General features: G+C 36.7%; 10 protein-coding genes across 14 annotated transcripts; 4 read left to right on the forward strand and 6 right to left on the reverse strand.

The window, feature by feature from the left end:
• Positions 1 to 14441: 14441 nt before the first annotated feature.
• LOC110687446 (major latex allergen Hev b 5-like) lies at positions 14442 to 16393 on the forward strand. Its single transcript, XM_021864097.1, has 2 exons — positions 14442 to 14595; positions 15524 to 16393. Exons 1-2 carry the CDS (start codon positions 14584 to 14586, stop codon positions 16013 to 16015), a joined length of 504 nt encoding a protein of 167 aa, XP_021719789.1. The 5' UTR covers positions 14442 to 14583; the 3' UTR covers positions 16016 to 16393.
• Positions 16394 to 17068: 675 nt separating this feature from the next.
• LOC110687445 (E3 ubiquitin-protein ligase UPL5-like) lies at positions 17069 to 22859 on the reverse strand. The gene is made up of 3 exons (XM_021864095.1): positions 20692 to 22859; positions 18395 to 18984; positions 17069 to 17654 (listed from the first exon to the last, which is right to left on the reverse strand). The coding sequence occupies exons 1-3, from the start codon at positions 22580 to 22582 to the stop codon at positions 17391 to 17393; spliced, it is 2745 nt and encodes a 914-aa protein (XP_021719787.1). The 5' UTR covers positions 22583 to 22859; the 3' UTR covers positions 17069 to 17390.
• Positions 22860 to 23484: 625 nt separating this feature from the next.
• Positions 23485 to 30135, forward strand: LOC110687447 (F-box protein CPR30-like). Of its 2 annotated transcripts, XR_002504438.1 has the most exons (5): positions 23485 to 24877; positions 26453 to 26586; positions 27809 to 28128; positions 28561 to 28890; positions 28984 to 30135. XR_002504438.1 is itself a non-coding variant. In XM_021864098.1 (2 exons), exons 1-2 carry the CDS (start codon positions 23584 to 23586, stop codon positions 26470 to 26472), a joined length of 1314 nt encoding a protein of 437 aa, XP_021719790.1. In that variant the 5' UTR covers positions 23485 to 23583; the 3' UTR covers positions 26473 to 26834. The 2 variants fall into 2 exon arrangements, 1 of the variants encoding a protein (XP_021719790.1); XM_021864098.1 differs by lacking the exons at positions 27809 to 28128; positions 28561 to 28890; positions 28984 to 30135 and having other exon boundaries at positions 26453 to 26834.
• LOC110687543 (F-box protein At4g22390-like) lies at positions 29228 to 30826 on the reverse strand. Its single transcript, XM_021864201.1, has 3 exons — positions 30544 to 30826; positions 30269 to 30489; positions 29228 to 29341 (listed from the first exon to the last, which is right to left on the reverse strand). Exons 1-3 carry the CDS (start codon positions 30824 to 30826, stop codon positions 29228 to 29230), a joined length of 618 nt encoding a protein of 205 aa, XP_021719893.1.
• Positions 30827 to 31923: 1097 nt separating this feature from the next.
• LOC110687449 (F-box protein CPR30-like) lies at positions 31924 to 34499 on the reverse strand. Of its 2 annotated transcripts, none has more exons than XM_021864103.1 (2): positions 34242 to 34499; positions 31924 to 33384 (listed from the first exon to the last, which is right to left on the reverse strand). In XM_021864103.1, exon 2 carries the CDS (start codon positions 33338 to 33340, stop codon positions 32156 to 32158), a length of 1185 nt encoding a protein of 394 aa, XP_021719795.1. In that variant the 5' UTR covers positions 33341 to 33384; positions 34242 to 34499; the 3' UTR covers positions 31924 to 32155. The 2 variants fall into 2 exon arrangements, with proteins under 2 accessions (XP_021719795.1, XP_021719794.1); XM_021864102.1 differs by having other exon boundaries at positions 31924 to 33350; positions 34242 to 34498.
• A 772-nt stretch (positions 34500 to 35271) lies between these two features.
• On the reverse strand, positions 35272 to 44597 carry LOC110687448 (F-box protein CPR30-like). 3 transcript variants are annotated; one of them, XM_021864099.1, is made up of 3 exons: positions 44451 to 44597; positions 37852 to 37942; positions 35272 to 36865 (listed from the first exon to the last, which is right to left on the reverse strand). In XM_021864099.1, the coding sequence occupies exons 2-3, from the start codon at positions 37935 to 37937 to the stop codon at positions 35719 to 35721; spliced, it is 1233 nt and encodes a 410-aa protein (XP_021719791.1). In that variant the 5' UTR covers positions 37938 to 37942; positions 44451 to 44597; the 3' UTR covers positions 35272 to 35718. The 3 variants fall into 3 exon arrangements, with proteins under 3 accessions (XP_021719791.1, XP_021719793.1, XP_021719792.1); XM_021864101.1 differs by lacking the exon at positions 37852 to 37942; XM_021864100.1 differs by lacking the exon at positions 44451 to 44597 and having other exon boundaries at positions 37852 to 44444.
• On the forward strand, positions 42742 to 43646 carry LOC110687544. Its single transcript, XM_021864202.1, has 2 exons — positions 42742 to 43111; positions 43168 to 43646. Exons 1-2 carry the CDS (start codon positions 42742 to 42744, stop codon positions 43644 to 43646), a joined length of 849 nt encoding a protein of 282 aa, XP_021719894.1.
• A 1172-nt stretch (positions 44598 to 45769) lies between the features above and the next one.
• On the reverse strand, positions 45770 to 47014 carry LOC110687545 (F-box protein CPR30-like). The gene is made up of 3 exons (XM_021864203.1): positions 46959 to 47014; positions 46755 to 46879; positions 45770 to 46569 (listed from the first exon to the last, which is right to left on the reverse strand). Exons 1-3 carry the CDS (start codon positions 47012 to 47014, stop codon positions 45770 to 45772), a joined length of 981 nt encoding a protein of 326 aa, XP_021719895.1.
• Positions 47015 to 48750: 1736 nt separating this feature from the next.
• LOC110687450 (F-box protein CPR30-like) lies at positions 48751 to 51459 on the reverse strand. Its single transcript, XM_021864104.1, has 4 exons — positions 51298 to 51459; positions 49555 to 50741; positions 49365 to 49430; positions 48751 to 49143 (listed from the first exon to the last, which is right to left on the reverse strand). Exons 2-3 carry the CDS (start codon positions 50697 to 50699, stop codon positions 49406 to 49408), a joined length of 1170 nt encoding a protein of 389 aa, XP_021719796.1. The 5' UTR covers positions 50700 to 50741; positions 51298 to 51459; the 3' UTR covers positions 48751 to 49143; positions 49365 to 49405.
• Positions 51460 to 52343: 884 nt separating this feature from the next.
• Positions 52344 to 53651, forward strand: LOC110687103 (cytosolic sulfotransferase 5-like). The gene has a single exon (XM_021863724.1). It carries the CDS (start codon positions 52482 to 52484, stop codon positions 53520 to 53522), a length of 1041 nt encoding a protein of 346 aa, XP_021719416.1. The 5' UTR covers positions 52344 to 52481; the 3' UTR covers positions 53523 to 53651.
• The last annotated feature ends 7460 nt before the right edge of the window (positions 53652 to 61111 follow it).

Here is a 61111-nt window from a genome sequence, read left to right on the forward strand (position 1 = left end):
AAATAACTCGTCACCTTTGACAAGTTCTTAATAAGATGTTCTTAATGAGATGTGTGCATCCAAATTATCTCTTACTACCTTATAAAAGTCACTACTTATAAAGTACTCGTATTATATTGTACAAATACTCATTTTGATGAAGGTCATTTCTTAAAGTAACCATAATTTAGTCATATAATATAATGACCTAAATTATTGGATATTCTATTATCCTACAAACATAGATTACTCTGTATAAAGTTGTGCACAAATGGAAGAAGATCAAGAAATGTAGCATCAATCTTTTCCAACATAATTGATCGACATGCCTTTGCTTTCTCGTCGTTTCTTTAAGAAAGAGATTGAAGGAAACTAGAGAGATGGTCAATAAAAGTGGGGTTTTGCTTTTCACAATAATTGAGCTAATATATGCTTATATTTCATGATTATGGTAAATTAGGGGGCACCACATTGCATATCTATAAAAGTGATGGGGTTGTTTAACGAAATAATCCCAACCAAAATTAAATTATGACAAAAACATCATACAACAATTTCACACGGAACAAGTATATTTGTTGTACATTTAAGTCACTTGTTACATTTTTAGGGTGGACAACAATGCCATGACATTAACATATTTCCAAAGACAAAAGAGTTGCATTTTTTGAAGCAACAAAGACTTGTAAATCGTAATTGCCTAGCTTAAAAGAGAATCTAAATTGTACTCATCCAAGAGAGAAACCAGACAATTTCATGGAGCGAGTAGATTCCAATAAATTTTGAAGATCGATTGATTAGAATTCTGCTGTCTATATTTCTACAGAATTATATGGAGTAATTAAGTTTAATACGTAATAGCATTTACTATCTCGAAACATTCTAATATGAGTTTCCATGGATATAGGACATCAAAGTATTTCTAAAGATGCATTAAGGTTACATGCAAAAGGATATTATCTTAAGATAGAGAAGATGATAGAATATTATGGATGTACCAAATCGATCAATCGTGAATGACTCTGAAATACGCTAAGCAGCTTGACAATCTTACAAATTAATTTATTATTTTTTTTTCATTATTCAATGTGAAAAATTATTATTAATTACACTCCTAATTTCCTAAATATTTCCCTACTTACAATTATAATTATCATAAAATTGTGAATGAATGAGCTTATCCAAGACATAATAATTGAAATAGGTTTTGAATATAAGTTTGAGACAAGCATGCCCATCGGTTAGCTTTTGAGGTATAAAGTAAGAGTGTCTTTAATTAATTTGATGATTTAGTTGGGATGTTTTCGGAGTAACTTAGAATGATACAGGATATAATTTGACTAACTAAACTCAAGTAATGCCACGTATTCCCACTTTAATTATATAAATGTAATTATCAAATTCCTACTTTCTTGGACAATTATAACTATTCCTCGGACCAATGGTGGATTAAGGTATATATGAAGCTGTAAAAGAGAAAAGTTGTACTAAATATGCCACAAAACTATTAAGAAGTTTCTATACCATTTAACCTAAAATTGGATGTTATAACTAATTAAAGAGACCTCTTGCTTGAAAGTTGGAGTGTTTAAATACTTCCACCTAGTGTATGTTTATATACTGTCAGTGATTTTCGGATTATATTTTATTTTTTATTTGTATTATTTATTTGAGAGTTTTTCTCACTTTTACATTATTCATGTTATAACAATTTGTTATTCATATCCATCTGATCTTATTAGTATCTTCTAGAACTTCTACCTTTCCTTATTCATATTGGTTTTTGTTGCTACAATATCCATTAAAGACATTTTAACATAGATAGGGTTAGTATTATGGATAGCTCTTAGTATTGATGACCCAAAGTCGAGGGACCAAATCTTTTATTCAATTGTCAAATTTTCATGTCGTGCCATTAATTAATTAAATCATAATTGAGTTCAATAAAACCCTCATCAAATTGATCATTATAATTAATATTATATGCCGCATGAAATAACGTAACCAGTAATCTACTATAACTGTATTGTTTATTATCGAAGTCCATAATCATGCATCCGCTAGATATTAATGGATGGTTATAAAGATACATTTGAAATCTCAAATATACCTCTTGGAACTTCTTAAAACGTCAATAATAGATACGATACTATTAAGGTCATCATACCTCATGGACCATGTCTACCTATAATTATGCACCCATAATTAAAATTTTCATTCATGTTTATGAGACTATTTCCAATTCAATGTCGGACGATTTTTTTAAAAAATAATTTATGTTAATCATTTTTTAGTTGCCTAATATTTACTAAGCTGAAAAACTTAAGATTATGTCACAAACAAATAAAAGGACTAGGAGTTCAAGAAGAAAAATTTAGAATCACTATACATATTACAGTATTGGATACTCTAACAATAACACTAATATGCATGCATTTATTTTAATAATATTATTATACCCGGCCCTAAATTAATTATATATCATACTCGCGTTGAATCATCAAGAATTAACGAATCAAGAACGATGAATGAATAACTTTTGTTTAGGGTGAAACAATGTGTTCAAGACTTTGACCTTTATTCGTGGATTGAAAACTGATTCGGACTGTATGAAGGTGGGCTGAATATAATATCACCTACACAAGAAAGTACATCAATCAACTGGCCTTGGGGATGTGTTCGAAGAAACCCCTCCGATATCTAAGTCAGTACGTGTGATTGAAAGCTTAAAAAGTGAATTCAATGGCATGCAAGTGTAAAAAATGTGAAGTGTTTGTGAATACCTTGTTTGATGGAATTTAGGGGAATTAATACCTCGGAAACGTGGACCCCAGCATGAGTGGGTTGATTTCGTCTATGTGGCAAGTGGGATTGCACAATGGAATCGGACTGATTTAGGCTTGGAGAGGGTCTTGCAGACTTTAGGCCTTTGGCCATTAAATTTACCGACTTAAATAAATAGAGTTATTTGTACCCTAAACAACTTTTATAGAAATATTGAAGAATTATCACCACAAAAATAAATCCCTTTAAGCCCACCATTAGTTGTGAAGTTCTCTCGTACATCAATTCAAGTGGATGAGTGGCCCTCAACATTACTAATTATAGAATAAAATCCCACAAAAAAAAAAAAAAAAAACTATTTTAAACAAAAGATTATATTTATTCAAAAAAAAAAAATAATCTAAGATTATATATATAGTTCGAATAGTCCTTATTAGTCTTCCATATAATTTATTATTTTTAGAAAGTTTACACATCTTATATTACATGGCAACTGTATATAATAAACCTAGCTGTCCTTGATCGACTTGGGTAGGGTCCCATTAACAAACATCATGGGTTCCATATCTCATCAAATTATTAAATTTTGTGGGGGCAAATTTAATAAAACATTTGAATCGGAACATGAGAGTATATACATGGCACAACAATAACATAAAGTTCCATCAATGATCAACCAAACATAAACGCCACACGAAATATGGCGTCTCAGGTTGGTTTGTAACGCTACACATGTCATGTCGTTCTATATATGCATGTTCTTTGACCCGAACTAGCTCGATCTTATTATCTCATTACTTGACTAATTTTTTTTTGCGGTTTAAATAATTAATAGTTATTTAATGTATCAAGTATTATTATTATTGATTTTAATTTGATTCACGATCAATTTTGTGAATAACAAATTTTTATTTTTGTTTATTTATTTATTTATCCATTTATTTTTTTTTTTATTTTTTTTTGTTGTTTGGCAAAGTAATGAGAATGAATCCCAAGATCTCTTGGAATCGAGAGAGAAGCTCTAACCACTTGAGCTATCCCTCATTCACATGAATAACAAATTGATGTATAGGAATGGATATATAAGTTTCTTATATATTCCAAAATTACTTGTAACAATTTGACTTTTAACATTATCAACGCAAAAAATTTAACCATTAATGTCTTTAATTATCTATTTACAAAAAGTTATATTATTGTGAACCTACACAATAAAACATAAAATAAAATTTATCCAACAACAACAACGTTCTTGATAATATTTGTTTTATATATTAGTAAAATTAACTATACTATTATATATCATTGTACAAGAGAGAAACTATTTCAATTATTTTGGTTCAGATATAGTATAAATATAGAAATGGAAAGAAAACAAAGTTTGCAATATGGATGTATATTGTTTTGAGCTCTTGTCAAAATCATTTATTAAATTCCTTACGTTAATAAAAGAGAAATGTCCATGTTACGTGCTCCCACAATTTTCAGATAAGTATTAGATAAATTTATGCATATTAAACAATTAATAATAAACACACACCTTGTCGACTTCCCACTACCAGAGATCTTAATATTATAAATTCTTACATACATTCGGGTGCATTTAAAAGTATTTTTTTACTTATTTGATTATTATTACTTGCATAAAATGAGCAATAATCAAAATAAGAAAAAATCATCAACTAAAAAAAATACCCTCAAGTGCATGTAAGAATCTCTCATCTATCCTTATGTATAACTTATATCGTTAGATCCATTGGCGGATCTATGTGTGTGCACACTGGTGCACGTGCATCACAAGCCAAAAAAAAATAAAATTGAAGTTCAGGTTTTTTTTAAAAAAAAAAAAATCAAAGAGACCGGTTATCTTTGCTACTGCTACTGAGTGTAAAACTAGCTCTTGAAGTGTAGTAGCAATATCAAAGAGACCTATCATCTATATAACAGGTCTCTTTGGTTGTTTATAATTAAAGAGAATTGTTTTCTTTATAACAGGTCACTTAAGTTATCTCTCTTTTTTTTTTCTTTTTTTTTTCTTGCTTCTATTTATATCTTTTTATGTGTGCAACTAATTAATTTTTAATTTTTTCCCTAAAGCTTCTCAATTAAGTTAAAAAAAATTCATAAAGTTAAGTAATATGAGTAGTTTTATAGTACCATTTAATATGTTATTTGTACTACTTTCGGCTTGTAAGATGAAATTTTTACTTATTACTATTCGGTTGTAGTATGGATTTTTGTATCCTATTTTTGGATTGAAATGAATTTGGTTGTAATACAATTTTTGGATTGAAATTAATTATGAACTAGATCCGGGGAAAAAAATTGTACTTTCACAAATGATCAATAATTGATGGTGACTTACCATCTCGGAATCCTGGATCTGCCTTGGTTAGATTGATGATAATTTTTTTACAAAAAGAGTTATAAATTTTATTTTTGTATAATCTTCACCAAACAAAAGCATATATGTTAGTATTTATTATATTTGAGATAATAAAATCATTAACACAAACTATTGGATGTGGACGTTCGCACCCAATGTTTCGTGCGGGAGGAGATGACGATGACGATGAAGACGATGACGATCGGCAATTGAAACCCTAGATTTGAAGCAGCGGCTGGTACGGTGGAGTTCCCTACTGGTTTGCGTGGTTAGGCACTCCGCCTGCGAGTCTGGCCGTGGCTGGGTTCCGGCAAGAGCTGCGGTGTGGCTTTGCAAGGTTCTCGTAGCAGGGCAACAATAGGGGAGGGGTGGTGGCTCGTAGCAGGGCATCAACAGGTTAGAGTTGTGGCTGGTTGGGTGGTGGCGTGAGGTTAGGATGGTGGCTGGTTGGGTGTGGCGTGAGGTTAGGGTGGTGGGTTAGGGTCGTGGTTTGTTGGGTCTTGGGTGGTGGCGTGAGAAACAAAAAGAAAAGAAGAAAGAGGAGAGAGGAAGAGGGACGGAGAAAGATGAGAGAGAAAGAAATAAATATAGTAGTAATGTATGTATTATCATATTAGCCAACAAATAACTCACATCAGCCAATTGATGTTTGATATTAGTCAACATTAGGTACATATCAGGCATTAATAAAAACGTATCAGCCAACAAAAGGAATATATCAGCCAACAAAAGATACATATCAGACAACAAGAGCAACATATCATCCAACAAAAGATACATATCAACCAACAGAAGAAACATATCAGCCAACAAAAGGATGAAATCAGCAAACAAAAGCAACATGTAAGCCAACAAAATAAACATATAAGCCAACAAAATGAAACATATAAGCCAACAATTAAAATATAAATATCAGCCAACAAAATAAATATATTATCCAACTAAAGAAACATATAAGCCAAATGATGTCTGATATCAGCCAACAAAAGGAAAAAAAAACATACATATCAGCCAACAAAAGGAATATATTAGCCAACAAAAAAACCATATCAGCCAACAAATAAAACATATCAGTTAACACATGAAACATATCAGCCAACAAGTAAAACATATCAGCCAAGCCAGCCGCACGGAAATTTGCGTGCGAACATCCATACGCAATAGCTTCTCAATCATTAAATGGTGTGTTTAATTTACTTAGCTTGATTCTCACTTATTTGAACTTAAATTAGTATTAATAAATTGAATATGGTGACCCTTTATATCATCAAAACTTACTGTAACTTATTTTCTCTAAACTTTTCTTATTTTAACTTATATTTTATAAATTATACAAATGGAATAAGGTGAACAAAGTTGAAAGTAATTGGATGGTGGATGCAAATGCACAACATTCAATGTGCATACACGTTAAACATTAAGCCTAATTTCAAAGAACATGAAGACTAACTCCAATGAACATAGAATATGAAAACCAACTCCAATGAATATATAAAACGTATGTTCATCAGAGTTAGTCTTCATGTGTTTTAGAGTTAGAGTGCTTAATGTTCAACGTATGCACATTAAACACTGTACGTACATATGCCTCCACCATTATATTTGCGAGCCTAAGACAATTAGTTTATCTCCATATACATAATGCATGTCCTATCAATGTAACCCATATTTATTCTTTTTTTTTTTAATTTTGTATATTATTATTATTATTATTATTATTATTATTATTATTATTATTATTATTATTATTATTATTATTATCTCAAAAATAAACAAAGTTATACAACCTACAATAAATTAGTGGGAAGCCGAGATACAATCTGGGCCCCCACTCCTCTAGCTATAACAAAACCTACCCTAGTGAAAATATAAGCTGCAGCACGAGCCCCAATGTCTTGCGTCGTCGAGAACCTCTGAACCCGCTTCAGCAACGCAACAACCTCTTTCTCTAATTCCCCAAGCGAAGAAAAGGAGAAGGGAATGAAACCATAACCAATCAGCCGACAACTAGCTTCATACTTCACTCGCTTCCGATGAGCCGCATCAGCCACAAACCGCCCAGGGACAAAGTCAGATAGCCCTATTTGTGTCAAAGGAGAAGACCCTGTTAAGTCCACACAAACATCGCGACCATGATCCCAGGAATAAAGTAACACATCAGCAGGTCTAAGGGCCCCGTCATTCCCTCCAGACAACCCTATGTCAACCTCCTTTCTTGCCGAAATCCCAGACCTGTAGCAGATATCAACAAGGGTATCCCGGACAACATTATGCCGATGTTTAATACCCACAATACCAGCACACGACACTGCGTGATCACCGAAAATATCCCCAGTAAAAACCCGAGAACAAGCAAAGCACGGCGTCGAGATAGAGAACAATGGAACACCCATCCTGTAGCACAACACACATCGGTAGGACTTTGGGTTCATCGTCTGACCCAACCCAGAATTAGGGACTGCCCAAAGCCAAGCAGAGGTGTGATCTCCCTGCTGCGATTTCCACAATGCTGATTGCCGAGGAGACAAAGAATAGGCGGATTCTGCAGAAGCGGTAACCTTCGTGAAATATATATATCTGCCAATTTCTTCATGAGTTTAGGGGCAGCGACTTCACTAGGATTACTCATAATGTCATACTCCACTATTCCATTAAACAGACACAACGCATCTCCAAAGGCTCGTCCAAGACCAACAATGCCAGCATGTCGTAAAAGCTGTGTCTGCAACCCAGCAGACTGTAACCGAGAAGCAAGAAAAGCATAATGACGAACATCACCTGCGGAATATACCCCAAGCCCTCCAAACTCAAATGGTAAGGTGGCAAGTCGCCATTGCCAATCGCCAAACCCAGGCCCCGAAGCAGTAACAATACGCTCCAAGGAAGATCGAAGAGCCCCGTCGAATGTGCGCTGAGCCGTCTCAAAAGTACTAGGAGGACAAGTACGCAATGCAAAGTAGAGTTTAGAAACTCCGGTACATGCCCTAAGTAACAATAGCTCACACGGAGGATCATCAAGCAGAGCAACCTTATCCATAAGCGCAATGGTCTTGGTCACCCTCTGCATCACAAGCTCTCCACCAAAACTGGAATCAGAACTAGCAGGACCACCAAGCAACTTAACACCTCGCAAAGGTCGAGCAATATTGGGCGGAAAAACACCCACAAGCTTACTTCGAGGGTCTTCTGTAGGCCAGAAAATTTCAGTTTTTTCCACATTAAGAAGTAACCCAAAACGAGGCCCTTCCTCCATAATCAACTGCAGAACCTTCCCCACCACCAAAGTGTCACCAATAACAGTGCCGTCATCCAAATACCACGCATGAAGACATAAGTCAAAAGCATATTTGATTTTACAAACCAGGGGCTGTAAAACCAAAGCAAAAAGTAGAGGACCAAGGGGATCACCCTGCTGCACTCCTTGACACGACCATAAGGATTGGTCCCCATAATACAACCTGGCTGGATTAGAATAGCAGAATTCAACCCATCGCGAAATGCCGGGACAACGACGACGAACTTCACGCAACATGACCGTACGATCAACAAGATTGAAGGCATTTTGGAAATCCACCAACAACATAGAAAGACCAACATCAGAACCACGATCCTCAATCAATCGATGCACAACATGAAGAATTGCCTCACCACTTGAAGAAACCCCAACGCCAAATTGAAGACCAGCAAAGTAACTTCCTAAAGATTGGCCAACCATAACAGCACCCACCTTCGAAACCAGATGCCGCCAAATAGTACCCACAGCTATAGGACGAATACCACCACCGTGCTTGACAAGCGGGGTAAGAGGAGCACTAGCAATATACTCTCCTAGTTCCATAGGACACTTTCCAGCTAGAAAGAGATTAACCACCGCGGAAATAGAGTCAACTAACTCATCTGATACAGCCACAACAGCACCACTCAAGCAATCCAGAAGGTGCTGAGCACGTAAACCGTCCCTACCACATGATGTGCCACGTGGAAAACTCTTAATCCGGTCCAAAACAAAAGTAGAAGTAGTAACGAGATGAAGGCCATCAACAGGTATATTAGGCAAGGATGGAGCTGTAGAAGTAGGGTGTTTAGACTGTTAATCCGCAAGAGTGGCGTCATTATAAGGAGCAACGCCTGAAGAAGAAAGAACCCAGACTGCAGCAGTGTAATGGCCGTCACAAATCTTCCTACGACATTGCTTGATATTACAGTCCTCCAAATCAAGGTTCTCATCACCCACCACTGAAAAAGTAGGAGATACATTATTATTATTATTATTATTATTATTATTATTATTATTATTATTATTATTATTATTATTATTATTATTATTATTATTATTATTATTATTATTATTATTATTATTATTATTATTATTATTATTATTATTATTATTATTATTATTATTATTATTATTATTATTATTATTATTATTATTATTATTATTATTCTTAATAATCAATCTTTGGCTCCATCGAAAGATACATTGCAACTCACATATTGTACTAATTCTTCATATACATAATTCTATACTACGTATTATTTTATAACCACAAAACAAAATAGATTTGTACGTGTCTGAATCCTTAATTACAAGAAGCTAATTAAGCAGGATTCTACCTAACAAAGTCTCCTAATTAACCTGTACTTAATTATATTTTAATTGAAACATATAATGACATTTAATAGTGCAACTCTCATGTGTTTTGATTGTAATTAATTCGTGTTGATTAAGGTTAATATGAAATTATGTTAATAATCCTGTTCTTGATACCTTAGTGGCTTCAATCATAATGGCTTTTTAATAGGGTTTGTAACTTTGTATGGGGTTGTACCTTTTTTTGTGGGACCATCTTTCACCGCCCCTAAACTTTTGGGATAGATGACTTTACAGATCAATATACCTAAGCTTAGACAGTTAGGCATGCGTGGTAAATTAGAAAGAGAAAATTAAGTAAGAGCAAACACAATGGTTAACCACGATTTTTTGGTTATTAGTTATTTTATTAATTTCTTCAACTTTCACTTCACCTATAACCACTCTTATACTCATTTAATAATCAATTAGTGATTAGTTCGGGCGTTGTCCCGGGATATTAATTTTATAGTTGTGCAATTGCTAATTTTAAAGAGCATCTAATAGTTTGTATGTAGTATGTGTCTTCAATATTTTGTAGTATAATTATTTTTTTTTACAAGGTTAAATCATAATTAACAATTAGCCTAGATGGTTAAACAATAACCATTTTTTAAAGAGGTCAAGTATTCGAACCTTCTCATCCACATATTTTTTTCAATATAGTTGAGATTACATGGAGTATTGTTGGTTGTGTGGATGACGTGGCACATTGAGGTGTTGATTGGATGACGTGGCATAATAAGAAATTGAGTAAGTGACGTGGCAAAATGAGGGGTCTACGTGGCGTATATATATTTTTTGAAACGCCTTTTAATATATTAGTATAGATGTGTCCTAATAGTTAACCACAACTTTTAACTTATACATGTTTTTTGAAACGCCTTTTAATATATTATTTATGAAATTTGGGAGAGTACGTACCTTATAGTATAAAGTGGGTGACATAAATAATTCTATGATGCATCATTTGGTTACCATCAAAATAATTAGTTCACTATATACTTCGTATATGTTGATACTTGATATGTATGCTAGTTTTGAGATCTACGAATATGATCACACCCCAATATACGTACCTTCGATGAAATTATACTATGTACTATTACCAAAGAGTCTTTGCCTAATAGTAAAAATCGAGGGTTTGTGTACGATAATACATAGGTTTAATTTCCCTTTCTTACATTTCCTCTGTATAGTAATTTATAATACCCTGTGGCTATACGGATAGAAAAAAATCAACTAATTAACATAAGATAATTTCCGATGGATTTTACGATGTTCATTCTCTTCTAACCATAAGTCAATAATAATTTCCAATAATATACTTGAGAACTCCAACTACTTATAGATGAAATTCACCGGCTGATATAACAATATCGATTCAATCAGCTGATTGTTACTTCACTGCTAGGAACAACTCAAATAATACATCCAAAATTAAACGAGCGAAGAAAATGAATACCTTTGTACTAGTGAAATAATAGTAACGAGGTAATTTTATTCTACCTTGCATTATTGTTTACAAGACTTTTCCTCTATAGGTAGATATAGATGGGAAGACAACCATGAATAATACGTACAAAATAGGTTAGAGTTTCTATTTCCTATTAAAATTAACCTAATCACATGTTAACAAAACCTTAAAAAAATCATCTCCATTAAATATGAAAATTTTGTGGCCGTTCATTTAGTTCAAAGATTAAATTGATGGTGGGTAAGGCTATACTTTAGTTAGGGAGAAAGGAAGAAAAATCTGAATAGGATCTGACGTGGCAAATCAGATCATAAGTGTGCTGATTAGGAAACAGATTGGATCATGGGTCCCACATTTAGATTCAACTTTGGAAAGGGCGGTTCCTAAAGTCTAAAATGATAAAATCTACTGATTGATGATAGCTCTTGAGGAATATACATTTTGAGTGTTTTGTCCAAAATGTACACTTGTTTTCTTTGTTGATTTATTGTTTTCTTTTAAGTGATAGACTAATTAAGTAATTAGGCTTGAATATGACCTGTAATAAATCAAAATTGATGCTTCCTCCGTTTCATAATGTTAATATCATATACTGTTTTGGGCGTTTCAAAAAGATCTACCCATATTAAATATATATTCTATTTTTAACTTTATTTTTTTGAAATTAATTGAATGTGGATTGATGACATGGCTCTAAGTAAGAAAATCTTTACCTTGAATTATACATTATGACTTATGCTAAAAAAAAAAAAAAAAAAACTTAAATAAAGTAAACTAATTATGAATTATTTTGTATTTTAATGTTAGATTCCAAATATTTTTCTTTTTTTATTTTATGTGATTGATTCCATATGGAACTAACATCATAAAACGGAGGGAGTAGAATATAAAACCTATCATGAAATTCAACGATTAGTTTAATTTTAAAATTATCGAGTTTCCACCATGATAAGTAAATTACATATTCAAAATTCATCTAACTTTTATTTCATTTAACGCTGGGTATTAGAGGGTCCATGCCTCATCTTTTAATTTGCCACCTTCATAATTGATAATATGTCTAATTGACGGCCTAGTGCTGATATAAGCTCATGTATTAATGTTTGATTCATGCTTAAATTTTCTACTTTTACATCATAATATGTACAAGTATAGTTTTTCATATATTATTTTTCTTTCTTTTTCCAGTCTGTATTTTTTAGCAAAAATTCCCAAGCTTTATTGATCGAAGAATTAAGTGTAATTTTTTGGGGTCCGCCATCTTGATTATGTACCATTTGTTGATTCTCTTGGTCCCACCTTGAGCACCGGCCGACAGAGTTAAGCTGTTTAATTTGCTTCTTTCTCCATTGCAATTGGTCTTTTGGAAAGTGATCTTCAAGACAGCTTGTAAATGACTTGGATCTTTAATACTCTTGGTAAACAAAATTTTAGCCGTTAATGATGTTGATCAGTATTCTACTCAATTGGATAACAGTCATATACAAAAGTACGGTGTAATATTTTAAGATGTCTGAAATAGTTGTCACATTTTTAAGGTAATAGATAGCAAACTTTCAAGCTGGTAATTGTTTGTGATTGATATCACGGTTCCACCATTATACCCTTATCAAAATCTGAATATTGTGTTATGAAAACACTCCAACTATTGTATAGTTTCTAGGTTAATTGTATGGAGTATTATCCGCTTAATTAAATTGAATTGAATTGATCAATGTTTATGTAACTATTATTTTCTTGTCAAAAAAATAAATATTATTTTCACCTGAACAAAGAGAATGTCATATGTAAATGTGTAATGTCATATGAGGGCGTTAGTTTCATTTTTCTTAAACAATTTTCTTTACTTAAATCATTTCTTGATGAGAATTAATGAAGAATATTTGGTCACCTAATAATGTTAAGGATCTGTGATTTCGTACATGTACCAACATTGTTTGTTACCCCTAAAACATTGATTGTGTCATGCAAGTGTGAAAGATTCTGTCTAACATGTGCATGCAACAGGCACCCTTACAAGCAACTCTAGCTTTTCCAATATTTGTTGTAAATCGTACGTAATTAATTAAATTCTCCAATGAATACACTTGTATATAGTTTATAATAAAGAGAGCAATAAACAGTTCAAATAAAACATAGTATATTTTGCTTGATTATTCATAAAAAATGTTCATACAATTATACCACAAGCTAACAACGACCAAAATTCCCCTATATGTTCATACATAATTAATTAGACAAAAAATCTAATATTTTGAATATAATAATGCAAATAAAAAGACGAATTATTAAGCAATTTTCATCTTATGCTAATATATGACGCATGCGATGTCAAAGTATAATTAGTGCTAGAAAATAAATTTAATAACTGATTTGAAAGGACAAAAAATTCACTAATGCTTAGTAGTTGATTGTAACTCGTCTACATCACTACAGTTTGCGGCTTTCAATTATGTAACAAAATTAAAATGAGTAGAACATAGAGATATGTATTCTTTTTTTAGTGTTCCACCCGATTCACCTTTTGGGCCAATTCGGATTCAGGGATCAATTCTGAGTGATTAGGTTCCAGTCCCTCTCAGTTGTTGTTGCGGGGGATCGAACACGCAATCCTCCCTATCAAGTGCAGTCCCAATCACCACTGCACCAACAATCAATTGATACATACATAGAGATGTATGTCGATCATCATAACATTTGACCTTTATATCAAATCTTCTATTCTTTTTTTCCCATTGGGCAAAGGTAAAAAAAGGTTAAATAAAAACAAAGTAGAAAATCAAGGACATGAAAACCTAATTGCCTACCATTTATATACCTAATTGGTTACACTTAGGCCAAGCAACCCCACTCTTTAATGGAAAAGATGAATGAAAATGATCTGAGCTCCTCACTCCCACCTCCATGTAAAAAAAAAAAAAAAAAAAAACTATAATTTCAAAATTATTTAATTTCTTTTAGAGAAAAAAGAGAATAAAACCTTAATAGAGGGGAAAAAAAATTACAATTACAACTAGACAAGCTAAATGGCCAATTCAATTGCAATATCAGTGATTAGAGGTGTCAATTTGCTAAGAATCTTTTTTTTTTTTTTTTTTTTTTTTTTTTTTTTTTTTTTTCCGGCAGTGACCCCACATCTCTTAGCTCACCTCCCTCTAATTTTAATTAATCTATTCATTTACATGCTGTTAATACTCCTATATATATCCTCTCTTACATCTCATCATCTCATCAATTCATATTCATTTTCTTCTAAGCTTATTATTCTTTGCTCTCATTTTATTTCCCTATTTTTGTTCATTCCATATCCATTTTCATTTCCTACAAATGGCCACTGAGGTATATCTCCTACATCTTTTTTTTGAATCACGACTTTCAATTTGTACAAACATTGTTTTCGGGTGTTTTCGGACACTCTTGAACGTTATTAGAGTGTTAAATACTGGTTTTATAAATGTTAGGCGCTTATATTTGCTCGATTTCTTTATGCATGGTTTTTTTTTTAGCAATTCTGATATTGTTTGATCACTAGAAATTCATTAGTGCTACACAACTCTTATTTATTTATTTTAATGATTTTATCTAGGAAAAGTTCAAAGTTTTTCAATATTTTTCTTCTTCTTGTGTACTTGGTTTTTACATTACAAACTAACACGATATTATATGTTTCAATGATGATCAGTACAATATAAATCAGACAGATCTGATGTAAGGAATTTCATGATGATAGTCATCGTTCTGCTTGATCATTATATTGTTGGATCATCTCATTCAGATTGATAAGAATTCATCATATTAACTATGTTTGGTATAATCACCCTTCTTAAGCACATGTATACAAGTGCTAACAATATCATTAAGATAAACATAAAAAAGGTTATTATAAAAATGCTATGAAAAGAGTTATACACACAAGTTTTAAAGATCTGTTTTTGTGATTGATCATTGCTTTTATATCAACCCATATGCTTGATCATTCAATAAGATGAATTTTTGGTCAAAGGTTTTAAAAGTTCAATTTTTGAAAACTTTCAATAGTAAGTGCTAACCATTTCTATGATAAGCAATTAAATAAATACATGCACTATAAAAGAGAATTTTGTGTGTAAAGATTAATATATATATATATATGAATATTGAGATTTTTAAGATCAATCTAATTTCGGTATGCTTGGCCATTCTATAAGATGAATTATTGCTAGTTATGGCATGAGGACAATTTCCAGCTTAAAGATTGAATTTCAGTGATGTTTTCTCCTGCACGCAGGTTGCACAAAGCACTACATTGCCTGAGGTTCAGGCACCTGCACCAGTTGAGGTGATCAAGACTGAGGCACCAACCACAGAAACCGCAGAAGTTGTAGAAGCACCAGTAGCTGCAACTGAGGCTCCACCTTCTGAGGAAGCACCAGCAGAAGTTGCTGCTGAAACCGTTGAGGCAGCTGCTGAAGTCCCAGCAGAAACCGAAGCTCCAGCAGTAACAGCCGAGCCAGAAAAGGAAGCCGAGGCAGAGGTAAAGGCAGAGCCAGAGGCAGAGCCAGAAGTAGAGAAGAAGGAAGAAGAAGCTGCCCCACCAGCTGAAGAAGAGAAGGCTGCAGTTGAAGAGACCAGCGAAGTGACCCCCACCGAGGCCACTGAAGCACCAGCAGCTGAAGAAGCTAGTAATGTCGAGGAAGAGAAACCCGTCGAAGCACCAGCAGCAGCTGCAGCAGAGGAGACCACCAGCACTGAGGTTCCAGTTGAAAAGTCTGAAGAGTAAACTTGATTAAAAGGGTGTGAGATGGTCTCTTTTTCTCTAAATATTTCTTAGGGTTGCATTTGGGGTTGATCAGTTTTTTATTCTTACAAGAATTTTATTTACTTACTAGTATTACCATTGCTATTAATATTTATTATTTTAATTAATTTTGAGGCAAAAGCTTTGGTTGGGTTTTATTGAAGATCATTATATATATATATGTGTGTGTATATATATATATATACACACATCAAAGCTATTGGGTTATGATGTGCCCTTGCTTATGAATGCTGGGTACAAAGTTTACAACCCAAAGAGCAGGAATTTGAGAGTTTGATATTGTACTGGCTTTGGTAATGGAATAATAATGATATTATTATAATTATAATTTTGAGGTTATATGTGATATATTCTCATTCTTAAATTCATGTTATGTTTTTTGTTTATCACTGGGTAACTCTGTTACGAAGGTTTGATAAATTTATAGAAAAATTAAAGTCTCGAGCATATTTAATTTACGAATGTAATTTACAAATAAGACCTTCACCGAATACTGAAAATAAAGCTTCATGATGAAGAAGATGGGAATAGAGCCCAATGAAGGTTGAAAACCAAAATTTAAGGTTTCGTTGAAACTTCACCTGAGTCAGGCAGCCTGAGTCCTGAATTCTGCAACTATTCAGATTTTTTTTCAATGTTCTGATGATGAGTGAACCGAATGTCAAAACAAGGTTTCAATGGAAAAGAGACTATCGGAAAAGAAAGCTAGAAACCAGGGAAACAACAAATCGAGTGCCCCTGCACCATCATAAGTATGACGATGCAGGCAAGACAAACATAACAACCAACCTCCTATCTGCATCCCGCCACAAGCAGGATCAAGAAAGACCAAGTTTATACATGCCCTTGACCACGTAGTGGTATTTTAACAATACTTCTAAGTTTCAGTTGAGAACTTGAGATTGTCTCACAATACTTAATACTACAAGACAACCACCCAAAAAAAAAAAAAAAAAAAACAAAAAAAATCCTTTGAATTCTAACTCATACTAGACTAGCTAGGAAAATCCAACATTCAAAACTGTAATTTCAGGTTGAAAATTCCAACTTTTAATTCATTCATGAAAATGCTGTACACCAGGGCGTTACAATAAAGCAGCCAGAGAAGTTTCAGAGCGACAAATCTTCATCTGAGTGAACTTTTTACATAAATAGTTTGCAGGTAAGTGTTCATACTGAGTATTACGAAACTTTGTCAAAGCAAGAGCACCAATTCTGTGGCACAAGCTCGCACCCTAAACTTACTCTAAGAAATATGTACAAATTCTACGCCAAAGTCTTCATTTATGTGCAGATCCCACCCCCAAAATCTAGCTTATGTCATCAAAATCACCAGTCACCAAGTGCCAAAGCTGCAACCTATATGTTCTTGGGTGATCAAAAGGAGGCGTTGTCGCATGATAGTCTTTGTTGGATACGGTGGGATACAAATTCGAAAAAAGCATGTATGAGATGAGGGCAAACAATTTTGGGAATCCAAGGATTTGTAGATGCACAGTCGAGATGAAAGACCACGGAAACCCTCAATAGGAAGGTACTTAATTGATGTCCAGAAGAAGAGAAGAGTCTTTTTCTGCTCAGCGTTAAATTGTCCAACCACCTGACAAGATTTACAGAGTTCATAAGTACTTCAATAGACAGCATACAAATTGTGTAACTTGATCAAATTGCATCTAGAAAGGGTGAAGAAACTTCATAATACTTAAATGTTGGCAAATCAAGAAGCAAATAAAACACACACACACACACACACACACACATATATATAGACTAGAACTAGATATTTTTTTTTCAACCTTAATCTCCCGCGATTTATCCAAAATCTTTACCCTCAGAATATTCCATTTTCTTTATTTCATGATAACTTTATTTCCTCAAATGTACAGATTGCCAAAAGATTAAAAATGCTTAGAACCTTATTTCCTTACATCTGCAAATCGCCAAAAGATAATCAAAAACTCCAGACATGTCTTATCCATTTACCAGGGCATATGCCAGAAAACAAAGAATGAGGAGAGAAAAGGGGGTTTGCGATGGCTGAAAGCTACTCTGGTTCCCAAACTGTTCGGAGAAGATTTTCGCAGCATTATTAAAATAAAGTGCTTTAACTAGGAACTTGTCTAAGCCTATCATATTGAACACATGCATAATATAACCCCAATCAATCTCTCATTGACACCCTCCCGCCCTCCACCCCAAGAAGGATAGCAAGAGAGAGGGGGGGGGGGAGGGGGACAATGAGAAGTCTCACACGTACAATAACCAAATCATTTCTATATGAGAAGAAGAAAAATAACACAGTAAGCAGTAATAATAATCAGTATACGTTCTGCTACATACCTCCCAAAACCATTTTATCTGAGGATCAGATTTTTTATAGGCATAATAATCAGTATGTGACTTCCAATCTTCAACACATATCTCACTTTCACTTCCATGCAACATCCAATCAAGATCTTCCAGCTCCAAGCTTTTAAAAAAGGTTTCACGTAGATTTGCTTCAGAAAGAATGTCAGCAAAACCTTGAGCAAAATAAGATACTTGTTCAGAAATAGATGATACAAAGTGATGCTGAACAATAAGGTCAACATATTCCTTCCTGTTCTTGCTGTTCACAGAAATGTCTTTTCCTCCAGGACAGAGTTCTACAACATTCCTTTTCCCCAGCTCTTCAATATCAATACTAAATGTCAGCCCTAAACCATCAGAATCCACAAAATCAGCATCCATCTCCAATATTTGTTTGCAGCTACTATAGATGCAAGGATCTGCGGCCTGTATATCTTCGATGGAAACTTGTCTTCCTGCCAGTTGCAAGAAAAAGATACGATCCAGAACAACACCAACTTGAATTTTATGCTTCAGAGCCAAAGCAATTACCCTCCCTGAAAATAGGAAGTATCGAAGATGTAGAGGATGTACCTTCGATGCTGCACAATAGATAAAAAGAAATGTTAAGAGTAAATATCAGATTTATATTATGGCTTGCCCCAAAAAAGAGGTACTAGAAAAGATTTGAAAAACAGGGAAAACAATTTTTTCCCCACCTTAAGCAAGGAAAGTATAGTTTGCATAAACAGTAAGGAGTAAGACAATAAACAGGCTTAACACATCAAAGCAAAGAAACCAAGCTCAAAGCACTAATTTATCAAACATTGAGCACGCACTTTTTCTATATGTGCTGGAAAATGATACCTTTCAGTAGGGATACATAACAGAGTAGTACTGACTTAATATTTTGATATTAGGGATATGCATGCTATGATGAAAAACCTTTAAGTTTACATGTATTGTGTTAAGATTATCTCTAAGATACTAACAATGTGGAGGTGAGCTACTTGAGTAAAAAAAATGATTCACACTAATGACTCGTGCAAAAGGAAGTTCCCTTCCCCAGTCTCCTGCCTCATTATCTATATTGAGTACTTTCATTCCTCTAGTTTAGTCCTCAACACCCACCATTTTTTCAATGCTTTCCTCAATAGTTACTTTTGAGGAGGCTGCAAAGACCAACTCTGTTTTCCAGACAAAACTTCTACAATACTTTCCAGTATAATACCCAATTTTAGATAAGTTTTCCATTGTTTGGTTGCATGGAAAAATATATTGAAAAGGTTATTCTTTCATTGGAAAAAAATAAGAGAAAAAAAAAAAAAAAGAAAACTAAAACCAAAAGTCACCCCCCTCCATATGACATCAATGTCAACATCCAACTCCTTCACCCCATTAATTGATCAACATCAGAATTCTGCAAGAACCCACCATCTCCATCATATCCACCAACACATATGCTCTAAACTAAATCAAAAGAGTTGCACAAACAGCACAAATCGGATGTTGTTTTGCTAAAAAAATCCTCCGGAGGCAGCTGATGTAATCCTCAAATTTAACTCAGTTATTAGGAGAATATAAGAGAGGGTGAGCAAGCATTGGTCAAGGAATGAAATTTTGGATCTTCCAAAATAAGGGACAATGGTTTTAACAGGATGGAAATACTTTTAAATTCTAAATTTCCTATTTATGCAAACTATCCAGGGTAACATTTTATATCCAACAAAACAGAGCCTTACTTAGCTACCCAGCACACAAGGATACCTATTGATGAAAGGACATGGTGAAACAAAACTATGTCATTCGAACACGTATTTGAACCCCTATTACACCACATCTTCACAATTCAGACCAAATGAAAGAAATTTCAATGTGTCAAATAGTAGAAAATACATATAAAGTTGGGTGTTTTCAAGCATAGACAATCAATCATCTGTGAGCCGTATGAAAAAGGATATATTAACACAAGAAACAGGGACTCTCTCAGTCAGACTTCACTCAGACAGATGCAACACTCCACCACAAAGATATACAATGACCGACAACATTTATACATTGATGTAGCATGAACTTAGTGTGCAATCAATCAATGTGACATAAATTTGCTAGAGTTTTATGACAAGTTTCCTTGTGCTACTTAACTAATGAAATCACAGACAGTCTCTTTATGGAGACAATGTCAGGCACCAATGCTATCAAATTCAATTCATGGTGGTCATTGTTTACAAGTGAAAACGGGAGTGAAAGCATATGAGCTAAGCAGAATTTTTTTATTCCAAATTGCACAAGAGACTACAAACACTTGCCTTGACTAGGGAAGAACCTTCGACGGTCCAAAGGGCAAGATGCAAAAAGAGCTCTTTCTGGATCAAAAATTGCTTGGCATACTAAGCAAAACCACTCCCTTAAAACCCCAGGACCTGTAGCTTCTTCATTTTTGAATTCCATAAAGAGACCAGCCTGCAGTATAGACGGGATTGCAGTAGATATATACTCAAATGATTCAGCCAGCAAATTGGACCTGTCAATCAACATCTCGAGCAATTCATCATAATCTTCTCTCACCTCCGGGAACAGTAACGATACTAAATGCCTCCTTGATTGAAAATCTAGGTCATCTTTATGCTTAAGAAGCCAGCTATGGTCATCAACACGCCTGGCATACCTAACAATAAGGCCACACAGTGCTGTCTTACTTTGTCTCAGTGTGGTCCATAAATGGCCTTCTGATTCTGGGTTTAGTAGAGAAATACTATGCAATTCCTTTAAAATAGCAAGATACTGAGACCACCCGAGTAGATTAGCTTCCACAAACTTTTTTCCCTTCACACCTAAGCAAAGTTCCACTTTTTTAAGACATTTGTCAATCCAACCGTGTAGATCATTGTAAAGATTATTGAGAAGATCATCGAAAAGGTTGATTTCTCCCTTAGCCCGATATGCTTGTTCTCTTCCAATGAAAGTTAACACAGGTTGCAGAAAATTAGAGAAATCGAGCACATCTCGATGCAAAGGCCCAAGGCTGGAATCTGATACAACATTCAGCTTCAAGTCCTGCACCAACCTTTCCCCTACTTCCTTCAAGAGAGGAAACACAGCTCCAATAGGGATCCCATACAACTCTTCAGACCCATCATGACCATACACTTCCTTGAATACATTCGTCACTACAACGTTCACCAGCATTGACCCAAGAGTGCTCCTGCAATGTATATACAGTAAGTCATCTTCCGTCGCCAGCTTCCTAAGCAATTCACAGAACACCAACACCGTCTTAGCACAATAAGCTCTCTCACTCTCAGTCCCTTTCAAACTCTTCATGAAATTCACAAATGACCGAATACATTCCTCCGCACACTCCTGATTCGCCCTCTCATTCGACGCATAAAGCATCACTAAACTCTGAGGAGCACATGAAGTCAAGAAAATCTCACAATAATCACACTTATCAATGCTCCTATTATTATAATCATCGTCGTAATTCTCCTCCTCCTCCTCCTCATCATCATCACCATTATTTGTTCCTTTTATTTTACGAACATCTCTTTTCTTACCATTATTAGCAGGATGATATCTATTATCAAGTGAAAGTGTCATAAAACCCTTCATCTGACTCTTAATCTTATTAGTATAATAAGTAACATAATTCTTATTAATATTTCTACAACTACTACCAATGTCATGAATCATACCGCCAATTACCACCCAAGCTTGAGGATGCCTAGCGCTCCGCATTCTTCCCACCATTTGCAGCCCAGCATCGTTCTGAATGTTGCACTGTTTCAATGTCTGCTCCCGCTGCAACTGCTTACCTTGAAAAATCAATCTTTGCACCGAACTCGGTATCCCCGTAACATTCTGGATTTTCTCGTGCACCAATTCAACTGTATCATCCAAATTCGCGCGCAAAATAAGGGAATTTCCTCCAGAAATCAATTTCACAAAGAATTGTAGCTGATGTGACCCCATCAAATCGCAGTTAATTCCATTCGATTCGCCTCGGAAGAAAAAATTATTACCCTTGGGTAATCCATATTCAAGATGATCATCATGAGTTACGGCTTTTTCCTTGCAATTGGTATTCGAATTCTTGCAAAATTGAGAGACGGGAGAATCGTAATCTTCCAGTTTGCGCTTCAAAGGAGGACGATCAGATTGAAATGGTTGGTTTGTCGGAGTTGTACCGACGGATGACATTGAAATGCAGAATTCAGCAAATTGAATGAGGACGACGACGACGATGATTGATGATTATCATTCGAGAAATTGGGATTGAGAATCAAGAATGATGGGAAAAAAAAAAATCAAGATTACAAACCCTAGAATTGAGAATCGAGAAGAATATAAGTTAGGGTTTAAGAAAATTGGGAATTGGGAGTGATGGAAATGAGTAAAATTGGAAAGAGAGTAAAAATGATCAATTGTTTGGCTGCTGATGCGTCGAGCTTACATGGCAGAGACCAATTCACCAATGACTCAGCTCCCTGGTCACCCTCGTATTAATCCGTGTCATTACGTTACAAAATTTGAAGCCCGTGTCATTAAAAAAACATTTTATTCTATTACGGATATTTTAATTGCCTTGTGAACGTCTAAATGATACGGAGTGCTACTGCTCCCCTGCCCCGTCATAAAAAATGATCCATATAAACAATGATCTATATATTTGTTTATTTTTTTTACGAGAATTTTAATTTTAATTAATGATCCGTTATTATAAATTACATACTAATAGTTTATTTTTCTAAATTTACATCTCACAAATTTACACTCATTTAAAATGAGTTGTAAATCAGAGCTTTTCTCCCAATTCCTGCCTCCGGGAGATTATGTGATCGATTCTCACTCCCGCCCTTTTTTCTAAACGCTTGTTAACAAAGCGCGCGGAGAGGTGTCAAAATCACACCCGACCCGACCCGAAACCGAGCCAAAAAATATCCGATTCAGATTTGGACTCGCGTAGACATAATAATTTATCATGACTCAATTTTAAAAATTGATCCGATCCAATCCAACCTCGTCAGACCTTATCCGATCATCCAAATTGACACCTCTTCATTAAGGTCCATAATTCCGCAAAACATTATCAATCACATGGGAACACTTATCTTTCCCATACTCCAGTCACATCTCACCTTTCTTGTCCTAAAACCCTTAAACCCTAATCAAATCCCCAAAATTAACTCCCAATTTCAGCCATGGAAACACCAAATCAAGCTCATCTTGAAGAACAACAATCATCCTTACTTCCCATTGACATAATCACTCAAATTCTGCTGTATCTCCCTCCAAAACCTCTTGCTCGCTTCAAATCTGTCTCAAATTGCTTCCTTTCTTTAATCAACGATCCAAAATTCATCCTCAGTAACATCAACCTTTCTCTCTCCTCTTCCTCCAATCTCTCTCTTGCTTCTCTTTCTCAACCAAAACCCCATAAACATCTCCATATCCTACACCTTAATACACCAGATTCCTCCACCCCACCTTCCATTTCCAACCTTTCTCTTCCATTTCACCCTAAACACCATGATTCTGACCTTATTGGGTCCTGCAATGGCATTCTCTGCATTTCTAATTTCCCTGATTTCCTGGGTCTTTTCAATCCTACCACTAGAACTTTCCAGAAGATTCCACTGGGTTCTTTTGGGGTCCAAGAGTTCAGGGAGTCTCATTGGGTTGATTTTGGGTTCGGGTTCGATGAAATTGGCAATGATTACAAGATAGTAAGGGTGGATCAGTTGCATAGTGTCAAGCAAGATGAGGGTTTTGCTCCTAGGGAAGTTCAGGTTTATAGTTTGAAGGCAAAATTGTGGAAGAAAGTTGAGAACTTTCCTCATTTTCTCTCTCATCCTAAGTCCCATGGTAATTTCCTCTGTAATTCTTTGCATTGGATTGCTACTACTTCTGATCCTGTTGTGTTTGATTTAACTGGTGTGTTATGGCGTGGGCAATTGGATGATTTTGTTTATGATTATGTAATTGTTGCATTTGATCTTAATTTAGAGAATTTTAGGGTCTTACCTTTGCCTGATTATGAGGAAGGGAAGAAGTTGAAGGTCCCTCGTTTGTCTGCTGGGGTTTTAGGGGAATGTTTGTTTGTACAGGTTGAACATGGGGCCCGTTTTAAGCGTTGTGTTGATGTTTGGGTGCAGAAGGAATATGGGGTGAAAGATTCTTGGACTAAGCTGTTGAGTTTTCGACATGAGGAGATTCGGGGCGAGTTGTTGCCAGTTAAGACCTTGACGTTGTCGAAAGGGGGTGATGAAGTTTTGATGCAGCAAGGGAAGGATTGTTTTTGGATTGAATTGAAAACTGGGAAAACTAGGGATGTTCCAATGGATGGTGGTTTGCCTTTTAAGTTTGGGTTAGTTTGTGGGCATAAGTATACTTTTGGGGCAGTGACTTACGTGGAGAGCCTTGTCTGTCCTGGCTGCCGTGATGGATGCGTAGAGAGTGAGCAGGCTAGCAATGGTGGTAAGCAAGATGATGGAGGTAATAATCTAAGAGCTTTCTGATTTGACTGCTGTTAAAAAACTGCTGATTTTGTCAAAATATGTCCTGAATTGTTAATGCTACTCTTTGTTTTAGTTGCATATTTTCTAAGTGATTGTGAACTTGAGTTGTAAATTTGTGATTGGGTGTTGTATTCTTTATCAAGTACAAAAATAAAAAGATTGGACTTGCCACTTGTTTTAAGCTGGGGCTAAAGATGCTGGGAAGCTTTGAGCAATCTTGAGGGCCACTAGTTTGGTAGATCATGAAGCATAAGATGTGCAACAAATATATGTTACTTGTATTTCATTTTGATAATCATAGTTTTGGCTTCTTTGTTTGTTTTGCGGTTGGTGTTTGATGAGGAGTTTTGATATTGTCGTGGACTTTCCTTCTTGCTAATATAAGCTTGTTTATAAATATGGCTAGTTGACCACCCACTAGTAGCGAAAAAGAGACCTAGGAAACAGGACGATTTTTAGAGTTATATAGCCAACGCCCCGGGCCAATAATTATCTACTATGACCCTTACTATTATCACGTGATTACATGATGAGCACAAATCTGAAAATTTATATAGTAATATGTCATAGTAGCAGCCTATAAGTATTTTTTTTCCTGTGATTGCATCTTGGGGTAGCACATTGCTGTGAAGGACCTTCTTCAACAAAAGATTGAGGTCTTGGAGTGCCTTACAAGTTTCGTATAATGAACACATATTGTAATGGACCTGTATGCTTGTTTATTTAACTTTTGGTGTAGCTAGAATACCCTCTAGGTACCGATAGTATGCACAAGTTTATAAAAATAGAATCTAAATCTTCTATTCCACGTTTATATGTCCCACATTTGCACCAAATATCTTATAGGTTTGTATTGCTAAACATGCCCCATTACATGTTACGTAGTATATAGACTATATTACCAAATATCTTTTGGAGTATTTTTTAATATAATAATAAAATGTATAAAAATGAGTAAAACAATCAAAATGAATGGCATACAACTGATGCATAAAGAATGGGATAGAAGTTTTGTTTATGAAGCAACTCCTGTGATATTGTATACCTTAAGGTGTTCCTCAGTCATTGAGTGGAGTTTATTGTGTTTTTTATTTCTAAACCACTTCTTTTGTTGTTGTTGAAGATTGTTCTTCATAATTGGATTGGGGTAGGTCTTAAGAGTAACGAAAAATTGCACTAATTCAGTAACTATAAACTATTGAATGATGTTAATGCTCAACTTTTATGGGAATATGCTTCATTCTTGTAATCTTATTGCATTATTCATTCATAAAATTCACTTAAATCACCGAGACTACTCAATTCAAATACTCGAATTGCTTTTTGATGTTTATGTTTAAAGTTTTGGACTCTGGTTAATTTAGTAGTCAATACTCAGGTCGTTGGGGTGATTGCTGGGAATTGCTGCTGTGAGTTTTTGAAATTTAATAATGTTTGAGTCAAGTTGTATGATAATTGAGAAGTACTATTTTAACAGTATTAAAAATAAATCTATTGCATGGAGACTGTATAAATCATCTGTCTCATGTTTAATATCCTTTTGACATTTCAGGTGCTGAAGCCAAAAACTGAGGAGTGGATTGCAGCAGCCTTGAATTAGTCTATTCTAACCTTTGTGAAAGAAGCAACAGGCCAACAGCAACGAAAAGCCGGTGTGGTGTTCAACACGGTGCTGTTTGTTATGTTGTAAGCACTAATTCATATCAAACCTGCACTATAGCAATCTGTGACATATCTAGTGGAATATCAGACTTGCATTATGTTAAGCTATTAATATGCTGAGTTTATGTTTTGGACAGGGAGCATATAATGTTGATAGATTAGTTTCATGTTGTAGTCATGTAATGCGATCATATCTACCACTTATTAAGCTATTGAATCCTATTGAGGATTCAATTAGCTGCTAAATGAAAAGAAATTCTAATTGTTCTCAAGTGTTTTCTTGTTTTAAAACTTTACTCCTTTTCAGTCAAGAAAATCTCAATGTACTCATATACTATGCATCCTGTTATTATATATATTGTCCTTTGTTGGAATAAAAGCTCAATCCCTAGGAGTATTTAATCATTACTTTGTTGAAGGACCAAATGAACTCAACTTGGCTAGTCTTTTTTAGGGTTCAATGTCATGCCATAAAAATGCCTAGGATTGCATACATCTGCAAAACCAAAACAGTAACTTGTCTAATTTTACATACAAATATACTTTGATTTATTATCTGAGAGTGCTTATTCAAGGGTCTATCTAACATCTTTGCCTGAAGAACTCAGTTTTGGGTTACAACAGTAATCCATATGATGTATAACTAAAGAAGGAAAAGGTTAGGGTAGGAAGAATAACAAGAGCTTTTTCTTCGAATTTGTCAGGTGCTGAAGGTCTGAAACCAAGAGGTGATGAACAAAATACCAGTTCTATTATTTGTTAGTCGGTTAATTTGGTTCATATACCCAATATACTGGACTGCAACTTATTACATCGAACTGATAGTGTCAGACTTGCTCTATGTTTTTCTATTAGCATGTTGTAGCTAAATATGTTAAGTGAAACCTACATGACTATAAAGATTTGAGGAAATCATTCCTGCAAGTTGTAAAGTAATCGAGGATTTATTTTAATTGCCTATAGGTATTTGTTGACAGAGCCAATGAACTCAAGTTTGTTGATTCTTTTCAGGGTGAACTGCCTTAAAATTATGTTTGAAACAATTTAGTGCAATGATGTCTATATTAATTATTCACTGCTGTGGTTTGACATGTCAACCTTAGAATAATTTCATGCTCTCTTGATAGCAGAATAATCATCCAGGAAAAAAGTTGTATTTATATATCTGTAATGAGTGCTACTGAAGACCTCTGTTCTTAATAAACTTCTGACTATCGCATTCCACACACGTGCAATTTTGTTGAAGTTTGCTGTGCAATATAAGTTTGTTCCTCAATGGCAATTGGAGGTCCTTGCGGTGCTATCGATGGTTTGTCATTAGTTTGGACTTTGGATGATTATCAGTTTTTATGTATGTGCGTTTTTGTTGCTTGATATTGGCCAACGAGAATAGCACAGTTGAAAGACTGATAAATCAGAGGAAACTGATGAGCCTGAAAAAGTGATTGTAGAAGGTTAATAAATGTTTGAAGAAGTTTTGGTTGATAAAGATAACACGGAGAAACATCCAGAGAATACAAGGAAGATATGCAGGGTGCAAGCCCTCAGAAAGACTCATCCAAGGAGGTGAATATTTTTTTATACACCTATTTATAGGTTTTTATTTTTGAAATAGTTTCAATACTTATAGTTCCTGTATCTCTGTATGCATGCTTACTTTCTGCTATTCAGTCTTTTGAATTTTCTTTAGTTAAGAATCTGAATTGGCTTCTGTTGTCCAAAATTTGAGCTGTGTTGAACTCAGCACTCTGCAGAGCTTGTGTCACATACTAACGTTGTGACAATTTTCGTTCTTATCATGATTTGGAGGGATGGGTGATAGAATATAGAACAAAATTCCAGTCTTTTGTTAATTGATCTGGTGTTGCCTTCCCTAAAATATACGTAGTCATTGGTCCTAGGCTTTTTCCGGTGCATTATGCAAAAATCCTGCCTGTATTCTGCATTGCCTTATCACGTGCTATATTTGTTTCTAATCTAGGATATTGAACCATGCAGGAAAGATTGATGATACTGAACAGAATCAGAAACGGGGTGGTGAGCAAGGCACAGCCATGCACAGGAAATCAAACTGCAGAAGATAGCTCCAATTATGTTGAGAAGACTAGTGGTGAAGCAGAGGCAAGCAAACCAGAGAAAGTAAGAGTTAAAGGTCTGAGGAAAAAAAAACACTTCCGCCAAAAAAAGCAGCAGTGGGCCAAGAATCACTTTAGGTGCCGTACCGGAACTTTCCTATAGACGAGTCTCCTCGTATTAGTTCCTCATACAAAGTATCTTGTTTGCTGATGATTCTTGCTCTTCCATCAAAATCGAGTTGGCTACCTCAGGGTAAGCTTGTAATTTGCCTCAGTCTGACATGAGTTTTTCTGGTACTGTTGACTTATTGTTAATTTGTTATCGTGGAAATGTGTTCGTGTTCAGGAGTAAGGACTGAGATTTTCTTGTTCACTGCCTTGACTAATTTCTCCCCCACCGGAATTTCAAGGTTAGAAGATGCCTATGCTGGTGCATATAATTAAGGATCTTGTTGAGTTTATGATGAAATGGTAAAAGGAACTTGTGCTGGTTGCTCTATTGGAAAGCAATACAAGACGAGATGAATGCATATGGTATTAGAGAAGCTAGTGAGAATGTCTCCTTACATTCGTATGGAAACTGATCGCTGCTATGAAGTAGGCTTCTCTGCAGCTGTACGGATTATACCACCCCAGCATATGCATGTTCTTGCCCACATCTGATTGTAATCCGCATCAAGGCTTCGGAACACAAGTTTCCCTTGCTGCATGACTCCGTTTACGATTAAGGCACAATTTACATGATGGCCGCCGGTCCCTCAACTAGCACCTGAGACCCCATCAATGTCCACTCTTCCAATATTGACACAAAGGTGCCAAGAAAGAATGATGTTGGCTTCACAGGTTCGGAGTTGGGTCTGTTTCATCTCAAATCAGGTTTTCGTACCCGCCCTTAAAGCTATGAAGCCATTGTAATTTCCCTCAAGTAATTCCATATTATATTTGTGTGCTTTGTTTTGGATAGATTTGTATGCACGGGATGTGTTTGTTATATTTCTAAATTTTTATACATCAACCATTTTAATAGAGTACATAAAAATTAGCGGCATTTTAGGTAGATACCATAGTCTTACTTGGAGGGATGACAATTTTAATGTGGTGCTCTCTCTGTTAATAATTTTTTATGATTATGTGAATCATCATAGAAACTGGAAGTTGATTTTCTAAGGAAAATATTTAAGAAAAAACCAAGAAATTAAATGAGTAGCTGAAGACTTGAAGTTGAGTTACATGCAACTATAGGTAGTTTTTTTTGAGGGGGGTGGGGGACACTTGTTCCTCGTACTCCTCTGTCTTAAAATAATATAATACGGAGTACTTCTTATGTTTTCATTTCCACATCTCAATTAATTAACAAGATTTACATATACTTAGCTACTTACCACTATCAATAATCTCATAAAATTTCGCACTCAACAGAAATGAGAAGTTTATTTTGAGATGAAAGGAGTAATCTAGTTATTACAAGCTCGTTTTGCACCATGATTTACTTCCTCCACATCAGTACACTACAATATTTTCCTCACTTCGCTTAAGCAGCAATGCCTTCAATCAGTCTACTAGAGGCACAAGAGATTCCACCCATGACTCTGCATAAAATCCTAGGGGGACGGCAAACCCTCGAATTTAACCTCACGAATCGCTTGAGACTCTAGGTCATAGCAAATGATCTTATCTACTTCTTTCTTAGTACTAATAGCTTGGATTTCCTTCATCCCACATATAGGCATAGGGCAAAGCATGACATCAAAGGATGAGGGTGTATTCTCAGGGCATACGAGTGAGCAACGAAACAGCATAGACCAAGACTTCTCCATACCATCCTTGTTCAATGTCCATACATCCAAAGAATCTGTTACTACATGTAAATGTCCTCTAAAAACAGCCAACCTCGAGGCTTCTTAACCAATTTCTTCAGGAAGTTTCATCTCTTCATACTTTCGAGTATAAAGATCAAAACTCCCCATCATTTTTTCATCCGTCCAGTGCAAAGAGTTGTCCGCAATGACACCCTTTGAATAATGGAAATCGAATTCCCAAGGAGGTTTTTGAATGATCTCCCATGAATTCGCTTTCATGCTGTAAAGTTGAGTTCCCACTTTTCTCTTGTCAATGTTGTTCGGAGTATACTCATATTCGATAAAACTAATAACCTTATAATCATCACCAATGCAATCATACCCAAACATATTATGTCGTCGTACTTGTTGATAGCCACATAATTTGTATCTCTTCTTCTGTTTAGGTAATTGCTTAAAGGCTCGAGTTGCAGGATTATAAAGAACATAATAATACAAACCTTCAAAGCACACCAAGCCATTGCAGGAACCTACTAGATTATATCCATCCTCGAAATCACCCTCCTCTTTTATTAGTGTTCATTGGGAAACAAAGTTTAGTGGCAGGGCGTTCGGGATGATGGAAGTCGAAAGAATGTAGCCAACCATGACTTAAGAGAATGACCGTACCATTAGAGTTTGGTTTGGAAATTTGGTTTAATTGGATATTAACGAAATCTTTGCTGTCGATTTGGTTCCGCCATGATTTGAAACACACCTAAAATATAGAAGAGACTTGACGGGTAGAATTGACAAAATTTGTATAATTATATCCGTTGGAAGTTGAACATACTTCCTAATAGAACGATCCATATATACATATACCTACAAATTTACAATAAACATTCAATCAGCACGTAAAATATGAGGTCTAAAATATATGCATTCAATTCTTGATCAAATTTCATGTTATAATGCAAAACCTCCGTAATCACCTTTTATAATCTTTGGTTAGTATTAAAAACAAGATGGATTGAACAAGATAAATAGAGGAATAAGGATTACGAGAAATACCTTGCTTGATTTGTTATGCTTTTTATGCGGCATTGCGGCAACAATGAGTGTATATATATAATGTAAAAATCGGAATTAAAATGGGCTTGAAATTCAAGTCCGATCCTAAATGAATTTCTACGAAATCCTATTTGATTAAGTATCGGATTAGGTAGTTTGACCCAATGTAGATACAACTTACATTTTTTTTTACAATTTATAAGATTAATCATATTATTAAAACTTAACCCCATGACTTAATTACATTTATAATCCTAGTATACAGAAGACTTATCTCAGTGGTTATTTGGTATACATAAGACTTATCCTTTGTCTGTATTAACCATTACGAATCCTAACATTGACTCATAATTTAAAGAATCAATAGAAAAGTGCAACAATATGAACATCAACATAATTAAAGAGGATTAGCAATTCATATAAAATCTGTTCAATAATATATTTATATAATTTTTTTTTTATTTTATAAAAATCCAAACAACCTCGATCCAAATTCATATTTTAATTAATCTAGCTAAGCATTCTAGAATAATTACAGACAATAATTTTGCAAGAACAATTCGAAACTTGGGTACAACACCCGATCCTCCCTAAGGTGCACGATCAGCCCTTGTCAACTGATACACAAGGATGAAGTAAACTACATATCAAGCAGCAATAACAGTTCTAAGTTTCAAGAGATACCGCCCATATACATGTATCAGCAATTAATTTCCCTTCAATATCACACAGCTTTTCCAATCTTCCCTCGCTATAGTTCATCACATCATCTGACAGGGGTACAAGAGATTCAACCCACTGGAGTATAGCAGGAGATCGAGGTGGTAAACCTGGGATTTGGATCTTCGTAGCTTCTTTTGATTTTAAATCGCAGCAAATGAAGTTTTGTCTATCTCCCATCACTGCTAGTAGAATTTTGCTCCCATCCTTTGAGCAAGCAACACTGAGGCCCAAATGCATTCTACAGAAGGAATTATATAAACTGTTCCACTGCACAGAAGGACAACGAAATACTCGAGTCCAAGAATCTTGCACACCATATTCCTTTAGTACCCATATATCTAAATAAAATGTTACAACACACAACTGTCCTCTTAAAACACACAATGTAGGTGAATAGCCAGGAATAATTTTCTCATGAAGAGGTACTTCATAATACCTTTGGGTGAAAAGATCGAAACATTTGATTACTTTATGATCACGATCCATCCAATGCAAGGAGTTGTTAACCACACTACCAGGGGATAATATAACAGTCTCCCAAGTCCAAGGGGGGTTCTGAATGCTTTCCCATACATTAGTTTTGTAACTGTAGAGAAAAGTTTCCCACTCAGGTATACCAGCATAAGCCACTCGCAATCTTGCACACCTTAAAATCTTATAATCATCGGAAATGCAATCATAACCAAATCCTAGTGGAGTACGCAATTCCCTGTACATATTTGTCAACGTGATTTTTGGCAAGTTTTTGCAGGCTCGGGTGGCAGGATTGAGAAGAGCAACCTCATCAGCTTGACATGAGAAGCATAGTAAGCCGTTGCATGATCCAACTAACATTCGAAGATAATTATCGTTATCTGGGTAGTATAGTTTGGTGGCATGACATGGGGAATCACTATAGTCGAAAGTATGGATACAAATATATCCAAAAACGATTAGGGTCCCTTCCAAGTGTGCTTGGAGGGATCGGCTTAGATGAAGTTTGATAAAGTCTGGACTGTTGATTACATTGTACAATGACTTGGAAACACACTTGAAACGCAACAAAGGTTTAACGGGCAGACATGAGAGTATCTCAATAAGTAGTTCCAAAGGAAGATCAATAGACTTCTCTAACTTCTTCATATCCATTTCAATATGGCTGCAAAACAAGGATCGACCTTATTGTAATCCATCTAAAAACAAAGAATAAAATAAATTAAACTATATACAACGATAACCTTGAGAGAATCTCAGGGGGTTTGCTCTGAAGGAAGCAAAGAAGGATCATCATCCATTGCCACTTGCTCATCCATTCTTATAGCAAGATTGCAACTCAAATATATATATATATCGTAATCCATGATAAAAAAAAAAAACATCAATAACTTAATCATGTAATACAGAACAATAACCTATTCAATAACTTAATCATCTCATCCCACTACAGCAGTAGTACATAACCAGAAAATGATATAACATCATCTTTTCAAGCAAATCCACCCCCTAAAAGCATTCTCACTAAAAACTTCTATAGCAAAATGTTACTTAGCAACTTTAAAGGCAATCTTAGTAAAATTTTCTCTAATTAATCTGCAAAAATCACATGATTTTGACTTTAAAGGTACTTCCAATTTTAAATAATTCAAATCCTCTATAAAAGGAGTGAAAATGTGAATTCACAAACCAAACAAAGAAAAATGGGGAAAAAAAGGAAAATCATTTTAAGTAAAAACATTCTACCAGTACATCAATCCAAACGAGTCCTTAGAGAATTTGGGATTCATCTTAATTAGACGAATTTATGGAATTTAGATTTCGTTCAGCAGAAGCTCATATCTCAATTACTTTGTTTAATCAAAAGAATTAGAGTAGATTTTCAGAGAAATTTAATTTCTTGAACTAATTTCATCATAATTCAAACAAAATTCAAAATCATCAAATTGAATTTACAAAATTATCATCAAAATTCAAAATCAAGCAAATAAACAAAGATCAAAATCAAGCAGATACAGTAGCAGTTAAAATGTAAATCTGAAATAAGCAGACTTACCAAAATCAATGAATAATTGAAAAGCTGCGATCTTGAATCTCCAAAATCCGAACCCGTTCTTGCCCAAAATCTGAATTGTAGAAAGTCGAAACCAAAAGGCAATGTTAGAGTTGAAACCACAAAAACGTGACCATGTAAATTTTGAGTATGAGTTCTATTAGCCACTTATAACATAACATTGATTAAGTAATTTTTGTAATATTGAGTGACTAACCCCTATAACACAGACTAAAAAACCCCTATTACACTAATGAAATTATCTTTATGATGGCTGGTCATTCGGTGTGGTAGCCACATATAAGAATTTATGATTTTATTAATAGTAGTATATAATTTTCATAATTTTTATCGTTACGAAATTAAAATTATTTAATGATAAAAAAATGTACATGAAATGATAAAGTTATAAAGTTGACCGTAAATTCTCAATAAGCTATATTATGAGATAATATTGTCAAATGGGATCTTGTTAGATTCATCTCATTATCTATTTTATTAATATCAAGTTTTATAATTTTACGCATATAGAATTAGAGCTATATACATTTTAATACGCGTCTTATAGACCGTGAAAAGTCAAATAGGGCAAAAAAAAAAAAAATAGGGACAGAGAGTGTACATTTGTGCTTTATACAATACAGAGTACGTGAAGTTAAATGTAGTCCGGCTTTTGTTCCAAAAAAAAAAGTGAAACCTATAAATCTACACTCTATACTCCTTTAATATATAGAAAAACCAAGTTCAAATCAGAAATATATATATATATATATATATATATATATATATATATATATATATATATTAAAAATCATTAGCTTTCAAAAAAAAAAAAAAGTAAAAATCATTATCTTTAAATTAAAAAAAAAATAGAGATTTAATTAAATCAGTGTTAATCAGTAAAAACAAATTCATTTCAATAAGAATGATATAAGGGCTGTAAAAATAACTTAATTTCATCCATCTTCAAAAAAATTTTAATTTCATCAAAAATAAATTTAATTCATTTCAAATTATTTAAATTAAGCAAAAATAAGGTAAATAGAACATAGCCATAAGCCCGGTTCACTTCACCTTAAAATAATAACATAAGTTGCACTTCATATTACTGAATTTAAGATTGAACTTACATTTATGAACAAGTCGGGAACCAAATAAAACAACAAACAAGCCATATTATATAGTTGGCATCCACAAAAAGTGTGATCTAATGTCACTAATGCAGTGTGTCCAAAAAAAAAAAAAAAAAAAAAAAAAAAAAAAAAAAAAAAAAAAAAAAAAAAAAAAAAAAAAGTCACTAATGCAGCGGCGAATAGTTTAGGAAAGCATTCAAGGATAAATACAGACCAGACTTCTGAGAGACCAACTCGATTCTCCCTAGTGTGCATCATCAGCCCTTGTCAGCTGATCCTCAAGGATGATATACATGTATCAGCAATAAATTTCCCTTACAAATCACACAGCTTTTCCGATCTTCCCTTTAGTTCATCACATCACCTGACGAGGGTACAAGAGATTCCACCCATGGGAGTATAGCAGAAAAGTGGGGTGGTAAACCAGGGATTTGAATCATCCTAGCTTCTTTCGATTTTAAATCGCAGCAAATGAAGTTCTTTCTATCTCCCATCAGTGCTAGTAGGATTTTGCTCCCATCCTTTGAGCAAGCAACACTGAGGCCCAAATTCCATCTACACAAGGAATTATATAAACTGTTCCAATGCACTGAAGGACAACGAAACAGTCGAGTCCAAGAATCTTGCACATCATAATCCTTTAGTATCCATATATCTAGATAAAATGTTACAACACACAATTGTCCTTTCAAAACACACAATGTAGGTTTATAACCAGGACTAATTTTCCCAGGAAGAGGTATCTCATAATAACTTTGGCTGAAAAGATGGAAACATTTTACCTCTTTAAAATCACAACTCATCCAATGCAAGGAGATGTTAGCCACAATACCAGGGGATAATATAACAGTCTCCCAAGTCCAAGGGGGGTTCTGAATGCTTTCCCATGCATTAGTTCTAAAACTGTAGAGAAGTGTTTCCCACTTTGGCGACGCTGCTAATCCAGAAACAGGCATGTTGCGAACAGCTGCAAAAGGACTTGGCTCCCGCAATCTTGCATACCTTACAACTTTATAATCATCAGAAATGCAATCATAACCAAATCCTAGTAGAGTACACAATTCCATGGACATATTTGTCAACGTGACTTTTGGCAAATGTTTGCAGGCTCGGATGGCAGGATTGAGAAGAGCAACCTCGTCAGCTTGACATGAGAAGCATAGTAAGCCGTTGCATGATCCAACCAACTTCCGAAGATAATCAAAGTTATCCGGGTGGTAAAGTTTGGTGGCATGACAGGGGGAACCATTAAAGTTAAAAGTATGGAAACAAGTATATCCAAAAACAATTAGGGTCCCATCCGAGTGTGCTTGGAGGGATCGGCTTAGATGAAGTTTGACAATGTGTGGACTGTTGATTACATTGTACAATGACTTGGAAACACACTTGAAACGTAACAGAAGTTTAACGGGCAGACATGAGAGTATCTGAATAACTAATTCCAAAGGAAGATCATCTGTCTTCTCTAAGTTCTCCATATCTATTTCAATACGACTGCAATCCAAGGATTAAGGTTAATGTAATCCATCTAAAAAAAATGTAATTTTAAAAAATAGGAAATTTTGTCAACAACTATCAATTAAAATCTCTGTTTTGAAAACAACTACCTTTTAAAAAAAAATTTAAAACAACTACCACAAACTTGTAAAATGTTAGAGTAGCACTACCACTCTTAAATTTCCGGCAAGAATCTCCGGTGAGTGGGTCCCACTTTCTCCCTTTCCCTCCAATTTTTGTTTCTCTCTCCTCTCTATATAACAGCTAATGTTCGTTTTCCAATTGAACAAAATTTCCTAATTTTTTCCTCCAAATTTCTTCCTTTTTCGAAGAATTGAGCAAGAGGAATAATTTCTGGAACATTACATCAGGTAAATTGAGAATTTTATATGCTAATTAGGGTGCTTAATGATTCGAAATTGGGGAAATTAGGGTTTCACAATTTTTTGCGTTTGGGGTAAATTGAATGGATCTTAAGTGGAATTTGTCCTTCGGCAGCTGTCACCATCTTCCCCTTCTCCATTAAAGCTCCAGCTTTCCCAAACTAGAAACGACAACTCCAATTTGGTTGAAAGTTTGGACCCCGCAACAGAGAGAGAAAACGTGAGGAACGGTGGGGCAAATTCAATGACCTAAGCTAGATTAAAGTGTGAGGTGAGAATATTCAAAGGTTGTTGAAATTGGAGATGAAGGAGAGTATAGGGGAGTTAGGCGGGAATTCAATGAAGAGAAGGGAAGGTAGTTGGGTCAGGGGTAATTAGGTAATTTTGGATGGTCAAATTGGGGGGAAAGGGAGAAAGTGGGACCCACTCACCGGAGATTCTTGCCGGAAATTTAAGAGTGGTTATGCTATTCTCACTTTTTACAAGTTTGTGATAATTGTTTTAAAAAAAAAATTAAAAGGTAGTTGTTTTCAAAACAGAGACTTAAATTGGTAGTTGTTGACAAAATTTCCTAAAAAATAAAACATACAAAATGATAACCTTGAGAGTATCTCAGGGGGGTTGCTCTGAAGGAAGCAAAGAAGGAAGCAAAGAAGGATTATCAGCCATCTTTGCCACTTGCTCATCCATTCTTGTAGTAAGATTGCAATACAAATACACTTCGTATTAGTTTACCATAATCAACAATGAAAAAAAAAAATCAATTACTTAATCATGTCATAAAAAAAAGGATTACCTAATCATCTCATTCCTCTACTAGCATCTAATCACAAAGTGATATAACATCATCTTTCAAGCTAATCCACCCCCTAAAAGTATTCTTACTAAATACTGCTAAAGCACACTTTTACTTAATAATTTAATCTGCAATCTTAGTAAATTGTTCTCTATATAATCTGCAAGAATCGCATTGACTTCAGAGGTACTTCCTTAGATTCTTGCTTGAATTCAAACCTTCTTTTGTAACTCATAACCTTTCATTAGTCCATCAAGCACTAACTAAATAAACACGACGTGAAATTGTAAATAGCCAAGACTATAATTTAATTATTTAAACAGCCCTATTTAAATAAAGCTAGCAATCCTGCACTAAATGACTAGAAATTTTCCTTCATCCCTCGTGCTAGGGTTTTGTCGTCCCTTGTGCTAGGGTTTGGTAGTTTTGTGATCGTTTGTGCTCGTTTTTTCTTGGGATTTTTACATTGAAGGTCGGATTTTCTCGTTGATTTGCAATATGGATTCTGAATTAATAAAGGACCGGGAAAAATTCAAGTTGACAGATGAAGAAAGTGCTGTGATTGGGAATGATGGTGGGACCGATGTCAAAGGCTCATCGAAGGACCAAACTATGGACAGTGCTTGTGGGTAAACTATGGACGGTGAAGACTTTCAGCGTTGAGGCAATGAAAAGAACTCTCACGCCGATCTGGAGGCTAAATGATAATATCGCAATTAATATGGTGGATACAAACCTCTTTGTCTTTCAATTCTTCAAGTTGGAGGACAAGGAGAGGATTATGCAGGGTAGGCCATGGTTCTTTGATGGTAAGTTGTTGCTACTGAAGGAAATATAGGGAGGAGAGCAACCATCTGAGGTTGAATTCCTCAATTCTCCGATGTGGATTCGTATTTTTGATATACCTTTTAATTGGCGGAGTGCTTCGTTTATGTATGAAGTTGGTGAAACCCTTGGGGGATTTGTAGAACTTGATGATTCAAACCCGCTAGGATGGTGTGAATTTCTCCGTATGAAGATAATGGTGAATGTTCGTAAACCACTGAGACGTGGTATATTTATTGCTGGTGATGGTGCTAAAACGAAGTGGATGGACATAAAGTATGAGAGACTTGCAGATTTTTGTTTCTTTTGTGGGAGATTTGATCACAATGAGCAAAGGATGACGGTGAGTCAGTAGGTGAAATTGTCAATCAATATGGTGCTTGGCTTAGAGCATCTCCGATGAAGCCCTCGGAAGTTGGGTGCCATTCGTGGAGGGGGATGCTCGATCTCTAGCAATACAAAGCACATCAAGCTGGCGCCTGTTGCTGTTGTTTAAACCAACAAGCGAGCCTGACATTGAAATGCAACCGAAGAAGCGGGAAGTTACTCTAGCTAGAGTATATGACCCTCATAGCAATAGAAATGTTCTGTGATGTGAATACGAGAATGATGCCACTTCTAAAGTGGGGAATTTAGTGGAGTACGGTAAGGAGAATGCTACCGGTGGGTTTGTGGGTGAGGGCGTGAATGATGAAAGGTGTAATAAGGGAGGGTGGTTAAAGAGTGAAAGTGGGGGGGGGGGGGGGGGAATACGAACATGAGGGAGGAAGTGGCATTAAAAAACAATAAAGAGGGGGAGGGTTGAATGATTGGTAAGTGGAGAAGGGTGACTAGGATGGATGAGAGTTACAATGGGGTGGGGAATTAAGATAAAAGGGGGCTGGCAGAGGTTTGAGTTTGGCAAAAAATAAGATAAATGTGTTTGATGCAGAGTTAGATGTGGGATCTGAGAAACGGAGGTAGATGTTGATGTTGGCACTGGCGACAGTAAAACCAAATAGGGGGTGATGGTTTGAACCATACCCCCGAACAGCAATGAAACTCTTCAGCCGGACCGTCCGAGGGATTGGCAACCCTAGGACGGAGAGGACCCTCCGCGATATGTGTTGCAGGGAGAGGCCGAATGTAGTATTTCTGATGGAAACAAAAATTGATAGAGACGTTTTGGAGAGAATAAAAGGAGATGTGGGTTTGAGAATGGAATTTGTGTTAATAGTAACGGGTGATCGAGAGGTAAGGGATTTTGGTGGCGTGATACGAATATTAACATCATTTCCTATTCGACACACCATTTTGTTGTCGATGTGTGTAATAGGGATGGTGTTCCTTGTTGGAGAGCTTTAGGTGTTTATGGATGGCCGGAGAGTATGAATAAGCATATGACTTGGGAGCTTATGAAGTCTCTAAAAGATGCGTGTAATACCCCTTTTATTATGTTTGGTGATTTTAATGAGATCGTGAGTATGTCTAAGAAAGAAGGGGGCGTAGTGAGAAGGGAGTCTTTGATGGATGCTTTTAGAAATGTCATTGATTACTATGGATTGCGTGACTTGGGGTATAGAGGAAATAAATTTACATGGCAATGGGGCAATTTTGCTGATAATGTCATTCATGATGATGCTTGGTGTGAAATGCACCCAAATTTCTCAGTGCAACACACGGTGAGGGAAGAATTTGATCACTCTCTGATCATTCTTGATACGCTGAATTATTATTTTGACAGAGGTAAAAAGGGCAAATTGTTTCATTTCGAAGCCATGTGGCTTTCGAATGATGAGTGTACTAGTGTGGTCGGGGGGCCATGTTGATGCTCGTGTGATAGCGTACTAAATTAGCTGAAGACTTGGGTGAGCTCCAAAGGTTAGAGGAATCTTATTGGTACGCTAGGCCCCGGGAAAATGAGATGAAAGATAGTGATAAAAATACTGCTTATTTCCACTGAAAAGCTAGCCAAAGAAGGAAGAAAAATCGCATTGATGGCTTATTCGATTCGAATGGGGTGTGGAGAGATGATGAGAAGCAAATCAGCAATATTGTAACTGACTATTTTTCGACACTCTTCACGTCTGGCCGTTTAAATAGTGTTGTTACAGAGTCGATGAACAATGTGCTTGATGCTGAACCTAGCCCGGAGGAGATTAAGCAAGCATTGTTCCAGATACACCCTAACAAAGCTCTAGGAACGGCGGTATGCATGCCCTTTTTTCCGTATTGTACTTATTCCGAAATTTAATGAACCCAAATATATGACTATAGGCCTATCAGTTGTTGTAATGTAATCTATAAAATAATATCAAAGACAATGGCGAATAAATTGAAGCCGTTTCTCAATGATATTATTTCTATATATCAAAATGCATTCGTTTCGGGTCGATTGATAACTAACAATGCTTTGATTGCTTTTGAGATCTTTTATTCTATGAAATGACGAGGTGAAGGTCGACATGGCACGGTAACACTCAAGCTTGATATGAGTAAGGCCTATGATAGGGTGGAGTGTTTTTTTTTAGAAAGTGATGCTGAATATGGGTTTCTGTAACAACTGGATTTGCAGTTCTCTTTTAAGGTGAATGGTGAGATTTATGGCTTTGTGGTTCTGACCGAGGTATTAGGCAAGGTGACCCGATTTCGCCTTATTTATTTCTATTATGTGTTGATGCTTTCTCTGCGTTAATTTTAATTTCAAAAGCAGCTCATGAGAAGAAATTACATGGGGCAAGAATTTGCCAATCTGCTCCGTGAGTGTGACATTTATTTTTTGCCGATGACAGTATATTATTAGCTAGAGCTACTCTGCAGAAACGTTCGAAAATTGCTGAAATTCTCCGTACATATGAAAAAGCATCTAGTCAGAAAGTCAATTTGAGTAAGACAGGTTGCTTTTAGTAAATGTGTTATTGTGGATCGTGAGTGCCATTATAAACACTCTTGGTGTTAGGGAAGTGGAGAAACACGAAAAGTATTTGGGGTTGCCAACTATCATCAGGAAATCCAAAAAGGCCATATTTGCGTGCTTGAAGGAAAGAATATGGAAGAAATTAAATGGATGGAAGGAGAGATTGTTACGGGTAAGGAAGTACCTATTAAGGTCGTTGCCCAAGTCATTCCTTCATATATGATGAGCATTTTTAGGATCCCCGATGGTCTAATTGATGATATTCATACTTTCCTCTGTTGTTTCTAGTAGGGTTCTAGAGAGAATGCAAAAAACCTTCATTAGCAGAGTTGGGAAAAGTTGTGTCTTCCGAAGGCAATAGGGGGTTTGGGGTTTAGAGATCTTAAATGTTTTAACCAAGCTATCTTGGCAAAACAGATTTGGCGATTGTACACGAATGATGGAACATTGCTTCACAAAATTTTCAAAGCAAAATATTTTAAACGGTCATCAATTCTAGATGCTTCGAGGGGGTACGACCCTAGCTTTTCATGAGAAGTATGTGGGGGGCAAAAGGTCTCTTGAAAGATGGGTTGATGTGGAGAGTGGGAGATGGTAGTGTCATTAAGGTGTGGAAAGAACCATGGCTATGTATGGAGGGCCGAATTATTTTTCCTACGATGCCTACCGGAGGGAATGAAGATGTGTTGGTGGAAGAGTTGTTTAGGGATGGTATGAGGGAGTGGGATGTTGAGAGGGTCAATAGCCTTTTTCAACAGGATTTATGTGCTTGTATTCTGTCTATTCCGCTCTCGTCTCGACCCCAGTCTGATGCTATGTTCTGGCGGTTACTAAAGAAGGGTGTATACACGGTAAAATCTGGGTATTGGCTAGCAAAATTAGGAGGTGTTGAACAGCAAAATCAGGCTAACAATGATGCTCTTTGGCGATCAGTTTAAAGAATTCAGGGGCCTCCCAAATTACAGCATTTTGTATGGAGTGCTGTAAAAAGGAACCTTGCTGTAAAGACAGGTTGGTTCAAAGGCATATAACTCAAGATGCTTCTTGCCAACTGTGTGGGGAAGAAAGAAAGACCATTTTGCATTCTTTGTTACACTGTGATGCTGCCAAACAGATTTGGGCACTTAGTGCATATGTGAGTGATTTAGCTGGAGCTTCGAGCACTTTGTTTGCAGATTTCTGGGTGTGGTTATGCAGCAAATTTAATGCCGAGGCAGTAAGCACTATGGGAACGTTTTTGTGGGCAGCATGGAGGTGTAGAAACCTTGAGATTGTTGAGAACGATAGGCCTAATCCTACAATGTTGGCTGCTGGATTTCTGAGTTCGTGCATGAGTATAATCAGTATGCTAGCAAAGTATTTAGGCCTGTTGGTACTGCTGCTGTTCCTGGTAACGCAGCTGTGTGGAGGTGCCCTCCACAGGGGTGTGTGAAGGTCAACACAGATGCCCACTGTCCAGCAGGGGGTCTGGCGGGTTTGGGGACTGTGATCAGAGATGCCAATGGATCTCTCCTTACGGTCGCTACAAGAACACACACCACGTCTCCAGAGTGTGCAGAGGCTCTTGCTGTTCGTTATGCCCTTCAGCTAGCTAGACGATTGGGCTTTTCGCGTGTGTGGGTGGAATCTGATGCTATTAATGTAGTTAAAGCGGTGCACATTGATGATGGTGGAAAAGCTCCTATTCACCTTATTTTTGATGATATTAGAAAAGATAGTTTGCCCTTTGAACTTTGTACATTTTCCCATGTGAAACGTAGTTGTAATACAGTAGCTCACCTTGCTGCAAGGTGGGATACTGGTTGTAATGTGGAAAATGTATTCTTGAGTCCTTTTCCCCAAATCCTCATCACTTTGGCAGATTTGGATATGATTTAATAATATGGGCAACTATTTATCCTAAAAAAAATAAAAAAATAAAAAAAAATCTTGCACTTTTGATCCACCCTCTTTCCTCACGATAACATTATACACCCGAGTGTACCTTAGAGCTAAGTAATCCTTATAGAGAATTGGAGAAGAAATGTTGTATTTTCATTAAAGACAAGCCAAACTTATATACAATTACAACCCTAAGTAATACGGTTACAATAAAAGCAATAGAAGATATACAGCCTAACATTAAGGAGAGAATTAAGGGAAGATAATTGAGAATATTATTTACATGTAAATTACTAGAATCAAGGAGAGTATTAAGGGGAATATTGAGTATAATGTGCAAGTATCATCAGTGATTAAATCAAGGATCAAATCAAGGATTGACCTTGACTTGATTATTCCTTATTAATCCTTGGAGGGGGTATGAATAAGTAAAAAACAGAATTGGTTGTACCTAGAGCTAAATACACCCGCGTGTATAATTGATACTATCAATTCTAGCTCAAGATTTCACTTAGAGAGCTTGGAATTCTTCATTTGAAGTTGACGAATTTATTGAAATCAGAGTTCGTCCAGCAGAAGCTCAAGTCTCAACTTTTTGTTTAATCAAAAGAATTAGAGTAGTTTGTCAAAGAAATTTAATCTCTTGAACTAATTTCAGTATAATTCAAACAAAATACAAAATCATCAAATTGAATTCACAATATTATCATCAATATTCAAAATCAAGCATAAAAATGAGATCAAACTCAAGCAGATACAGTAAGTAAAAAACTGGAATATAACTCAATTAAACTGACTTACCAAAATTACGAATAATTGAAAAGCTGCGATCTTGAATCTCCAAATTTCGAACCCTTTGTTGCCCAAAATCCGAAAATTTAGAAAGTCGAACCCTAGACGGAAAGTTCAGTCAAACAGCAAACTCGTGACCTAGTAAATTTTGACCATCGTGACCTTGTAAATACTTAATGCGGGACCAACTGACCAAGGTGTACAAATGTAAAATCTTGTACTCTGAGGACTCTTTCTCCATACTCCCTCCATTTTTAAATACTTACTCCACTTTTTATTTCCAACTATTTTTAAATACTTGTTTTATTTTCTTATTTGGAAAAATTTTATAATATTCAATTCATTTCTCTCAACTATTGGACCCAAGATAAATCATACTTTACCTCCGTTTTTTTTAAGTTGACACATTCTTTTTAGAAAGTTTGTTTTTAGTTGACACATTTCTTTTTTGGGTAAGTTTTACACCTTGTATTTACTAGTGTACCCCACTTGCTTTATCATTCTCTCATTCTCACTCCCCTCCTTAATATGTGTGCCTAAATTGAACGTGTCAACTAAATAGAAACGGAGGAAATATTTTATTAATTTTATATTCTCTCTCCTCCAATCCTCTCAACTACTTTTGTTTTTTACAATTTTTTATTCTTTCACCTACCCCACTATCTCCACATTTTATTACTATATCTAACTTCTCCTAAAACTCCACACATGGAGAAATAGAGTAAGTATTTAAAAATGGAGGGAGTACCTTTTTGTAGGTAAAGCGTTTCTCTAATATATACGTATGTGGATGTGAAACTTTAGCAAAAAAGAAGTATAACACCTTAAAAAAAACAAACATAGTTGTATTTGGTAGATGTAATGTTTAAAAAAACACGGAATTGTGAGTATGTTGTTTTATTTCATTTTTATCCAAAGACCCTCGGTCTATTCGAAATTTGAAATTTTATTTTTGAAATAAGTGAAACCAATTCAATCCGAATTGTAAAAATAGTAATCTAATCCAAACTAGTGCGTAAGACCAAATATAATATAAGTTGTACAAATTAAGATTGATCTTAGCTACATTCGTTTTTAAGTTTTACAAAGTTGAAAGTTGGAAACCAAAAACAACCCATAATAGTTAGCATCCACAGCAGCCGGTAAAAGTGTGATATAATGTAACTAATGCAGCGGCAGATAGTTTGGCTAGGCATTCTAGGATAAATACAGACCAGACTTTAAGTTACAATAAGAGTTTTAAGTTGCATGAGATAACACTAACAGTAACAAACATGCATCAGCAATAATTATCCCTTCCAAATCACCCAGCTTTTCCTGATCTTCCTTTAGTTCATCACATCATCTGGCAAGGGTACAAGAGATTCCACCCATGGGAGTATAAAGGGACATTGGGGCGGTAAGCCTGGGATTAGAATCTTCACAACTTTCTTTGATTTTAGATCACAGCAAATGAAGTTCGGTGGATCTCCCCGCAGCGCTACTAGAATTTTGCTTCCGTCCTTCGAGCAAGCAACACTGAGGCCCGTATGCCAACTAGAGAAGGAGTTGTATAACCTGCTCCACTCCCCAGAAGGACAGTGAAACAGTCGAGTCCAAGAATCATGCACACCATACTCCTTTAGTATCCATGTATCAAAATAAAATGTTGTTACTATACACAACTGTCCTCTTAAAACACACAAATTAGATGAATTGCCAGGACTAATTTTCTCATGAAGAGGTATCTCATAATACCTTTGGGAGAAAAGATCGAAACATTTTATCTTTTTACGCTCATGATCCATCCAGTGCAAAGAATTGTTAGCCACAATACCAGGGGATAATCTTACAGTCTCCCAACTCCAAGGGGGTTTCTGAATGATTACCCAAGAATTACTTCTAAAACTATAGAGAAGAGTTTCCCATTCAGGTATTCCAGCATTAGGCATCCGCAATCTTGCACACCTTAAAACCTTATAATCATTGGTAATGCAATCATATCCAAATCCTAGAGGAGTACACAATTGCATGTACTTATTTGTCAACTTGACTTTTAGCAAGTTTTTGCAGGCTCGGGTGGCAGGATTGAGAAGCATAACATCATCAGCTTGACATAACAAGCATACTAAGCCGTTGCATGATCCAACTATCATTCAAAAATAATCAACGTTATCCAGGCAGTAAAGTTTGGTGGCATGACCGGGAGAACCATTGAAGTCGAAAGTGTGGATACAAGTAAATCCAAAAACGATTAGGGTCCCTTCCGAGTGTGCTTGGAGAGATCAGCTTAGATGAAGTTTGACAAAGTGTGGACTGTTGATTACATTGTACAATGACTTGGAAAACACATGAAACGCAACAGAGATTTAACGGGCAGATATGAGAGTATCTCAAAAAGTAGTTCCAAAAGAAGACAATCAATCTTCTTTAACTTCTTCATCTCCATTTCCATATGACTGCAATCCAAGGATCGAGGTTATTGTAATCCATCTAAAATTAATAATAATAATAATTTTAACAATTTACAGAGATAACCTTTGGAGGATCTCAGGGGGTTGCTCTGAAGGAAGCAAAGAAGGATTATCAGCCATCTTTGCCACTTATAGCAAGATTGCAATTCAAATATATTAGTTTACCATAATCCATAGTGAAAAAATAATCAATAACCTAATCATCTCATAAAGAACAATAACCTACTCAATGACTTAATCATTTAATTCCTCTACTACAGTAGTATATAACCACAAAATGATACAAATACTTCTAGAGTAAACTGTTACTTGGTAAATTTATTTTGCAACCTTAGTAAATTGTTCTCTAATTCATCTTTAAGAATCACAAGATTTTGACTTTAAAGGTACTTCCAATTTAAATTTTACTTGATTTTAAACTTTCTTCGGTAACCATCACCTTTCATTAGTCTATCGACAACAAGTCAACAACAACAAAGCCTTAGTCCCAAAAAGATTTAGAGTCAACTAACAAAAATCATCATAAGGAGCCGTTCGAAAAAGAACAAGACTATAATTTAAAAAGCCTTATTTAAATAAAGCCAGCAATCCTACACCTCTGATCCACCCTCTTCTCTCGCAATTACATTATACACCCGAGTGTACTTTAAAAGCTAAGTAGACCTTGGAGGGTTTAAAGATGAGTAAAACAGAGTGTATAATCAACACTATCATTTCAACTCAAAAGGGGCTCAAGATTTCACTTTAGAGAACTTGGAATTCTTCATTTAGAGTTGACGAATTTATGGAGTTTAGATTTCGTCCAGCAGAAGCTCAAATCTCAATTCCTTTGATTGAGTAGAATTTCACAGAAATTTAATTTCTTGAACTAATTTCATTATAATTCAAACAAAATACAAAATCATCAAATTGAATTTACAAAATTATCATCAATATTCAATATCAAGCAAATAAACAAGATCATAATCAAGGAGATATATAATCTAAAGCTCAAATAAGCTGACTAACCAAAATTAATGAATAATTGAAAAGCTGCGATCTTGAATCTCCAAAATTCCAAACCCTTTCTTTTCCAAAATACGAAATTGTAGAAAGTCGAACCCTAGACAGCACGAATATGACATTGTAAATTCTAATAATCTTTTTTTTTTTTTTTGATAATCCGAATATTAATTTATTGATAATTAAAGATATTATTAGTCATAATTTCACGTTGACATTTTAATCAATTCATGACGTCTGGTTATTTATCCGTATAAAATTTTAAAATATTGTCTCATTTCCATATGTCGTAATTAGTCTAAAATATTTACTTCAAAAAATAAAATAGTCTTAAATACTTACTGTACTTTTGTACACTAATAAAAGTGAAAACCATATAAATTACACATTTACACTCCTTTGCTTGGATTATTTTGGGCCAAATCTTATTGTAAAGCACATTATGCATATGAGGGAAGGGGGTGTTTCATAGGTTTCGGGTTTGAGGTATAGGATTGGAATGAATAAAACTCATAATTGATGTTTGTTTAAGAAAAACCCAATTTCTAAACACATACCTCAAAAAAGTTTCAGGAGTACTTCATATCACAGCATCAGTTATCATCCGAGAGGTAAATTGCAAGCCGTAACATATAATTTTCTTGTGTAAATTCATTTTGAACCTTATGATTCATTGATAAAGCTGTGTTCACTTAAATCTATCTATTTTGTGAACAGAGTGTTTAACGGTGACCATGCAACAAATCGTCTGTACTTCATCCCAGATCATCAGTTATCATCCAAGAGGTAAGTTGCAAAGCAGAAACACAGAACTATCTATTTGCAGTCAGATAGCTGAATGACACGCTTCAAGATTAACAAACATGGCGACATAATGCACCAAGAAGGATGTACAATTTCAAGTCTAAAAGATGTACAGATAATCACAGAATGCTTTTTACATATTATCTCCAGGAGATATGCACAAGCTTTTCATTCAGGCACTCAAGCCAAGTTTTTAAAAAAAAACAAGTATACACTATACAGTGGAAACAATTTTGAAATAAACTCACTGAGAGGAAGCTTTCAGCCAGTTCTCATTAGCTTACTATCAATCATTATTATCTGAATCCGATTAGATAACTTCACGACGCAGCCAGCAGCAAGCCAACATTGCAGAATGATGCCAATGATCTTTATCAGTACATATTATTTTTTGTGAAGAAATTTCAACCTAAAAGAGACACCTTTTAAAGAGCACTCCTCCCCTGCCACAATGCAATATAAGTTCTTTTTAGCAGTCAGACACTCAGAGTCTCAGACCTTGTGATGTAAATCAGAATCAAAACAAGAAATCATAATTTAAGCCTCAAATTTTCATAAGCAGGGTATCAGGAAGACAGGAACTCATGCCTCAATATTACAAGTAACATCATAATTAAGGTTAACAAGTACTCGCAGGAAAAAAATGCAGCGTAATCTCTTTTACCTTTTCGTGCTCCTTGCATTCACCTTTTTCCATTTAATGCATCAGCCTTCCAAATTCTCATCAACACTACAGAAGAAGGGATATAGTACAGCTCAGTTTTGTAGCTACTTAGGTAGACGTATACACTACACAAAAACCAACCTACATGGCATCGACATGAAAAGAATGCAAGTAAACTCAAACAATTTACCTAATACTTCTTCGATGCACGTGTTTCCTCCTCCTTCGCCTCCTCCTCTTCTTTGTTCCCTGCTGATGGTCTAGAGCTTCACTGCCAGAACCCTTCAACATAATGAGGTTCTCTATACATACTTGAGTGTCAAAACATCTAGGGAAATCGCAGACCTTAACATCCTTGATCACCATAGTCTGCAAGTCAAGTGAAACAACCCTCCAAGTATTCAGCTGCAGAAAAAGCTTCTGTCGATTTAAAGAATAGGCAATGGGCCACTCGAGAAACATAAGCTGTTGTGATTGCTTAACTTTGAATAACCTAGACCATGACTCCACCACACCATATTCCTTCAAGACCCATACATCTGAGTATTCCAAGTCATTCACCATAAGACATAAACACCCTTCAAGAACCCCAACACGTAAGTTCATAGACTGTTCCTCAAACTTAGGCTGAGGCACCTCAATAAAGCTGTTATCACCAAGACAGAATCCAACAATTGAATACCGCTTTTCATCCTTATGCATAAATTCATGTACCCAATGCAAAGTACCGTTAACAAGAACACCATCTTCACGGTAGGAAAAGAATGGGGAAGGAACATCTGGAGCCCTCACCCATGAATCCATTTTCAAGCTATAAACCATGACTTGGCTCTTGAAAGGACCAGTTCCCTCATTGCTTTGCAAAATCCTAACAAACTTATAGTCCCTAGATTCTTTTTCATACCCAAACCCAAACGAGTAGCGATGAGACAAGCTTGAGGGTTTAGGCAAAAAGGGGAGTTTCTTATAGGTTCGAGTCGTGGGATTGTACAAGAGGATAGTAAGGTGCAAATCATAATTACAGAGGCAGAGCAGCCCATGGCAAGAACCCACCACATGGGCAAAACCCTGACTACGAAAGGGGTTATCCAACTCAGTGATCCGATCAAAAGTGTCGAATTCAGCAGTAGAGAGATGGGGAGCTGAAAAAACAAATCGGAGGTTTGGATTCGATTGAGCTAGGGTTTGATCAAGATGAAGCTCGGTAAACTGAGGGGAGCTAATTAGGTAGTACCATGACTTGCATACACTCTTATATTGCATCAAGGGTTTCGCACCCAATCTTAAGAATATATTTATCAACAAATCAAAGTGAAGGTCCATAAATTCCGTCATTTTTGTTCAAAGTTTCAATAATTCACATAATCTGTTGTTATTCTGCACAAAAGAATCGAAATTCAAGCAATTTCAGCAGAAAATTAATAAATAATTTGAAGATGAAACAGGGAATTGAGAAAATTATTCATACATATAATTCGAATTGAATTGAATTGAGCAAAAGGGAAATCAACAAATAATTCGAAGATAAAATTATGCATATAACTAAGTCAAACATGGGAATTGAGAAAATTGACAAACACTTCGAAGATTAAACATAGGAATTGAGAAAGTTATGCAGATAATTGAATTGAATTGAGGAAAAAGGGGAATAAGGTATTGCAAAAAATTGAAATGCGAAATTAAGTTAGCAAAAAGATTCAAAATTGGAGCAAACCCAACAAAGAAATACGATATAATTGAACAATTGAACATATAAATTAAATAATTATGCGATAAATTGAATTGAATTTGAGGAAAAAAATTTAAAAGGGAAGACGTAAAATGATTGAGAAAAAGTCAAGGATATAAATCAAGAAAAACAAAGATATTCGAGGTATTAGAGATTTCAATTAAAATTACAGAAAGAGGAAGATAAAATTATCAGAAAGATTACCAGAAATCGATCAAGTTATTTGAGGAAGAGACTACAGTTGCATGAAACAAAATTGATACAAGTTTGAGAATACTTTGTAACTGTTTATTCATTCTTCAAGTCTTCTTTTTCTTTTTTTTTCAATAAGAATTAAAAAATCAACCCAGTATATTCTTGGTGCGCCACTTAGCCACCCACGGCACTCATTTATTGGTAGTGTTCGAGGTGTCAATTCAGTTCATTCAGAATTATTTTGAATCGGGTTGAAGGTTGGGCCAATTTTGAATAAGTTTCTTTTTGATTAATTTCAAATTTGGATTAGTTTGAGTTGAGTTGGATCATAATTAATTTCATTATTATCAATAGGCTTATATTAATAAAAAATAATCACTATTGAAAACACAATGAATGGATTAGGTAGGGTCAAATCGATTCGAATTCATCCTATTAAATTATATAAGAAGTGATCTAAGTAGATTGTGTTTCTAGAGCTACACAGAGTACATCACCTAACTTGATTGGATCTAGAAAGAGTGAAGAACCATCATTGTGATTAGTGTTGCAAAGTCACAAAACAAAGAACAAAGTTCCACATCCTTCCTTGTTTCTAGCTCTTTAACTAGTTTTGGCCATATAAAAGTGTTATATACAAGATCATCCAATGGAGTTTTTGATTACCCTTAGAGAGTTAGAGTCATTTTTTATTTTGTTGACTTTAAGGGTAGCTCAATTTAAATTAACAAATGATGATAATCAAATTTGCTTATTAATTAGTAATGTAGCGAAAACCTAGATTTTGTGCAAAGATGAGCGTAACAATTATACTAAAACGGAGAGGGAATGTGATTTCTTGTACGTTGTTGTGCAGAATATAAAGCATTTGTATATCTATAATTTCACGTTTTCATTGTTCTCCTAGGCTATGTGGGACTAACTTGATAATATGACACACATAAAAACACAATTAAGGCCAAACAACCAACAACCATAACAAGATAAAACCCACTTGATAGTTGTAAAATATTTGTGGGTCATCAATTAGGTTGGGAACAGTTGGAAAATCGTAAGTATGTGGAAATATTAGCCCTTGAGACATCCTTAGTGTACGATGATAAGGAAGAAATATTAATGGACACCTTAAAAACCTTTTAGTAGATTAGATATGAGTCTTTTAGAAGACAACGTAATTGTTTTATGAGTTAACAATGGAAACCACAAAAATGAATCCAAATGAACATCACGAGGAGGAAGAAACACGAGTCGTCATCAGTGACGAGGAAGTTGAGCAGCTTAAGCAAAGTCTTCCTAAGGAACTTTCCTTGGGCAAGATTGAATTGATAAAATACCAAGGCTTCTGGTATCCTGTTGAAACTGATTTGTTCAAGAGTAGTCTCATGTTTCAAAGACACTTCATTGCAAGGGATAGTGATCTAATTGTCGCGAGCTTCCCTAAAACCGGTACCACTTGGTTGAAAGCTTTGCTCTATAGCGTTGTCAACCGTTTCAAACGCCCTAGTAACCAAAGCCCTTTTCTTATCCATCATCCACACGAGCTTGTACATCGCCTAGAAAATGACATCTATGGTGAAGCTTTTGAGTACCCTCGTCCACACCATCTTAGCGAGCTACCTTCACCGAGACTTTTCCACACCCACTTGCCCTTCACCACCCTTCCGGAAACTATCAAAGCTTCAGGGTATCGGGTTTTGTACATTGCACGTAATCCATTGGATACAATTGTGTCATTCATGCTCTTCGCTTTGAAGCCACTCAAAAAGATATTGGGAGAAGATTTCCAGCCTACTATTCAGGATTTCTTTGAGGAACTCTGTGCAGGAAGAATATGTCACGGTCCTTTCTTTGAGCACGTGGTTGAATATTGGAAGCAGAGTTTAGAGCAACCAAACAAGATGTTATTCCTTAAGTACGAGGATTTGAAAGAGGATCCGACCTTTCAGCTAAAGAGAGTGGCTGAATTTGTGGGTATGCCATTTTCTTGTAGCGAGGAAAGTGAAGGTGTAGTTGAAGAATTGGTAGAGATGTGCAGCATCAACAACCTCAAAGAATTGGAAGTCAACAAAACCGGAGTTATCAACAAGATATACGATAAAAAGAGCTATTTTAGGAAAGGGGAGGTGGGAGATTGGAGCCATTATATAACGCCTACCATGGCGGAGAGGATGAAGAAATTGATGGAAGAAAAACTCGAGGGCACTGGTTTATCATTTCAGTTACTTCCTCACTAGTCACAAGGTTAGAAAATGATACCCTGTATCAAGTTATGTTTATTCCCTTCGTTCTTAAATAAGTGCAACATACGCTTTTGTTAAATTTGTATGTTCAACATGACCCAAACTTTCAGTTTCATTTGTTTCCCTCTCTTGTTATGATTAGAATTAATGGTGCCTAAAAATCCTGAGATAGCTACTTCTAGCAGATGGTCTCTATGCCTGAACTATTGGGTTTGGTACACTAAACTAAGTAAGCAACAAAGAAACCAAACAAAAACATGGTGTTAATAGATTTCAAAGACCACCCAAATTGATCGAACGCTTTTATAACTGAAAGAAGGAAATCCACTAAAACCAACTAAACAAATTAAGACATCTAATACAGTAGATATGTAAGGTTCAAGGCAGGAAAGCTCTGTTCAAAAGCCCGGTATTGGGATAAAATACTAATACCAAGTAGTAAACAAAACAACTGTATTAGCTCAGAATTTAGAGCAAGGGACAAAGAAAGGGAAATGAGAGAGAGCTCCCCCTATACTCTCCAAATCTAGCATAATTTGCATACAATCTTGAAAATTAATAATCTAGAAAGGAAAATGGCGTTTGGTAAAATAATTAGATCATACCGTAATTTGCATACAATCTTGAATCGAATAAGTGATTTTGCAGGCAATCTTAACAGAATTTCAATGATTATTATATCCATAGGAAGGGTTTCCAGTGTATCCATTTTGTTAAAAGATTGAAAATTGGGATTCAGTTGCACAATTTAATAGCAGAATATCTAAAAATAAAGGATCAATTAAATTAATTAATCTAGGGTTTGGGAGATTCTGTAAAATTGAAGAATTGGAAAAATATTAACGAAATGAGGGTAAATTAAAGAGATTACCGGTGAAAATAAAATTGTGAAAAGCGAATTATGGATTATAACGAGGAAGTCCTAATATATCACCGTTAGACACAAGTAAAATTGCATAATAGCCTTTTATACTATTAGAAATTCTAATAGTACTAAAAGTGTTTTTTATACTAATGAAAGCATATATAGTACTACTTAGAATGTTCAGTAAAAAACTATATTACTCCCTCCGTTTTGAAATACTTGCTCTATTTCTACTTTCTGCACTATTCATTTGTCCTACTTTGACTAATGTTTTGTGATTTATTCATAAGAAAAAATGTAGTTTTGTGGGTACTTGTTGGAATCGTCTCAATAAATATATTATTAATTTTCAATTGATAGAATTTATACTTGTTGATAATTAAAGATATTATTGATCAAAGATTAGCATCGGCATACGTGTCCAAGAAAAATGGAGCAAGTATTTAAAAACGGAGGGAGTATCTCTCAGTACTACTCTCAAAATCTCATTATTTACAAAATTGTCATTGTTATGTATTTGCTTGTGTCTAACTGTGAATCTGTGATGTATTAGGACTTCCTCGATTTTAATTGTCATAGAAAAAGTGGCAACCTAAAGTTTTTTGGATAGAGGAGAACTGGAGGTTGGAGATTCTGGAGAATAGAGATTAGAGAAATATCAATAAAATTAAGTGTTTCGGGGTTTTCTGATGTCCTGCGGGAGAGTTACAACACCGAGACTGGAACCGGCCGCCTGTACCTGCAAAATAACGGAGACTCCTGAGAGCTCCGCCTCCAACGGTCAAGTTAGTACCTGATTAAGGAGTAATGATTACGGAAATTAAAGCAATAAGGTCTCTCTAGGTGAGAGTGTTTAATGTATAATCCGTGAGTGATTAGTGTTCTGTCACTTTTTCTCTCTCTGATTCTCTCTTTTCTGTCTTTCTCTTAATGAGGATTAAGAGGAGTATTTATAGTCTTGAGAAGCGTGCCACTCTCTAGGTTTAGGGTAAACCTAGGGCTGACCGGGCCTCTAAACAGGATTGGGCCTTGGTGGCCGGTTTTCCCATTTGGCATGGGCGGACACATGGCGTGTCTCAATTGGTCCGCAGAGGACGTATCTGTGATTGACACGTGGCAGGCTCCTATTGGCCTACGTGAAGGACACGTGGCGGAACCTGGTTGGTCCACTTGTCAGACGGTGATTGGAGGATAAAAATCCCCTAATCATTTGCCCCTCACAGGTGGCACGTGACTGGTCACGTGTCGCCTGTGACAGGTGTCGCATGGTGAGAGGCGACGGCCTGCTACAGGTGTCACCTTGCAAACGGCCGAGAGATTTTCCCGCCCACATTTTGAATTTGGAAGCGACCCTTCGCCTTCTCACTTCGCCTATATAAGGAAGTGCTGACTTCGGTCATTTTCACATTTGAGAACTTTGCGAGAACATTCGGACCCCTGAACTTGCTCTGACATTTCGGACATTTTCTGCCTACCGCCTGTTCTGACAAGCCGACTGACCCGGATTTCCAGATCTTCATCAACCGTCACTCGTTCAGGTAACTCAGTTCTCTTACTCTTTAATTTTCTTTTTATTTTTTGAAATGGCACCACGGAAGCACACGACACGACCTAAGTTAGTGATCAGCCGGTCACCGGGGACGGCTGAATCTAGGACTAGGAGTGCCGCCTGCCCTTTTCTGGACCCATCTTTGCCCTTTATACAAAGTCCGACTGTATCTGTGTCTATGCAGAACGTGATGGCCAGAACCAAAAAGACTGCCATGATATCAAACTCAGACGGCTCCTCCCAAAGGGTGCTCCTTAGTGAAACATCTGACCAGGCGCCAGATGTAGATTTGAACCGAGGCGGCTGCCAAGCCGACAGTTCTAAGAGAGGGGGCAAGGTGTTCCCTTCCCATTTTACCGTCATGTCTAATTTTCCTCCTGCCCCTTCTAAGGGAGAGGAGGCGGGCCCCTCTGGGAGAGGGGAGGAGTCGTCCTCTTCGGACTCATCAGAGGACGAGTCCGAGTCCAGCTCTTCTGGCCACAGTTCTCCAGGCTCAGAAGAAAAACATAGCCGCCTACAAGAGGCGAGACTTTCTCACGCAGTTGAGAAGGGGGACAATTGGGCGGAGCCGTCCGCCTCTTACAGAGAGGAAAACGCCCCCTACTACTGCAAGGTGCCCCGGGGCCGGATCACAACCATGCAAGACAACGTAGCGAGCTTTATTGCCAACCACAGAATGGGCCCGGAATTTTTACTGTTCGTGCCGGATCCAGAAGACACTGTCGTCTGGCCGGCTGGTACCAGCTATGATGACGGCTGCTTTGGCTGCTATGTGGCGGCCATCAAAGCTGGACTGCGCTTCCCATTACATCCGGCTGTTCAGCGGATTTTAGATGGGTATGATTTGGGGTTATGGCAGTTAGCCCCCAACTCTTGGGTAAACGTACTCGGCTATGTGGCCGGGTGCGAAATGTACGGGGTGGAGCCAAGCTTTGAGGCTTTCGCCCACATGAACTATCTCAGCCGGACCCCTAAGTCGGGAGGTACCGGCTGGTATCAATTAACGAGCCATAGGGGTTACCTCATGACGAGAGGTAAAGCGAACAAATGGAAGGATTGGCGGAACACCTTCCTTATCATTGAGGGTTCAGACACGGAGCTGAACCAACGTTTTAACAAGTGGAATAGGGATCCGCCTCTTCTCGCAGGCGGTCGCAGCATGCCGCCTGTTCCCCCAAAGGCTAAAAAAGAGATCCTAGACAAAGGACTCTTCAAAGTAGAGACTAGGGTGAACTCTACTTCAGGGGTACGAGAGCAAGTACCCCTAAACTGCGTCCCGAGCTTTAAGTGGCTCTATGATGAGTACTTTTTGGCCGCCTGTGGCCTCAGCAGTCGGTGCTCTAGAGGTAGCCGGCCTGACAAATACTGTTTTTTTTTTTTTTTTTTTTTTTCACGCCTTGTTTACTTGAGATTTTTACTAACTTTGCTGTTTATTTTTTGCAGCTGACGCCATGAGTAAAATAACAGCATCCAAGACTGCGGCGGCCATGTTGCGGGCCTCGCTCATGAAACAGTCTTATGCCGACTCCCCCAACAAGGGGGCACCCTTGGTAAGCTTCGAAAACTCTTCCTCTTTTAGTTGTCTTATGCATATACTAACTCTTTTTGTTTTCAGTCTGGCACTCCAAGGGCTTCTTCCTCGCAACAGCCGGACCCCAAGGCCCGGAGGACGACTGTTGCAAGCTCTCCTGGGTCTTCCAGGAAAACGGTGGCGGCTGAGAAGCAGCCGGCCACTTCTTCAAAAACCCCGGCGGGGCCGCCTAGTAGTATGGACCCTCACTTGTAAAAACTCACTCTTGCTTCCTTCTTGACTAGGTCTAACTTGTTTTTCCTTTCGCTTAATGCAGCCGGCCCTCAGGGGCTTGACTTGGTTGAGGTAGCCAAGTCCATGGTTAAAGTAGTTCCTCCATCTGACAGGGAGGCGGTCAGGGGTGCCGGAACCCTTGACCTTGATGGGATTTCAGGGATCCTTGCTGAGGTATACTGAGTTTTTGAGTTCCAGGACGCCTGTTATCTTTTTTTTTTTTGCTTGGAAGCTGACGCCTGTTTTTCTTTGTACTTAGGCCCTGCTCCGAGTCAACAGCCTTCGCAAGCCGATTGATCGGAAAAACAAAGAGGTAAAGGCCGCAAAAGCTATGGCCGCCTCCAGCTGTGATAAGGCAATGTTTCAAATTGCCCAAAATGAAGTACTGACCATTGATCTTCTTTATTATCAGGCGCAGGCTACCGCCGCTGTTCGGGCTCAGTTAGAGGCGGCCCAAAAGAAGGTTGACGAGCTGGAGGCGACCGTCACAAACCTTAAGGCCGAGCTGAAGCCTCTTCGCCAAAAAATGCACTCTTACGAAGTCATGGAGAAATCTTTGGCCAACGTAAAAGAACGCCTGGTGAACCAAGAGAAGAGTCTTACCCAAGAGCTCTCGGAAAAGGCCGAGCAAGAGAAGAAAGAGCTCGTCCGGGAGATGGTGGAAGACTCCGCTCAAATCCAGCGCATGACCTGGGAACGACTGTTCCCCAGTGCCGACTTTGCCTCCTGGGAAAAAACGTACCGCCAGTGTTCGGAAACATATAATCAACAGATCCTGGCGGCTGCTGAAGAAGAGGCATTGGAAGGTGCGTTGGAGGAGGAAGAGCCGGTTGTGGCGCTTGTGCCACTTGGGGGTAAGGCATCAAAAGAGGGTGCAGCTAAAGCCGAGTCCAGCAAGAAGAGTGCTGACCAGGCGGCAGCTGCTGATACTGAACTGCCCCCTTCTTAAGCTTTAAGTATTTTTTCCACGGCCTGCGTGCCGTTTGCTTTTGTAATTACCCGGCCAGGGGGCCGGGGTTCTGAATATTTTTATCATTAATGCAATCATTTTTGGTCTTGAAATTTGTCTAAGTGTTGAATATTTGCTATTGCTTTGTACACTATATCGACTGTTTTGCATGGCCGATTGTAGACAGGTACGGATGGTCCGCCTATGCCCCTGGACGACTGGTTGTCTGTTTCCAAGCTGGGCGATCAGTCGGCCATTTATTCAATCGGTCTGACCAAGTAAATAGTATTAGTCGCCAAGGAATTAAGTAGGATAACAAGCGGCGGGTACCGGTTGTTTCCCTTTATTGCCAATGTTGGCTTTTAACTCGTAATTTGTTAACCTAGCAAGAGTAGTGGTTGAGAGCCCCTGTTTGTTAAAAGCAGGCGGACGACTCAAACCTTTTAGGCTCCATACTAAGTTTGAGTGACTATTAAGTTAACATAAAAGTTACTTAGTCTTCGTCACAATCTAGATTGAGTAGTAGAGGTACCAGGCGGCGGAAGCCGGCTGATCCCCTTGATTTGCCAGTGTTTATTGGCTATTAACTCAATAGGTTACCAGGTAGGAATAGGGGTTTGAGTGCCCCTGTTTGTTTAAACAGGCGGACGACTCCAACCTTTTAGGTTCCATACCAAGTTTGAAGGAGTGACTATGAGTTAACGTTGGAGTTACTCAGTCGCCGCCACTTTTGTTTGAGAAGTAGAGGTACCAGGCGGCGTAGGCCGGCTGGACCCCTTGATTCGCCAATGTTTGTTGGCTATTAACTCAATAGGTACCCCCTGCATTTATCCCAAGTAATACAGGCGGTTATCTGACTCAGATGTCAACTGCTACCACTGGTTTGGTTAGTGATAGAGTTATCCTTGTCTCAAAAACGGCTACGTGGTTGCCCTTGGGGACAGTCGTATAGGTGCCGTGTAATTAGTTTATAGAACAATGTTCCACCCAAAAGGGAGCTGCTCTCTGCGACGAATTTCATCCGGAGGGATGCCGTCGGACGCCTGCTATGATGTTGGGACAGGTCGTATTAGTTTTATAAATTGATCAGTTGGCTTGGCGCCTGGTCTGATCACTCGGCCTGTGGCCTTGGTAAGTTCTTGGTGAACGTAGGTGCTAAGTAAAAGAAGGGTAGCCGCCTGTTAGGCACAGGGTCGGCCAGGCCCTAATCTTTTTAGCCAAGTATTGTGAGTAAAATACTCAATGGAGGGTAGCCGACTGTAAAGGAACAGACGGCATGCCCCTCTGAAGATAGAGTGAAAAACTCAATGGAGAGTAGCCGACTGTAAAGGTACAGACGGCATGCCCCTCGTAATACAAAATTGAATAGTAAGTGCGAACTTTATTAAGTAGTTCTTTACTTTACATCATTCAGAAGAAATATTTTTTAAGATTCTATATTCCAAGTTCGAGGCAACGGTTGTCCGTCTGGTGTTTCCAGACGGTAGGTACCGTCCCTGACTTCCTCATAGATTCGGTAGGGTCCTTCCCAGTTGGGAGTTAGTTTGCCAGACTCATTAGCCCTACCAACTGCTTCCATTTTTCTAAGTACAAAGTCCCCTATTTTGAGTGGACGCCTGTGCACTTTTCTGTTGTATGATCGAGTCATTCTCAGACGGTAAATCTCATGGCGTAAGACAGCATTGCCTCTCTTCTCAGGGAGTGAGTCTAACGCCAGGCGCATGGCTTCCCAGTTTGCCTCTTCGTCATATAGCATTACTCGAAGAGTCGGTTCGTAGTGTTCTATTGGAAGAACAGCTTCCGCACCATAAGTTAGGAGGAATGGAGTTTCTCCAGTCGCCCCTTTTTCAGTCGTCCTAATGGCCCAGAGAACATGTGGTAGTTCATCCGCCCATAGGCCGCCTGCTCGTTCAATCTTTTTCTTGAGACCGTCTGAGATGATTTTATTAAAGGCTTCTACCTGGCCGTTTGCTTGTGGACGGCCGACAGATGCAAAGTAGTTTGCAATTCCTTGGTCACCCAACCAGCTTTTGAGAACAGGCGTCTCAAATTGGGGACCATTATCAAAAACCATAGACATGGGAACCCCAAACCGAGTGATTACGTTTTTCCAAATGAATGAAATTACATCTTTCGTCTTTATTCCCTTTACAGCCTCCGCCTCTACCCATTTAGTGAAGTAGTCAACGGCAACAAGTATGTACCTTCTGCCGCCTGTAGCAGGCGTATATGGACCCAGAATGTCCATGCCCCACTTAGCAAACGGTAGTGGGCTATGAATGGTAGTGAGGTCAGTAGCCGGACGGTGAATTAATTTGCCAAACCTTTGGCACTTGTCACATTTTTTCACCATCTCCATTGCATCAGCTTCTAAGGTAGGCCAGAAGTAGCCCTGGCGCCTTGCCCTTTGAGCAAG

The sequence above is a fragment of the Chenopodium quinoa genome, unplaced genomic scaffold (genome assembly GCF_001683475.1).
Source record: "Chenopodium quinoa cultivar QQ74 unplaced genomic scaffold, ASM168347v1, whole genome shotgun sequence".
Lineage (NCBI taxonomy): Eukaryota > Viridiplantae > Streptophyta > Magnoliopsida > Caryophyllales > Amaranthaceae > Chenopodium > Chenopodium quinoa.

Bases quoted from the DNA above. Each gene is read 5' to 3' on its own strand.
- LOC110687445 (XM_021864095.1), bottom strand. From the start codon at position 22,582: ATGTCATCCGTCGGTACAACTCCGACAAACCAACCATTTCAATCTGAT. The intron at 18,985-20,691 runs GCAAGTGTTTGT...TCTATTGTGCAG, and splicing joins AAGGTTCTTCCCTAGTCAAG to CATCGAAGGTACATCCTCTA. The intron at 17,655-18,394 runs GTATGTAGCAGA...AAATCTTGTCAG, and splicing joins AGATAAAATGGTTTTGGGAG to GTGGTTGGACAATTTAACGC.
- LOC110687447 (XM_021864098.1), top strand. From the start codon at position 23,584: ATGGAAACACCAAATCAAGCTCATCTTGAAGAACAACAATCATCCTTA. The intron at 24,878-26,452 runs GTAATAATCTAA...TTGACATTTCAG, and splicing joins TGGTAAGCAAGATGATGGAG to GTGCTGAAGCCAAAAACTGA.
- LOC110687543 (XM_021864201.1), bottom strand. From the start codon at position 30,826: ATGTTTGGGTATGATTGCATTGGTGATGATTATAAGGTTATTAGTTTT. The intron at 30,490-30,543 runs GTTAAGAAGCCT...ATGTAGTAACAG, and splicing joins GAAACTTCCTGAAGAAATTG to ATTCTTTGGATGTATGGACA. The intron at 29,342-30,268 runs GTTAAATTCGAG...GGAGTCATGCAG, and splicing joins AGTCTCAAGCGATTCGTGAG to CAAGGGAAACTTGTGTTCCG.
- LOC110687449 (XM_021864103.1), bottom strand. From the start codon at position 33,340: ATGGATATGAAGAAGTTAGAGAAGTCTATTGATCTTCCTTTGGAACTA.
- LOC110687448 (XM_021864099.1), bottom strand. From the start codon at position 37,937: ATGAGCAAGTGGCAAAGATGGCTGATAATCCTTCTTTGCTTCCTTCTT. The intron at 36,866-37,851 runs GTTATCATTTTG...CTTGGATTGCAG, and splicing joins CCCCCTGAGATACTCTCAAG to TCGTATTGAAATAGATATGG.
- LOC110687544 (XM_021864202.1), top strand. From the start codon at position 42,742: ATGGAGTGCTGTAAAAAGGAACCTTGCTGTAAAGACAGGTTGGTTCAA. The intron at 43,112-43,167 runs GTATGCTAGCAA...CTGGTAACGCAG, and splicing joins TTCGTGCATGAGTATAATCA to CTGTGTGGAGGTGCCCTCCA.
- LOC110687545 (XM_021864203.1), bottom strand. From the start codon at position 47,014: ATGGCTGATAATCCTTCTTTGCTTCCTTCAGAGCAACCCCCTGAGATC. The intron at 46,880-46,958 runs GTTATCTCTGTA...CTTGGATTGCAG, and splicing joins CCCCCTGAGATCCTCCAAAG to TCATATGGAAATGGAGATGA. The intron at 46,570-46,754 runs GTACAATGTAAT...TTTGAATGATAG, and splicing joins CATGTGTTTTCCAAGTCATT to TTGGATCATGCAACGGCTTA.
- LOC110687450 (XM_021864104.1), bottom strand. From the start codon at position 50,699: ATGACGGAATTTATGGACCTTCACTTTGATTTGTTGATAAATATATTC. The intron at 49,431-49,554 runs GTAAATTGTTTG...CTTCTTCTGTAG, and splicing joins GTGCATCGAAGAAGTATTAG to TGTTGATGAGAATTTGGAAG.
- LOC110687103 (XM_021863724.1), top strand. From the start codon at position 52,482: ATGGAAACCACAAAAATGAATCCAAATGAACATCACGAGGAGGAAGAA.